Source organism: Lepidochelys kempii, chromosome 27, assembly GCF_965140265.1.
Source record: "Lepidochelys kempii isolate rLepKem1 chromosome 27, rLepKem1.hap2, whole genome shotgun sequence".
In the NCBI taxonomy this organism is placed as follows: domain Eukaryota; kingdom Metazoa; phylum Chordata; order Testudines; family Cheloniidae; genus Lepidochelys; species Lepidochelys kempii.
In genome coordinates, this window is record NC_133282.1 from 11,943,582 (window position 1) to 12,011,517 (window position 67,936).

At 59.2% G+C, this 67,936-nt stretch overlaps 2 protein-coding genes across 7 annotated transcripts; both read left to right on the forward strand.

The window, feature by feature from the left end:
- The first annotated feature begins 1,210 nt into the window (after positions 1 to 1,210).
- MPP2 (MAGUK p55 scaffold protein 2) lies at positions 1,211 to 42,044 on the forward strand. Of its 3 annotated transcripts, XM_073325635.1 has the most exons (13): positions 1,211 to 1,305; positions 7,336 to 7,429; positions 20,832 to 20,950; positions 23,266 to 23,418; positions 25,822 to 25,971; positions 26,967 to 27,194; positions 34,569 to 34,700; positions 35,814 to 35,919; positions 36,259 to 36,327; positions 36,516 to 36,677; positions 37,802 to 38,004; positions 38,582 to 38,710; positions 39,896 to 42,043. In XM_073325635.1, exons 2-13 carry the CDS (start codon positions 7,399 to 7,401, stop codon positions 40,070 to 40,072), a joined length of 1,659 nt encoding a protein of 552 aa, XP_073181736.1. In that variant the 5' UTR covers positions 1,211 to 1,305; positions 7,336 to 7,398; the 3' UTR covers positions 40,073 to 42,043. The 3 variants fall into 3 exon arrangements, with proteins under 3 accessions (XP_073181736.1, XP_073181734.1, XP_073181735.1); XM_073325633.1 differs by lacking the exons at positions 1,211 to 1,305; positions 7,336 to 7,429 and adding an exon at positions 12,940 to 13,193 and having other exon boundaries at positions 39,896 to 42,044; XM_073325634.1 differs by lacking the exons at positions 1,211 to 1,305; positions 7,336 to 7,429 and adding an exon at positions 12,942 to 13,193 and having other exon boundaries at positions 20,832 to 20,932.
- Positions 42,045 to 47,249: 5,205 nt separating this feature from the next.
- Positions 47,250 to 64,384, forward strand: LOC140903805 (all-trans-retinol 13,14-reductase-like). Of its 4 annotated transcripts, none has more exons than XM_073325639.1 (11): positions 47,250 to 47,700; positions 54,896 to 55,078; positions 56,725 to 56,954; positions 57,326 to 57,521; positions 58,136 to 58,333; positions 58,418 to 58,537; positions 58,951 to 59,089; positions 60,684 to 60,793; positions 61,690 to 61,856; positions 62,828 to 62,987; positions 63,300 to 64,384. In XM_073325639.1, exons 1-11 carry the CDS (start codon positions 47,541 to 47,543, stop codon positions 63,443 to 63,445), a joined length of 1,809 nt encoding a protein of 602 aa, XP_073181740.1. In that variant the 5' UTR covers positions 47,250 to 47,540; the 3' UTR covers positions 63,446 to 64,384. The 4 variants fall into 4 exon arrangements, with proteins under 4 accessions (XP_073181740.1, XP_073181737.1, XP_073181739.1 ...); XM_073325638.1 differs by lacking the exon at positions 47,250 to 47,700 and adding an exon at positions 55,947 to 56,055 and having other exon boundaries at positions 54,987 to 55,078; XM_073325637.1 differs by lacking the exon at positions 47,250 to 47,700 and adding an exon at positions 55,812 to 56,055 and having other exon boundaries at positions 55,009 to 55,078.
- Positions 64,385 to 67,936: the final 3,552 nt, after the last annotated feature.

Here is a 67,936-nt window from a genome sequence, read left to right on the forward strand (position 1 = left end):
AGCCCCCCGGGGCCACCTGCTTCAGAGGCAACCAACACCATGCCACCTTCTCTCTTTGTCCCTCGGTTCCTGGGTAGACTAATGTGAATAATGATCAGAACAATAAATCTGGGTGGAAGACGCATTTGGCTTGCTGCTCTTTGATCTGGAGCGAGGGGAGCGCAGACACCCAGTCGTATGGGTGGTGGGGGGGGCAGCACGGCTGTGGGGTGTCAGGGGCTGGGACATCTTGATGGCTGGGGGGGGTGTGCGTGCGTGTGTGTGTGGGGAATGGAAGTCAAGCCCTAGAGCCTCTCCCCGTGTGGAAGTACCTTCCCTGGCCTTTGTCTGGACCCACAGCCCCATGCCTCCCCCCAGTGCCTGCAGAGCAGGCTCCTGGTGGCTCCCCCCCCATCCTAATACCCAGTGCAGGGGCAGGCAGAGGGGCAAGGAGCAGGGTAGGGTTGATTGTGAGGAACCTCTGGTATCCTCCCTCCCGGGCCAATCCTGGGGCCCATGCCTGTCCGTGTAAACTGTGGGGGAGGGAGGGGGACAGCCTCATTAAGATCTCAAAGCGCTTTGTGGGCAGGAATGATCAGCGCTTCCCTGCCAATTCAGGGGGGGGGAATGAGCCCATCTCCTCCCATCCCCCTCTCCTCCGTTGACTCCTTCGCGGTCCTGTTTCCCCATTCCCCCATCCCTCAATGGACCCTCTGCTCTCCTATCCTCCCATTCACGCCCCCGCTTCCCATTAACTCATCCAGCCGCACCCCCTTCATTCTGCCCCCACCGCCCCTCAGGGCCCAATCCCACAGCCTTAGCAGGGCCTTGGCTCCGTCCTCTGCCCCCTCCCCTAAAAAATGACCCTGGTGCTCTTTCAAGTGGTCTTTTGGAAACAGAACCCCCCTCCCCTTTGCACCCTGCCCCCCACCCCAGTTTGCTGGAGATAACTGATGCCCCAGCAGCCCCTGCCTGGCTCAAGTCAGGTCTGCAAGGGTGGGGCAACCAGCTTATTCACACACCTGCCCGCAGAGGCAGTTTGCGGGCCCCCTTGGGAGATCTTAGACGTAGCCCGGGACGCCCCCAGGGGTCCCTGGAGCCCCGGTTGAAACCCACTGGGTTGAAACGGACCAGCCAACAGCCCGGCCCCCGCCTCGGCGGTGGGACCCGGCCAGCCCCTTCCAGCGGCGTTGCTGCTTTAAGAGCCCCAGCGGCAGCGCGGAGGCTGGCAAGCGAGTGGCCGCAGCGGGAGCGGAGCGACCCCAGCGCCGCCCCGCCGCGCATCCGAGCCGGACCGGGGGCCTTGGAGCCGCGCCGCTGGGGCAGGTAAGAGCCCCCCCCCGCCGCCCCGCCTTTGCCAGCTGCTGGGGGGTCGCAGCAGCTAAACTGACACCTCCCCCCCCCCGCAGGGCGGCTGCTGGGGGACCCCTTGGATGTGTCAGTTTCACGCACCTGGGCTGGTCAGTTTCCAACCTGCCCCCCCCCCGCCCCCGCCCCCATTTCCACACCTGGCTCCCTGCCAGGAGAAATGCCTCCTTACTTTGCCAGCCGGGCGCTGGGGGAGTTTCAATAGGTGCCCGGCGAGCTGTGTCTCTGACCATCTTCCTCGCCAACCCCCTGGGGTAGCCGGCTCCCCTTGCCCCCTCCCCAGCCCCCCGTCCCCAGATCCCCTTGGCTTCTCCCCCCTTCTGGCCAGGGCTTAATTTGTAATGAAGGAGGCGCAGAGGGGGGGCTCAAGTAATTTTTTTTACATTCATAACTGATGCAGCAGGCCCCGAGTGGCCCCGGGGCCCTGAACTGCCCGGCCCCGAGTGGCCCCGGGGCTCGGCCCTGCCCGGCCCCGGGGCCCTGAACTGCCCGGCCCCGAGTGGCCCTGGGGCTCGGCCCTGCCAGGCCCAGAAGTGCCGGGGCTATGAACTGCCAAGCCCAGAGGTGCCAGGGCTCAGCCCCTGGCACAAATTAAGCCCTGCCTCTGGCTTTGTGTGGGCTGCAGAATTCCTACTATTGAGGGAATCGTCTCTTTGGTTTGTTGGCACGGATTTTTTTTTGCGTGGGGTGGAGTGGGGTGGGGGAATGGATTTTATTTTCTCCGCTGGTGGGTTTCACTTCCCCGGCTGTGTCCCTCCCCGGTTAAAAATGCTAAATTTTGGCTTCCGGCTGTGTGTCACTTTGGGCATGTCAAAGAGCAACATGTTGTTACATAAGAATGAAAGTAGCTGCTTTCTGAATGGGCTTCGGGGGGCGGGGGGGGTGGAAGGCTGGCTCCCTAGCTCTTGGTTTGTGTCCCCCCTTCCTCCCAAGCTGGGGGGTGTGTGTCGGTGGGTTTCACATCCTGATCCAATTGTGAAGCTTGAAGTCTCGGCTGCCAGGTTCCAGAGATTCCGAATGAAAGAGCAAATTACCTAGGCCGTGTAATTGGGCGGGGACGGGGTTACGATGAGCTCACTGCCAGTCGCTTCCCCTGTACGCAGTGACGTGTTTACACACAGACCCACGCTGCCTCTTGCCACCACTCCAGTCTTTGGGCCCTGCTGGCGCTGAAGAATGGCTGGATTCAGCTAAGTTCAATCTGCGGCTTTGTTCCCCTCGCTGTACGTCTGCCCCACAGAACAGCTCTGTGTTGCTCGCAAGCTGGTACTTTCCAAGCGGGTCCCAAGAAGACATTCCCTCGCTCAGCCTGTCTCGCTTATATCCCGGGACCACGGCGCTGACATCTTCCCGTCAGAAACGTCTGCCCCCGTCCTGTGGTTAGAGGCAAGGCTGTGGGGTGGCGGAGAGGCAGCGCGAAAGAAACGAAAAGCAGTGAGAGACGGGCAGCGGAAACCTGCCAGGCCTGATTCCCTGCTGCCCGTGCTGTCCTTTACCCCCGTGCAAAGAATAGCATGGAGCACCGTGCAGCCAGTGCAAATTAGCGACAGACAATAGAAACAACCAGTGATTCATTAGAAACGGAGAACGGTGTGTCCTGGCTCCCCATACCCTGTTCTAACCACTAGGCCGCACACCTTCCTGTATCTGGGAATGGGACCTAGGATGGAACCCTGACTTCCATGCTCACTGGTAGAGCCAGAAAACACTGGATCTCCTCTACCCCCAGTCTGTTGCGGACTCTACGCCCACTGAGCTGTCCTTAGTGGATTCTCTGACGTGTCGGCTGCGTGTTCTCCCCTTCGTAGGATATCACAGGGTTGGAAGGGACCTCGGGAAGTCATCTCGTCCAACCCCCTGCTCAAAATAGAACCTATCCCCAGTTTTTGCCCCAGATCCCTAAATGGCCCCCTCAAGGATTGAATTCACAACCCTGGATTTAGCAGGCCAATGCTCAAACCGCTGAGCTATCCCTCCCCTTCGTGCACTCTCCTTGTCATGACACCTGGTTGGGATGGATCCTGCACTGTGAGGTCATGTCAGCGCCCCCCCCGGAGCAATTAACGCGCACCTGCTGCAGCCGGGAATACGGATGGCTTTCTGATGTGGCTGCAGCTGGATTCACACACCAGTGCTCTAAGCTGGGACTCCCACTCTGAGCCTCGAAGGCAGCACAGCAGAATCCAGGCACCGGGGACCCAGGGCCAGGTGTCGCACTAAGTGTGCTCCAGGATCTGCCCACCAAGGCCTAGTACCAGGATTCCCACGCCCAAGTGCAGTGCTCGTGGCAGGGCTCATTCCCAGCCACAGCCGACAGGGGGCAGGCGGCATATCCCAGGGCGGTAGGATGAGGCTACATGGATCCATCCCCACCCCGGTGCTGTCACGCCAGGCTTTGTGCTCCCAGCCTCTGGGCTCAGCCAGATCCAGGAGCTGTCGCAGCTACTCGTGCCCCCATGCACGAAGATCTGCGGTCCCGGTCTTGGGCTCATCCTTCTTCCATCAAGCTGCCGCCCCGGAGCCGTCGCTGGGAGCAGATAGCTGCCCTGTTTGCTCAGGCGGGCCTCGCTCATTCCCTGGCTTGGAGTGTGCAACGCCCTCCATGAAACGAACTCCGATTCCATCCTTCTCATGGAGATTCCCTCTGCCTGTCACTCGGGGTTCTCCAGGCTGTGCCCCCCGGTGCCAGGGATGGAGCAGAGTGGGACAGGTCTAAGCTCACTTCAGCTACGGCCAAGAGAGATGCTCACCTGGGCAGCTGCCTGATGGCTGCTCTATCCCCGACCAACCATCTCCAGCAGTGAATGGCTCATGCGGACCACTTGGTATGCTCTTCAGGCTCCTCTGGGAGCATCCCCCATCTGCCACTCATGCTGCCTTCTGAGTCCAGAGCACCCCTGGATAAGTATCCCTCCCTGTGGGATGAAGTGGCTGCACTGACCAGGAGATTCTGGGTCTGTAGCAAGGCCAAAGGATGTGGTGGGGGGATGTTTTTTATTATTTATTTTGATTTCTAACTGCTCAGTTTGCCTCCATGTGCTCTGACATCAAGGGGATGTTTAGTCTGCGGAAGAGAAGAATGAGGTGGGATTTGATAGCTGCTTTCAACTACCTGAAAGGGGGTTCCAGAGAGGATGGATCTAGACTGTTCTCGGTGGTAGCAGATGACAGAACAAGGAGTAATGGTCTCAAGTTGCAGTGGGGGAGGTTTAGGTTGGATATTAGGAAAAACTTTTTCACTAGGAGGGTGGTGAAGCACTGGAAGGGGTTCCCTAGGGAGGTGGTGGAATCTCCTTCCTTAGAGGTTTTTAAGGTCAGGCTTGACAAAGCCCTGGCTGGGATGATTTAGCTGGGGATTGGTCCTGCTTTGAGCAGGGGGTTGGACTAGATGACCTTCTGGGGTCCCTTCCAACCCTGATGTTCTATGAATCTATGACAGTGATAAGGTTTCCATTCGTCCCTGCCTCCTGGCTTTCGCTGGACTGGCATGAGCCTGCACCGGGGCAGAGTCCAGATCGGCACGGGCACAGTACCACTGGCACAGCATGGCATTCAGGCTGAAACTGGTATCTGCCCCATTCACGCTCCTGAGATTCTCTCTCCCCCCCCCCCGCCCTGCCCCCAGACCAGTGCGCATGTGGCTTCTTGCCAGGGAACATTCCAAAGGCACCTGCCCAGGTGGGTGGGGCGGGAGAGAGAGTTAACCCTTAAAGCACAGAGCAGGGAAGGTGTCCTAGCCTGGAGGGCCGAATTCCTCCCCCCCTTGGCCTGAAATGTGACGTGTTTGTTGCTTTGCCCCAAAAGAGTGAAACTGATGCTCTGTCAGCTGCTAAGCTGAGACCGGGCGTGTTCATTTCACAGGGAGCCGGCTGGATTCTCAAGATGTGGGGGGGAGGGATGGGGCGGGCTGCGGGCGGGGAAGAGGCCTGGAGTTTGACAGCAAGAGTGGAGCAAAGAGGCTGGCTGGGGATGTGCGCATGTGAGAATGAGGAGCTCATCCCGGCTCTGTGGAGAGGTTGTTTCAGCTATGGGGGCCTTTCAAAGCTGGGGGAGGAGGGTTTGGAGGAGAAGCTGATCTGGATGTCACCTCCTGGCATGTTGCTGAATCAGGGAGGTATTTGACGCTGAGTCTCTGCCCTGAGGAGTTCACAGCCAGTACGTGGGCAGGAGGGTGCGGAGATCTGCGGCCCCCGGAGGCCAGCTCCCAGCACGCGGGGGCTACGAAGCCGGGCAAAGCAGTCTTTTCGCAATCTCCCCCCGCGGCATGGGGCTGTTGAATGGGTCTGCATTGCCCCTGGTGGAAGGGAAGCAGGCTGACCGGTTCCCAGGGTGCTCAGGTGGATCTGGATCACCTGCAGCAGCAGCAGCCCCGGGGGCCTCTCCAGTTGACGCAAGGGACGGCTGCAGCCCTGATGGCCTGGCAGGTGCGGAGGTGGCTGGGTGATGTCCTGCAGCCCGCACGGCTTCAGGAGCAGCATCACTTAGCCCGACAGGGACTGGCCCTGTCCTGGACTGGGAGAAGGGCCCACGGACCCTCCCCTCCCCTGCCCTCCCGCACCAGCTCGGATCCCTAGCCAGCTCCCTGGCAGCATCTCCAAAGGTGACAGCCAGCTGTAACCTTGAGGGGTGGGCTGCGGGGGGGGGGGGGGAGCGCTCCAGTGTTGCTATGGCAACCAGGGAATTAGCATCTCCTCCGTGTGCGGCTTGTCCATGGCCGTGTTTCCTCTGAGCAGCCCAGTCCTGAGAGGACGCAGGCCTGGGCCCGCTCCCGGCTCCCGGGGCTGCTGCGTGCTCAGCCGCCCCCTTCTTCGGCTGCTGTCTCCGGGCCGGGATTCGGAGCTGTGAGAGGCAGAGAGAACCACAGGGTCTGGCTGTGTCCGGCCGCCTGGATGGGTGCGCCCCCTTTGCAGGTGTCATAGACAGGTCCTGGCTCTTCCCTGCCACAAGGGGCGCTAGACGGGCGAGGCCTCATACAGGGCAGCCTGCTGTTGCTCCGGGGTCCTGAGCCCACTTGGCTTTTTTTTTTTAAACCCCCTTAAGTTCACCGGCCCCGGGAGGCTGGAGCGGCCGTGGACGGGTGGGAGCGTGGGGTGACGGGTGGCTTTTCAGGGCATGGGCTGCCTCCGGCACTGAAAGGGTGAATGCCATTCCAGGAGCAATCCCCTCCCGGGCAGGATTTTAGGGAAACAACGGCAGACAAGGCTCCTGTCGTCTCCCAGCAGGGGGTGCTGTGGGGGGGGGATGGAGCCGGAGTGCTGGCTGTCGGGGAGGGGGGTTCCCAGGTATTCCAGTCCCGGACCCTCCCAGCAGGGGGTGCTGTGGGGGACGGAGCAGGAGCGCTGGCTGTCGGGAAGGGGGTCCCAGGTATTTCAGTCCCGGACCCCCCCAGCAGGGGGTGCTGTGGGGGACGGAGCAGGAGCGCTGGCCGTGGGGGAAGGGGGTCCCAGGTATTTCAGTCCCGGACCCCCCAGCAGGGGGTGCTGTGGGGGACGGAGCAGGAGCGCTGGCCGTGGGGGAAGGGGGAGCTCCCTGCTGCTTCTGCCTCAGCCTCACCCTGCAAACATCCCTCATTCTGGCACAGGGTGCCCGGTTAATGCAGCGTCTCCTCGGCTCCTGCGCGTGGAGATGATGCTCCAGTGACCCCCGGTGGGAAAGGGCGGAGAGTGGCTCTGAAGGCGGGTGGCTGGTCACTATGTGCTGTGTCTCCTTATCCCTCTCCCTCCCTCCCCACTGGCAGCCGGGTGGCATTACTCACTGGGCCCTGTTGTGCCAGGCCTCCGGACGGGACTTGCATGCCCACAGCGGGGGTAGCTGAGCGAGGGAGTTGTTAGACTGACGGTCCTGGGGCTGTAGGCTTCCCCCATGTAGCTCCTTTCTTCTGTGTCCTGTGTCCCACCCTTGCCAGTCCTGCGCCCCCGCCCGCTAGCCCCCTGCCGCTTTCCCCTCCCCCTTAGAGGGACTGGCTTTCACCCTTTCCTCTCTCCGCAGATCCCTGTGTGTGCCCGTTCAGAGAAGCGCTTGCCACCTGCCTGAACTGCGCCAGCTGCCGAGATGCCCGTGGCTGCTACCAACTCCGACTTGGGTAAGTCACGCCCTCTCCGGGCTGGAATTGTAAAACATCACCTGGGTCCTGCGTTCCTTTATGGGCACAGGGCGCCCTCGGGCTGTGCCCCTGAACTCCCATGGGGCTTGGGCAGCTCCCCACCTAATGCCCGGCATAGGCGGACGCTGGAGATGAGCCCAAGTTTGGACTCAGATAAGAGCACCCCGCAACAAGCTCTCGGGTGTGAGGGTTGGCCCAGAGGGGGCAGGTTGACCGACTCCGTCTCTACAGATCTGGGAGCTGGGAGAGGAGACTGCCCCGTAACAGAACGTCAGTTCCCTCTCCACACTGGGGCTCCCGCCTCTGCACCCCCGTGTCCCTCGGATTGTCTAGCTGCACTCTAGAGGTGCCTGCTTCATCTCTCTTGTCAGGAGGATGGTTTATTAGCAGGGTTACGGGAGAGGACTCCAGGAGCTTTCTAAACCCACTGCATGGGGCCGTCCAAGCTCCCGAGAGCTCTGTTTGTTCCTTGCGCTGCAGGAGCAGCTGGGTTCTGGCGGGGAATGGAGGGGACATGTTCCCAAGTCAGAGGAAGGACAGCTTAGTGGTTAGAGCCCTGGCTTGGGACTCAGGATCCCTGGGTTCAGTCTCCAGCTCTGCCACAGACTACATGCGTGACCTTGGGCAAGTCACTTAAGGTCAGATTTTTAAAGGTATGTAGGAGCCTAACTCCTATTGAAGCTGATGGGAGTTAGGTGCCCAAGTACCTTTAAGAATCTGGGCCTGTCTGTTCCTCAGTTCCCTCATCTGTAACGGGCCTAGAAGGATAAATACCCTTAAGATGGTGAGGCACTCAGAGGCCACGGGAATGGGGGTTATAGGCGTGTGTGAAATGAAAGACCTGACTTCTGTACCGGGAGCTGTGATTTTGGGGCTGCAAAGTTCGGCCATTCGAACAGTGGCGCCGGGATTATTCTGGCTTTAGGGTGCGGGGGGCGTGCAGGGCACCAGGCTGCGCTGAACACTCACCCCCCTGTGAGGAGATGGGGGTCAGCTTCATGGTAGCGGACGAGCGGCTGGGAGCCAGATCTCCTGCTGTCTCCCCGCCTGACCCCCGCTGCCTCCCCTGGAAGGGGTAGGGACGATGCCGCGGTCAGGGGCTGGCACTGCAGGTTTTGGCTGAGGCGAGACGGAGGCTGGATCTGTCGGTGCCCTGGCTTCTCTGCCATCAGGACAGCTGGCTGCGGCTGCAGAGGTCGCTTCCCCTCCACCTGCATGCTGGGATGCTGGTACTGACCGCCGGCTCGCGGGTGTCTATGGAAACCAAGCGGCAGAAATTAAAGGGGCCGCCCGGAGAGTCTGGGCTGTGCAGCATCTCCCCCGCCGGCCCCGCTGGAGTGTGTTACCCCCCCAGGCTGCGGGGGACGGACAGAATGGGGCCTGAAGGAGGGGGGAATGAGATCGGGAGGGGGCAATGGGAGAGGAGCAGTGCAGGGAGAATGGGGGGTGTGCGCCATGGGATGGGGAGAAGGGCTTTGGGTGAGTGAGGAGGGTTCAGGGCGGGGGGGCGGTTAGAGGGAGGGTGTGTGTGTGTGTGTGTACACACACAGCTTCTGCTCCCTACCTCCCCGCCTCTAACCCTCTTACATTTAATTAAAGCTCTTCTCTTTCGCTGGTGATTACATTGTAGGCCAGGCAGGAATCCTGGGGCTGCGCTTTAAGCCGGTTAATGGCACACCCGGGCCGTGGGGCTGGGCGTGACCCCCAAGGCTGGAGGAGGGCGCTGGGAGTGTGTGCGCGTGGCTTGGGGAACAGGTGGGCACACCTGTGGGGGCGTGTGCCCGTGCACCTGAGCACGGGTGGAGCATTTGAACGGGAGACCTCTCAGGAGCAGCCCAGACACTGCAGGGAATGGGGTAGGGGGCCCAGTAGGGGGCGCTCTGCCCTCAGAGCCAGTGCTGACACCCCCGCCCCCTCCCCACCCCTCGTGCATGGGGCTGCTCCGTCTAAAACCTAAATCTGAGCTTCTGGGCACGTGTGTTCCTCAAGGGTCCTGTGTTTCCTTTGCGAAACTTGGGGTATTAACTTGGCATCTAGGCTGTTTCCTGAGGCGGGAGACTCCATTCTGCCCCCTGTGGTTTCAGCTGGAGGCAGGGCGCTGCAGGGAGCTGCTAATCCATCGCTGTGTTGCACCCCAGCACTGGCTGCATCTCCGGGGGGGTGGGGGGGGGGGTTGTATCGCACCCGGGGGCCTCCCTTGGGGGGAAACAGCTTGAGAAATACAGAGAGGGTTGAGCGGGGTCTCGGGGCCTCTGTGTAAAATGAGGCAGGACAGCCTGTGGGTCAGGCATGGCTCTGGAGTTTTGGGGAGCCTTCCTCTGCCACAGACTCCCTGCGTGAGTCACTTGGTCTGTCTGTGCCTCTGTTCCCCACCCTGTAATAGGCTGAGCAGAGCCCAGGGGGTTCAGGAACAGCAGAGGTGTGAGTGCTGGTTTGCAGAGAGACCAGGTACATTTGTGACATTGGCATTACCTGCCTCTGAGTCCACCTGGCTTTCTGAGGGTTAATTCCAGCCTCGGACAGATTCTGTTTCTCTCCATTCCCCCTCCAACCTCCCCCCCCCCAGAGGCCAGTCATGGCTGGAAGGCTGAAAACTGGGGGGGTTGGGGTGGGGTTGGGGGTGGGAGGAGCAGGTGTGGGTGAGAGTGAGGTTGTCAGGCTGGGGGCAGCAGTGTGTGTGTGTGTGTCCCCAAAATCCCAGAGCCAGGTGGGGTGAGAAGGCTGGGACCCCAGAGCAGACAAGGTGGGGTGGGAAGAGGGTCAGATGGGGGAGTGGGATGGGGTCAGGCTGGGTGGGGTGGGAAGGGGGTTGGGGTCAGAGTGGGATCAGATATAGGGGGGTGGGATGGGGTCTGGGTGGAGTGGGATGCGGGTCTGGCAGGGGGGTGGGATATAGGTCCAGCAGGGGGGTGGGAAGGGGGTTGGCGTGGAGGGGGTGGGGTTAGAGTGGGATCAGATATGGGGGGGTGGGATGGGGGTCTGGCGGGGGGTGGGATGGGGTCTGGGTGGGGTGGGAAGGGGTGAGGCAGGGAGGTAGGATGGGGTCTGGGTGGGGTGGGAAGGGGTTTGGGGTCAGAGTGGGATCAGATATAGGGGGGTGGGATGGGGTCTGGGTGGAGTGAGATGTGGGTCCGGCAGGGGGGTGGGATGGGGTTTGGGTAGGCTGGGATGCGGGTCCGCCGGGGGGTGGGAGGGGGTCTGGGTGCGGTGGGAAGGGGGTTGGGGTCAGAGTGGGATCAGATATAGGGGGGTGGGATGGGGTCTGGGTGGGCTGGGATGTGGGTCCGGCGGGGGGTGGGACAGGGTCTGGGTGGGGTGGGAAGGGGGTTGGGGTCAGAGTGAGATCAGATATAGGGGGTGGGACGGGGTCTGGGGTGGGGCGGGAAGGGGGTTGGGGTCAGAGTGGGATCAGATATAGGGGGTGGGATGGGGTCGGGGTGGGTGGGAAGGGGAGTGGGGCGGGGGTGGGGGGCAGCGAGGGGGGCGCAGGTGATTTGGGGTGGGAGGGGCTCGAGCTGGGGTGGGTCGACCTGTCCCTTTAAATTTGTATCCGTCCTGGCTTAACGTCCTTGGATGTAATCCCTTCCTGCTGCCATGGCAACGAGGGTATAATCGACCCAGTGCCAATGCCTCCCGCCTTAAAGGGGTTAAGGCACCAAGGCCCCCTGCCCCTGGGGAGGGACTCGGGATGGGGCCTCTCCCACCTGCCGGGTGCCTGGTGCATCATCCACTTCCCCCCCGCCCCACCTCCACGGTCCTGCTCATCCCCCGCCACCCTTACGCCCCTGCTGGCAGGAAGGGGTTAATAATTCAGGGTGGGGCACAAGGCTGACCCCCTGCCCCATTGAGAAGGGGGCAAAGGCAGGGAAGGGGCAGGGGGAGTGGCCACAGCCCTGGGGAGCAGAGCCCTGCGGGCAGGCTGAGCTGGGCGGGTCTCGGGCTGAGCCTGGCGTGGGAGCCATGTGGGGCTGGGTGCGTGTGTTGGGTGGGGGTCTGTGTGTGTGTGTTTGTGTGTTTGTGCACCATGTGGAGCTGTGGTTGTCAGTATGATCAGTTGTGTGGGTGTGCTGGGTGGGGCTCTTGTGTGTGTATATTTGTGTGCCATGTGAAGCTGTGGGGGGCCAGTGTGATCGTGCGTGTGTGTTGCATGGGGCTCTGTGTGTGTTTGTGTTTGTGCACCATATGAAGCTGCGGGGGCCACTGTGATCGTGTGTGTGTGTGTGTGTGTGTGTGTGTGTTGCATGGGGCTCTGTGTGTGTTTGTGCACCCGTGTGAAGATTGTGCGTGTCTTGGGTGGGGCTGTGTGCTTGTGGGGGCTGTGTTTGGTGGGTGAGAAGCTGTGGGTGTCAGTTGGATCAGTTGAGTGTGTGTGTATGTTGTGTAGGGCTGTGGCCTGTGTGTGTGTACAGGGAGCGGGGAGGATCCTATGTGGTCGACCTTTCCAAAGGTTCAATGCTCCCAGGTGCCCTACTTAACCCCTTCCCTGCTGCACTTTCCATGGGATGCAGCTGCCAGCCCCGGGACCCTGAGCCACATTCTCCGTTGCCTTGGGTAGTCGTTTGTCCGAGTGGAGAAAGGGGGCAGTCGTTCCCATTGTGGATGTGAATGACTGCAGGGGGCGTGGGGCGTTGGAGAGCCGGACCCGCTGTGTCTCTGTGGGCCAGCCTGTTCCTGTGCACTGCTGGGGGGAAAGCACCTCGTACCTCAGCTCTCTTGGTTACTGGGTGTGTGTGTGGGGGGGTGTTCACTGAAAATTCCCAAGCCTTGCTACAGAATAATGATACCAACATTCAGCGCTGGCATTGGTCTTCTCCCTCCTAGAGCTCAGAGGGGTGCTTGTTGTTAGTCCCCATTTTATACATGGGGAAACTGAGGCACAGGGTGAGGCAGTGACTTGCCCAAAACCTCAGTGGCAAAGACAGGAATAGAAACCAGGAGTCCTGATTCCCAGTCTCCCTGCTGGAACCACTAGCCCTACTTCCTTCCTGGAGCTAGCAGTAGGTCCCAGGAGCCCTGACTCCCAGTCTCCCTGCTGGAACCAGTGGGAGGTAACTGGCAGTAGAACCTAGGTTCCTTGATTCCTAGTCCCCTTCTGTAACTACTAGGCCATGCTCCCAAGGGCTCAGAACAGAGTCCAGGAGCCCTCCCTGTATTGCTCTTTCCATTAGGTAACACGCGGCACTGAGAATAGAACCCAGGAGTCCAGTTCCCAGACCTATATACTAAGTCCACTAGGACTGCACCTGCCCCAGGCTCCAGTTCCTGGTGCCGATCCACTCACTGGCGGGCTTTGCATTGGCCGGCTGGCCCCTCCAGGCAGCAGGGCTGATGGGGTCACAACTCCCCGCTAGGCAGCTGCTCTCGCCCACCTTTGCCATCTGGTGCCAGCACTTCCTGTGCCAATCACGCTGCCTGCAGCCAAGCTGTCTGATTGGCTGGCATTTTTGGGAGATGCCTGGTCTTCTCTCCAGCCAGTGGCTTCTGCCTCCTCCGCCCTTCCCCACGTGGCGAAAGCGTCGGGCTCAGCCCCATCCATCGCCTGGGCGGGCGAGCTGTCAGGGCAGTGGGATCTGGAGACGGTCGCCGTGGCAGCCAGCTCGGGTACCCGCGTCTCTGAGCAGCAGTGCGGAAGCCTGTTTCTGAGCATCCCTGACCGCAGCCATGAGCAGCAGCCCCGCCAGTGGCGTCTCCTTGGAGGGGATCTCGCTGGATTCCTCTGAGGAGTCCGAGCTCCGCAGGGAAGGTAGGGATTCTCCTCCCCAGCAGATGCATGGCGGTGGGGAGGCTGCTTCTGGAATCATGAGGGGGATTGGCTCCCTCCCTCCCCCCCGCCTTCCCTGCTGCCTCCAGGGCTGTGGTCCAAGCTGAGCTGCGACGTGAGAAGTCAGAGATGCTCGGGCGGGAGAGGAGAGCTGAAAACAGGAGGCCAGTGATGGTACGACTGAGCTGGCCAAACCCCCAGCAAAGGAAGGAAAAGGGACACCGAGATGGGTTGGGGGGCAGAGGCTGTGCTTGAGCCAACTCTGCCCCCAGGGGAACCACTGACCCCCTCCCCCATTTCCCCACTGCTCCTTTCCCCTAGGGGTGCAAATCTAGGTTCTGCTCACCAGGAATGGGCACTGGGCGGGTGAGATGCTGCAGGCTGGGATCTTTGCCAAGATGGCAGAGCTGCCTGGAATTTGGGGGGCAGAAAGGGGGTGGATCTCTGGGGGGGTTGGTCCCCATCATCATGCTTTTCCCATCCCTTCCAAAGAGATGAATGGCTGGGGGGATATTCCCTCCCCCTGCTACGCAATAGCTTGTATCTGGGGGTGTGGGACACATCAGTTCAGCTCCCTCCTACCTCTGTATTGGCACATTAAGGCACTGTTGCTAACTGGGGCGTGGGGGCTGGGACCAGGGTTTTGGGGTCTCCCTGTGCCCTTGGCTCACCCCGGGGTCTGTACTGGGGAGGGGGTTCAGTATATATAGTGCAAGAGCTGGGTGCTAGCAGGGGCCCTTTGCCTTGCTGACCAGGGCATCACTCGCTCTGGGTGGCTCTGCACACATTAGGGGGCCCCCATTGACTTGAGTGGGGTATCACTGTGGGCAGGAGTTGGTCTGTAGTTATTAATAGGGGCATTTGGGGGAAGGAAAATTGGATCCACCTCTCTTATCTCCACTGAAATGCACTGGACTGAAGGGGCTTCTCTGGGGGGCAGACTGGAGGTGAATGGGATGGGGGCTGCCAGCATGCGTGCACCTACCCATTCTCCCTTGATTTCCCTTGAGTTTAGACAGTGGCTTATGAACGGGCAGATGCAGTGCTGGGAGCAGCTGCCTTGGGGGGTCCCTGAGGTGGTGACAGAGGGGGGTTGGCGTCCCCGACTGGAGAATGGTACCTACAACAGCCTCATAGAGGAGGGTGCCATGGGTTGTTTCTTTCCTTGGCCTTTCACCTCTGGGGCGCTGGGCTCGGGATTAACCAAGGATCCATGCATCAAGGTGTCTGGTGCTGAAAGCCCGGGTGGTCTTGACACCCACCGCACTGGTGGACACAAGGGGCTCTCTTTCTTTGAGGGATAGCGGTGGAATAGCAGGAGGTGCTGCAGATCATCATCAAGGTACCTGAGGTCCATAGATGGCTCAGGTCTGAGGGGCGTCAGCAGAGCTGGGCGTGGGGCTCAAGACGGACAAGCAGGGGAGTGTGGGTTGGGACCGAGGGACGTTGGCAGAGCTGTGTGTGTTGAGGAGCCTATGACGGCAATGCAGAGTACATAAGAATGGTCGCACTAGGTCGGACGGTCAAGCCCGTATCCAGGATCTGACTGTGGCCGAAGCCAGATGCTTCAGTGGGAGTGAACCGAACAGGGCAATTTCAAGAAATCCATCCCGTCTATCAATCCCAGCTCCTGGCAGTGGGAGATTTAGGGACACCCAGAGCATGGGTTGTGTCCTGGATCATCTTGGCTAATAGTCATTGATGGATCTATCCTCCATGAACTCATCTAATTGTTTTCTTAACACAGTTATACTTTTGGCCTTCACAACATCCCCTGGCAATGAGTTCTGCAGGTTGACTGTGCGTTGTGTGAAGAAATACTTCCTTATGTTTGTTTTAAACCTTCTGCGTATTCATTTAATCAGGTGACCCCAAGTTCTTGTGGTACGTGAAGGGGTAAATAACATATCCTTATTCACTTTCTCCTTGCCATTCATGATTTTATAGATCTGTATCATATCTCTCCTTAGTCGTCTCTATTCTAAAATAAACAGCCCTGGTCTTTTTAATTGCTCCTCATATGGAAGCTGTTCCATACCCCTAATCATTTTCATTGCCCTTCTCTGCACTTTTCCCAATTCCAATATATCTTTTTTGAGACAGGGCAAGCAGAACTGCATGCAGTATTCAGGGTGTGGGTCTACCATGGATATATACAGTGGCATTATGACATTTTCTCTTTTATTATCTGTCCCTTTCCTAATGGTTCCTAACAATGTGTTGGCTTTTTTTTTGACTGCCCCTGCACCCTGAGCAGGTGTTTTCAGAGAACTATCCATGGTGACACCAAGAGCTCTTTCTGGAGTGGTAACAGCTAATTTAGACCCCCTCCTTTTGAATGGATAGTTGGGATTACGTTTCCCAGTGCGCATTACTTCGCAGTTATCACCATTGAATTTCATCTGCCATTTTGTTGCCCAGTCGCCCAGTTCAGTGAGATCTCTTTGTAACTCTTCGCAGTCTGCTTTGGACTCGGCTATCTTGAGTCGTTTGGTGTCGTGTGCAAATTTTGCCATCTCACTGGTCACCCCCTTTTCCAGATTGTTTATGAATGGGGTGAGCAACACTGATCCCTGTGCAGATCCTTGGGGAATGCCACTATTTACTCCTTTCCATGGTGAAAACTGACCATTTATTGCTACTCTTGGTTTCCTGTCTTTGGACCAGTTACTGATCCGTCAGGGGACCTTCCCCCTTACCCCAGGACTGCGTCCTTTGCTTAAGAGCCTTTGGTGAGAGCCCTTGGGCTGGTCTACACCAGGGGTTCTCAACCGTTTCCTTTCTGAGGCCCTCCCCTGACCCCACATGCTAAAAAATTCCACAGCATTCAGGGGTAGCAAGCAGGGCAATTGCTCGGGCTTTGGCATTCTGCCCTGGGCCCCAGTGAGTCTAACGCCAGCCCTGCTCTCTGGCTTATTTTGGCAGCCACCCTGAAACCTGGTCGCGGCCCCGCAGGGGCCCTGGACCCCCCAGTTGAGAACAGCTGGTCTACACTATGGAATTAGATCGACCCAAGGCAGGTCCTGTGGAAAATGTCAACACTTAAATTTCACGCCTGTGGACGTAACTGCCTCGCTACGCCGACTTAATAACTCCACCTCTCCGAGTGGTGTAGAGTGCAGGTCACTGCAGTGTCAACGGAGATATTTTCCCTTTCAGTATCTATCCCTTTCCCAATTGCGCTGGCTTTTGGGACTGCTGCTGCACAGGGTAGACGCTGGGTTGCTTACGGCGGGACTGTTCCTGGCTTTCAGGAGCCCGCCCCACACTGCCCCACGTGGACAGTACAATCGAAGCCAGCTCTCCTGGTGAGGAGGCGCGTGGCCGGCATGAGGAGCACCGTGTGGATACGCACGAGCCGTGTCATTACTGCGATGCCGGCCCGTGGGCGTAAATTCGGTCAGCTGCGTTTTGTCGTGTAGACAGGGCCCTGGAGGACTGTGGGCCCCAGGCCAGAGATGCAGTGGGGACGGACTGCTGGGAGGATGTGACCCCTTAGTCGGCGGGCAACTGCTGCCGATTAGAGGTGCTGCTCGTTTCGGAACTGCCTCTGGGTTCATGGGCCTAGTTAACCCTTTAATGGCAGGATTGTCAAAACTCCCTTGTGCTGAGCTGGGGGGTCTCGCTGCTCAGCCTGTGTTGATTGAAACGTCGCTGCTCTTCCCTTGTGTGACAGGGCAGCTCCAGAGAGTTCGGCACAGGGGCACCCGTTTGCCCCTGCCTGTGCCCACATTTCTGCCCGGGCTCCGTAGGACACGTGTGGTCACACACTTGCACTTATCACCCACGTACACACGTGGAGACAGAGCTAGTGCACGTCTCGACGCTCACACTCCGGCCTGTAGGTTCAGACACTTGCCCGCAGATACCCGGGCACTTGTTTGGCACATCCCTGCCCAGACTCGACCACGTTTGCACGTCCAGTGACGAGCGTGCACTCACATGCCCCCGTTGGCACCTGGAGACCCCAGTCATGCACCAGCACCCCATTGTGCAAGGGGCTGTACAAACCCAGAACAAAGTCACTACCTGCTCCAAGGCACTTGGTGCATGCCTGTGGGTTCGCACATGTTCTGACTCACAGATCTGTACTGTCCGTCCCTAACACTGCGTGTGTTCTCCCATCCCATTGGCATGCACACAGATGTATTTATGCCTCCCCCTGTCTCCAAAAACATTATTTTTATTCAGGTTACCATAGCGACTGAGATGGGTGGGCCCAGCTGGGTGATGTGCAAACACCTTGTCCCTCCCCCAAAGAGCTTACAGTGTAAAGGGACAAAGGGGAAACTGAGGCACAGCAAGGGACTGTGACTTGCCCACGCTTGCCCAGCACCAGAGCTGGGAATAGAAGGCAGATTTCCTGAATCCTCGTCCAGTGCTGCCTCTGTTCACAGCCGTCTGTCTGCCCCCAGAGTGGGGTTGGGAATGGCACCTTGCCGTGATGAATACAACCATCCACAGAGGGAATATTCATGGGACGCTCTGTGTGTCCTGCCCCGTTCCCATGCAAATCATCCCCTTATCCCCACTCCCTATCTCCGCTATGGCCCTTGGCTGCAGGTTCGGCTGCTGGTGCCCTCTCTCCTTTTCCTGCACGCCCTGTCTCCTGGGCACAGGCCCAGCTTGCCCCAGCCAACAGCTCCATTCCCCTAGCCCCGGTGGGGTCTGTAAAGAGGAGCCGGCTTGTGTTACCTCCCTGATTCGGCCTCCCCCTCCGGCCCCACAGCAGGAGCCCAGGAGCAGGGTCTGATCCGCTGAAGTCACCCCCCCTGGAATGTGGGCAGCACGGAGCAGTAAACAGCCTCCAGCCTGGCTGCTCCCCCGCCCCCAACCACATGCAGCTGCTGCATTCAGTGGCCTGGAGCCAAATCTCTTATTAATGAGCTCGGTGGATGGGGCATTCGGGGACAGACGCTCGTCGCTCGCTGCCTCGGTGGCTTGTTTGTGGTTTGGGCACATGTGTTTTGGGGGGCCACCCCCCCGATTTGTTCCTGAGCAGTCGAGGTGCATTGGGAGGCATTTTCCAGTGAGCCGGCTGGTCCCAGCTGGGGTCCTACCAGTGCCCCCCCAACTCCTCAGGGATCCCCAAATCCAGGGTTTCTCCCATAACAACCCCCCTCACTCCAACTCCTGAGGAGGATCCAGCTGAACCCTGGATTCCCCACCTCACCCCATAAAGGGATCTGCCAAATCTGGGCTTTCTCCTCAGAACACCCCCTACCCCTAATGAGATCCCCCCGAATCCAGGATTGCCCCTCACCCCACCTGCTCACTTGTACCCCTCCTAGGTTCTGTCCAAGCCCCCATATTTCCTTTGACAACCTTCTGGGTCCCAGATTCCACCCCCTCTCCCCCCCGCTTCACAGAAAGTAGCTATAAATATTCCAATGTGTTTAATATTTAACTCCCCGGCTCCACAAAGGAGATCGTTGCTGTGGATTCCAGGTGGATTGTTGGGGCTGCACCTTCACCAGTGGGGCTATTGCCTGGGGCAGGGAGCTCACCACGGGAGGGTGGGTGATGTGTGCTTGGAGTCGAGGGTGAGTCCTGCCCTGATCTATCAGGGGCAGTGCAGGTTCCTACGTTACCCTGGCATCAAAGCTCCTCCCAGTCTTCAGTATATTTACCCTCATCACATCATAGAATATCAGAGTTGGAAGGGACCTCAGGAGGTCATCTAGTCCAACCCCCTGCTCAAAGCAGGATCAGTCCCCAATTTGTGCCCCAGATCCCTAAATGGCCCCCTCAAGGATTGAACTCTCAACCCTGGGTTTAGCAGGCCAATGCTCAAACCACTGAGACATCCCTGTGAGCCAGGGCGGTGCTGTGATCCCCGGGTTACAGATGGAGAACCGAGGCGCAGAGAGACTGAGGGGATGTTTACGAGGTAATTAGACACTGGGGTTGGCTCGTGCCAGCCGACTTGGGCTCGCTGGGGCCGGGGTAAGGGGCTGTTTGATTGCGGCTTGGAGATGTTCGGGAGCCGGGGCTCTAGGATCCTGGGAGGGTCTCGGAGCTCGGGCTGCAGTCTGAACCCGAACGCCTACCCTGCAATCAAACAGTCCCTTAGCCCGGGCCCTGCGAGCCCGAGTCGGCTGGCACAGGCCAGTGGTGGGTGAATAATTGCAGTGTAGACACACCCTAGGTGACCTTCCCAAGGTCACGCAGGGTGTTTGTGTCAGAGCACATGCCCAAGCCAGCACCTTAACCATTGGGCCATCTTTCCCCTCACTTTGCTCCCCCAACAGTGGAGATGGGCCTCACTCGAACCCCCCCAGATCTGAACGATGGGGTCCAGTCCAAACTGTGCAGCCGGGACCCACCTCCTTTCTGCTCCAATCTGAGACCAACTCTCCTTCCTCCCCTGCCCCTTTAAGAGCCCCGGATCCAATGCCCATACCCTTAAAGGGACAGGATCCTGGGGGTGGCGACATCTGTTCCGAGATTGGGGTCACTTCTCATCAACCCGAAAGCGAGCCGGACACGTGGGACAGGGCAGGAGGCTGGCTGAGTTGCAGATGGCACAGCTCGTCCTCCCCATCCGGATTCTCCACCCTTGCCCATTTCTACAGCCACACCTGCCTCCCGCCCTCCTGGGTGGTGCTGGGAAATTCTCGGGTTGTTTCTTTCTTTAAGGAGAAAATGCACCTTTCCCTGCCGGCGCCTGTTACCAGTTGGGGTGCCGGGGGGAGAGTGGGGGGTCTCGTGGCTGACTGGGTGCTGAGCCATCTGCCTGCAGAGAGGGGGCAGGGCAGGGGGCCGTGGTGATGAAGTGGCTAATTGCCAGATGCAAATTGGCCCCGTTTGAAGGGGTTAGGAAGTGGCCTTCTCCCAGGGGTCCCAAAGCAGGATGGCCTGACTCTGACCGATCTTGGGGTCATGCTGATTGCCAGATTTGGGGCCAGGAAGGAATTTACCCCCCTTGGGCAGATTGGGCTGGGACCTTGGAGTTTTTTGCCTTCAGCTTGGGGAGGTGGTCCCTGGCTCGGTTCATCTGCACGTCTCTCGCCTGGTCAATTCCCTGCCATTGCAAGGGGCTCAGGCTCTGGTGGCCCCTTAGGCTCTCCTGTTCTCGGCCTGGGGTCCACAACAATTTACTTTGCTGCGGGCTGGCTTAAGTGGAACTAACGCCATTGGGTTCAGGGGGTCTATCTGTGCGACAGGCGATGGCTTGTTCCTTACAGGAGGTCAGACGAGATGAGTTAATGGTCCTTTCTGGCCTGAAACTACACATTCCTCTTTGGCCCGAGGGTGTCTCAGAAGGACAGGGACCCGGGGGTGGGGTGGGGTGGGGGGTTGTCACTGAGACCACCCCATCCCCTGTCTGTTTGCCAGCGCCCCGAGCAGCTCATTCTGGGCAGCTATGTGGCTGATTCTTCTCTCAAGGTGGTCGCAGCTTGGGACGGAGTGTGCCAGGCTGTGGGTGGTTGAATCCTGCTGGTAGGGTCTGGGTCAACCCTGTGCCCCAGCAGAGGCAGTGTGGGGCCTTGACGTCCGCCCTGTGTGGCTCTTTCTTTTTCTTCTCCTCCTCCCTCCGTCTCTGCCCCGCTTCCTTGCACTGGGATTCCCTCGCTTTCACCCTGCCCTCTTCTTCTGCACCCCTATTTCTTCCCCCAGCCATGCAGCAGGTGCTGGACAACCTGAGCGACCTACCCAACTCCACCGGGGCGGCTGACCTGGATCTCATCTTCCTCCGAGGCATCATGGAGAGTCCAATAGTAAGATCCTTGGCTAAGGTACAGTCGCATGGGGTGGCTGGGGAAGGGGCAGCAGCTGTGTTTGAATCTGCTTTTCCCGATCAAGTGCAACTTCCCCTGTCCCGGTCTTCCTGCCGCAGGTGCCTTTGTGCGGCGGTTCTGTTGCACAGTCGTCCCTGGCTCTCCCTTGTGTTTCCATTTCCATGGGCGGGCTGGGGTAGCTGCTACCAGGCCAGGCTCTTCTGGGTGTGGCTGGGAGCCACTGATGTCTGGCCTGGCCCCAGCTTTAGCCCCCTGCACTGGTATAGAGGGTCACCACCTCCTGTGACCTTGGACTGCAGCTGGCCTCCCCCAGGCCCCCCTTGGCCAATCGCATCCAGCTGCAAAGTGCACAGGTCTGGAGCGGGGGGTCATGCGCGTGGATGGGTGTGCAACGCCTGTGCGAGCGTGTGGCGTGTCAGCGGTTGAGTTGATCGAGTGGGGGTGACGCGTGTGTAACGGGGAGGAGGTGGGTGTGAGATTCTGGGAGTAGGGGTGTGTGTGTGTGTGTGTGTGGATGAAGCTGTTTGGGAGGGGGTTGTGGGTATATGCGCGTGTGGAGTTTGTAGGTGACACGGGTCTGTGGATGCTTGTGCGTGCGTGTGGTTTTGAATGTCACTGGCTGATCGTTTTGGGTGCTTTTCCGAAGGGTCTGACTGTATAGTGGGGTTGTATGAATGTGCGGGACACAGGTTGTGCTTCCCAGGTTGTCTGCGTGTGCTCCAATGAGCTTGTGTGTGCAGATTGGTCACACTTTGGAGCATGCTGGTTACACTGGTGGGTGGCGATGCACTCGCGCCTGTCTGTCTGCTGGCTCCAGCCTGTGTGTTTGTTCACGCACCCGTGTGCTGGCTCCAGTGTGTGGGTGTGAGTCTGTGTGTGACAATGTTATTTTTAGTACCCTTCTGTGCCTTGCTCCTCTGGGTGCCCAGGCAGTGACCTCCCACCCTGCCAGCCCCCGTCACTGGCACCGACAGAGGGGGAGAGGAGAGGCACCAATTCAAGCAGGCTGGAGATGGGCTAGCTTGCTGGGCTGCTCCCGGGCTTGGCTGTCGGAGTCCCTCGGGGGGCCGGGTGACGAGCGTGGGGGGGGGCTGGCGGTGAAGTGCCGGAGGCACAGACCCACGGGGCTGGAGGCGCTCAGGAGAGGGAGATTTCTGCTCCCCAGTTCTTCTCTCCTCACTACTCTGCCAGGCCGACCCCCCGCCTCTCCCGGAGGGCTAGTGGCTGGAAGACGTGTGTCTGCCTGCCTGGATGCTGTGTGTGTGTGTGTGTGTGTGTGTGTGCTACCGTGTGTGTGTGGGCATACCAGCGCTCTGTGTGTGTGTGCGTGCGTGTGCGTGTGTGTGTGTGTGTGTGCGCGCGCATACCAGCGCTGTGTGTGTGTGTGTGTGTGTATGCTACCGTGTGTGTGGATGCTACCGTGGATGCTGCCTGGATGCTGTGTGTGTGTGTGTGTGTGTGTGCTACCGTGTGTGTGTGCGCATACCAGCACTGTGTGTGCGTGTGTGTGTCTGTGCGTGTGTCTGTATGAGTGTGTGTGTCTGTGTGTGTGTCTGTGCGCATACCAGCACTGTGCGTGCGTGTGCGCGCGTGTGTCTGTGTGTGTGCGCGCGTGTGTCTGTGTGTGTGTGCGCGCGCGCGTGTGTCTGTGTGTCTGTGTGTGTGCGTGTGCGTGCGTGTGTGTCTGTGTGTGTGTGCGCGCGCGCGTGTGTGCGTGTGCGTGTGTGTGCGTGTGCGTGTGTGTCTGTGCGCGCGCGCGTGTGTGTCTGTGTGTGTGTGCGCGCGCGCGTGTGTGTCTGTGTGTGCGTGCGTGTGCGTGTGTGTGCGCGCATGTGTGTGTGCGCGTGTGCGTGTGCACGCGCGTGTGTGTGTGCGTGTGCGTGTGCATGCGTGTGCATACCAGCACTATAGGGCAAGCAGGGAATACGGGGGGGGAGGGGTGCAAGATGCCCGGAGGCCCGATCAGCGGCTGTGACAGCTGGCGTGGCCGAGTCTCAGCGGATTCCACCGCCCGCCCCTCCCCGTTTTAGCCCCAGAGATGCTGGGCTGGGTGGGGCTGGCCTCGCCGACGGGCCCCTTGCCCCCTGCCATCCTGTTGTTGCCTAGGAGCAGATGCTGGGGTATTAAGCACCATGTGATCGGGCGTCTGTGTCACAGGGCTGGGGGTGGCAGGGGGCCAGGTGCGGCATCACAAGCCCCCCCCCGTTTCTTCCTTTCCGCGCAGGGCCCGGCGCCTTGCTCTCGCTGGCCAGGGGCTGCAGGCGGACGGGGGCTAACGGGGTTTGTCTGGGCTCTCTCATCCCCCTCCGCAGGCCCACGAGCGCCTGGAGGAGACCAAGCTGGAGGCCGTGAGGGACAATAACGTGGAGCTGGTGCAGGAGATCCTGCAGGACATCGCCCACGTCGCTGGGAGCAACAGCACGGCCGCCGAGCTGGCATGCATCCTGCAGGAGCCCCACTTCCAGGTGCCGCCGGGGGGCAGGGCTGAGCATGGCCCTCTGGCTGTGTGTGGGGGGCAGGGGGTCCGGCTGGGGTCTGGGGGGCAGGGCTGAGCATGGCCCTCTGGCTGTGTGTGGGGGGCAGGGGGTCCGGCTGGGGTCTGGGGGGCAGGGCTGAGCATGCCCCTCTGGCTGGGTGTGTGGGGCAGGGGGTCCAGCTGGGATCTGGGGGACAGGCAGGCTGGCCAGGGTTATGCCCTTCTGGCTGCGTGTGTGGGGCAGGGGGGCTGGCTGGGATCTGGGGGGCAGGGCTGAGCATGCCCCTCTGGCTGCGTGTGTGGGGCAGGGGGTCCAGCTGGGATCTGGGGGACAGGCAGGCTGGCCAGGGTTATGCCCCTCTGGCTGCGTGTGTGGGGCAGGGGGCTGGCTGGGATCTGGGCGGCAGGGAGGCTGGCCAGGGTTACGCTCCTCTGGCTGCGTGTGTGTGGCAGGGGGTCCAGCTGGGATCTGGGGGGCAGGGCTGAGCATGCCCCTCTGGCTGTGTGTGTGGGGCAGGGGGTCCAGCTGGGATCTCGGGGACAGGCAGGCTGGCCAGGGTTATGCCCCTCTGGCTGCGTGTGTGGGGCAGGGGTCTGGCTGGGATCTGGGGGGCAGGGGGTATAGCCAGGGTTACACTCCTCTGGCTGTGTGTGTGTGGCAGGGGGTCCAGCTGAGATCTGGGGGATGGGCAGGTGTCACGGAGTCCCCGGGCGATGCTCTGGAACTGCTCCCCATGAAGCCAGTCAGGACTCTGGGGAAGTCTCCTTTCTGGGAGCAGCCTGTCTTCAGGACACACAGCTCACACAACTTCCACCTTCCTGGGTCTGACCTCGGAGCATTCAGCATCCTCTGCCCCTCCGTGCGCTTCCCCCAGCGAGTCCACTCAGGTGGGGCTCCTGGGGAAGCCAGAGGATCCTGCCCCCCAACTTCGCAGTCAGACGTGACTCTCAGCCAGCCAGTAAAACAGAGGTTTATTAGATGACAGGAACATGGTCTAAAACAGAGCTTGTAGGTGCAGAGAACAGGACCCCTCAGCTGGGTCCATTTTGGGGGGCAGTGAGCCAGACAACCACGTCTGCACTTCACTCCTTGTCCCCAGCCAGCTCCAAACTGCCTCCCCCTCCAGCCCCTCTTCCTCTGGGCTTTGTCCCTTTCCCGGGCCAGGAGGTCACCTGATTCCTTTGTTCTCCAGCCCTTTAGCTCTCACCTTGCAGGGGGGAAGGGCGCAGGCCATCAGTTGCCAGGAAACAGGGTGTCGGCCATTCTCTGTGTCCAGACCCCTCCACACACGCTGCACACAGTGAAGTCAGCCCTCTAGGGCTCTGCAATGATCATACACCCTTACCCCACCACCTAGATACTTAAGAACTGCATGGGGAAACTGAGGCACCCCCACACTATTCAGAGGAAACATTAAGAACAGTCCCACTTCGTCACAGCAGGTTGGCCAGGGTCACGCCCCTCTGGCTGCGTTTGTGTGGCAGGGGGTCCGGCTGGGATCTGGGGGACAGGATGGCTGGCCAGGGTCATGCCCCTCTGGTTGCGTTTGTGTGGCAGGGGGTCCGGCTGGAATCTGGGGGCAGGGAGGCTGGCCAGGGTCATGCTCCTCTGGCTGTGTGCGGGGTGGGGTGGGGTGGGGAGGGCTCTAGCTGGGATCTGGGTCATGCCATAATCCAGACAATGTTGCTCTCAATGCTTTATCCTCTGGAAGGTGGTAGCACAATGGGACCAGCTCCTGGGATCAGGGGCCGATTGGGCAAATAGCTCCCCAGATCCAGCCCCCGCCCCTGCCCCTGGAAGCTCCCGGTCTGGGATTGAGACGCTCGGCCGCAGCCGGGTACACAGAGAGGGTGGGGAGCTACCAGCACAGACAGTGTGAGCAAAGCAGCCCAGGGTGGAGGGTGGGATCTGACAGGGATCTGGTTCGGGCCTCATCAGCTAGAGTTTGGCTGAGATCTGGCTGGGATCCGGCCTGTGCCATGTGGCCTGGGATCTGGTCATGATCTAGGCTGTGTTGCATTGGCTGGGATCTGGTCTGTGCCATGTGGGCTGGGATCCGGCTGGGACTGGGTCTGTGCCATGCGGGCTGGGATCTGGTCTGTGCCATGCGGGCTTGCATCCGGCTGGGATCGGGTCTGTGCCATGCGGGCTTGGATCCGTCTGGGATCAGGTCTGTGCCATGAGGGCTGGGAGCTGGTCTGTGCCATGCGGGCTTGGATCCGGCTGGGATCAGGTCTGTGCCATGAGGGCTGGGAGCTGGTTTGTGCCACGTGGGCCAGGATCTGGGGGAGATCCAGTCTGTTTCCTGTCTGCGCTCTGCGTGCGGTGGACAAAGCCTCTTCTCCCCTGCTAACATCCCTCCCTTTCCTCCCCTCGTGCTGGGGCTCTCAGTCTCTCCTGGAAACCCACGACTCGGTGGCCTCCAAGAGCTACGAGACACCCCCGCCCAGCCCCCTCCTGGACCCCATGTTCAACAACCAGCCGGTGCCGCCGGATGCCGTGCGCATGGTGGGGATCCGCAAGACGGCCGCCGAGCACCTGGTGAGCCTGGGGACGGGGTGGCTGGGGTGGGGGCTCCTGTCAGCCAGCCGGGTGCCCACGGGGAGCCTGGCAGGGGCGTGCACGTCCCACGGGAAGGATGGTCCTGAGCATTACCAGCTCTCTAGTAACATGGGCTGCCCAGTGTGGGCCTGGCCCCCTTCCCCCCAGCTCTGTGTCTGCACAGAAGGCTGGGGAGGCCCCTCCGGGGTCCTGCCGCAGCCTCTTCCCCCACAGCGCCGGCTGCCATCCAGGCCTCCCTCCTCCCACCCTGGCAGGGCATCAGTGCCGCTCTATTAATCGGTCTGTCCCACGCTTGGCGAGGCGCCGGAGTTCAGCATCGCTGCAGGGAGGGGAAAGGGAATGTGTGTGTGTGTGTGTGGGGGGGTGCATGTGTGGGAGGAGGCTGAGGGGATGTCTGTGTGTGTGTGTGTGTGGGGGGGTGTGTCTATGTAGGGGAAACGGGGGGGTAGAGATGGGAGTGTGGGGGAGGAAGTGTGCGAGGATGGGGGTGTGTATGGGGGGAGGGATTTGGGGGGGGCTGAGTCTGAGGGGAGGAGGTGTGAGGATTGGGGTGTGTGGGGTTGGAGGGGTTGGAGGGGCACTTCCCACAGGCTCCACCATCACACACAGTCCTTGCCTACCCCAGGGCCTGGGGGGCCAGCCCCCTTCTGCCCCCAGCTTTGTCTGGCTATGGGGTAACAAATGGCTGCGCTTATCCTCAGCTCATCAACCCCTGTCCCCCTCTCTCCCCATCTAGCTCACCCCTCTCTTTCCCTCCCTCTCCCTTCTTCTCTTTTCTCCTCCTCCTCACTCCCCTCTTCCCCTCGCCCTCTTTCACACCCTCCCATCTGGCTGGGGGGCTGGGCTGGGTGTTGCGGGGAGGCGATGGGGTGCAGCAATGGGCCCAGCTGCGGCTCCAGGGCTCCCCATGAGTCCCCGGGGGCCTGGCTATGGCAGGGCCGGGCGCTGAGGTGCATGCCCCCCTCCACCCGCAGGGCGTGACCTTCCGGGTGGAGCGGGGCGAGCTGGTGGTCGCCCGCATCCTGCACGGCGGCATGATCGACCAGCAGGGCCTGCTGCACGTGGGCGACGTCATCAAGGAGGTGAACGGCAAGGAGGTGGGCAACGACCCCAAGGTGCTGCAGGAGATGCTGAAGAACGCCACCGGCAGCGTGGTCCTCAAGATCCTACCCAGTTACCAGGAGCCTCCCCCGCCCCGGCAGGTAGGGCCCCCGCTCGGGTACGTGGGGGTGTGACGGTCCCCAGGGTGCGATCCGGACTGCCGAACTGAGATGCCTTTTACGCTGCTTTGCTGGTGAGCAGCCGCTCCTGGCCCGTGAACACACAGCCTCCAGCGTGTGACATGCTCCCAGCGAAACCCTGCAGAGTGCTACTAGCCAGCCACTCATGAATTACACCGCGGGAGAACACCAGGACATTGCCAACCCCAGACTTTCCCCGAGAAACGTGCCCGGTCTCTACTGCCCGGCCCGCTCTCTCTGCAGCACAAGCTCCCCGAAAGTCCGTCATTTCGTCAGAGGAAAATGATATGCGCGCATCTTGGTATCGTCCCCCAAAGACGCTGGTTTAGATTGAACAGTAAAACGAATTGATTAACTATAGAAAGGTGATTTTAAGTGATTGCAAGTCATGAGGCATAAGAGTCAGAAGGGGTTACAAAGGAAAATAAAGAGAGAACAACGCCAGCTCATGTCCAAGCTTAGCAAGTGAAAGGAGCTGAAAAGCAAAAGGGGTTTTTCTCACCCCAAGCTTACAGCAGAGGTGGTGCCAGCAGAGAGACGGTAAGAAGGGGAGTGAAGTCAGGTGTTTTCCTCCCTTTTCTGTAATTCAATTTCATGGGCTAGAAACGTCCTGGCTGAGTCACGGTGACGCGCAGTCTGCTGTGGACGTGACGTTTAAACCGTCCCGATGATTGAATGTGAATTTCTTGTTTCCCTCTCCCGCCCCCTGCTGGAGAATAGCTGCTTGAGTAGGTAATAGTGGGGGCCAATGTGGCTTTGTCTCTGAAAAACTGGTCTGGGCCTGCTTTTCTTTAACTTGGAGCATGTCAGAGTAACGTTATACAGTGGAATCTTATAACTTTCCCTTCAATATTGATACACACCTTTTACCGGCACAATAATGTTCAGCAGATTATGAGTTTTCAAATGATACCTCAGAAGGTATACTTTGGGGGAGGGATAGCTCAGTGGTTTGAGCATTGGCCGCTTAACCCAGGGTTGTGAGTTCAATTCTTGAGGGGGCCATTTAGGGACCAGGGCAAAAATTGGGGATTGGTCCTGCTTTGAGCAGGAGGTTGGGCTAGATGACCTCCTGAGGTCCTTTCCAACCCTGATATTCTATGATTCTTTGTACAACATTTATCATAGTCCTGTGAACATGGGGTGCAGGCTGTCACAGGGGTTTATGCACTGCACCCCTTCTTTACACCATGCCTGGGTACATGGGGCATATGCACCCCCTGTTTATAACCCCTCCTCGGGTGCCTGAGAAACATATGTTGCTGTACCTCATTATAAATCTCCATGTGCCTGCCCTTCTCTGCTCCTCTCCCCACCCCGGTCTGCCCCCAGCCGGGGAGCGTTCCGCGAGAAGGCCAGCAGGGAATTTGTGCGCGGATGCCTTGGGCAGGGAGCTGGAAGAATTTAATAAGCAGCTGTCAGCTCAATGTGCTCAGCGGCGTAATAGAGCTGGACCAAATGTGCCCCGGGCGTCGGCCTCTCTTGCCTTCCCCAGCTGCAGGGGCCTCTGGATAAACCCAGGGGAGGGGCCGACAGCTGACTGGATTCTCCTTGGGGTGTGGGCTGCGGTCTGGGCTCTCTTTTGGGAATGGGGGTGCTCGGTGACACCCCAGCGGCAGCTCAGTGCTCATTGTTCTGGCCAGTTTGAGTCAAGACTTCCCATCACCTGCTCCCTCAGTCCCAGACCTCTCGGGCGCCGTGGGCTTGTGTCTGCCTCCGGGAGGTGGGGTGGATAGGTGTGTAGGGGTGTGATTGCTAGTGTCTTTGCGGTGTGCTCCCCCTGGAACGTGTGTTTGCCTGTTGGCTCCCAAGTCTAGGTACACGCTGGCTATGTGACCCTGGGACAGCCCCACCCCCACTCTGTGCCTCAGTTTCACCATGTGTAACAGGGAGATGACGATACATATGCAGGCTTGTGTGTGTGTGTGTGTGGTGTATATAGGTAGGCCTGTGTGTGTAGTTGTGTAGCATAGATGTGGGCCTGTGCGTGTGCATGTGTGTAGTTGTGCAGTACATATGCAGGTGTGTGTGTGTGTATCTGTGTATATATAGGGGGCCATGTGTGCAGCTGTGTGGTATAAATGTGGGCCGTGTGTGTGTGTGTGTGTGTGTGTGTTATACGAAGACCTGTGTGTGCAGCTGTGTGGTATATATGAGGGTGTGTGTGTGAGTGTAATATGCAGGCCTGTATGTGGTTGTGTGTGAAGCTGTGGAGTATATATGAAAGCGCCCGTGTGTTTCCCTGCCGGGTTGTTGCTGTCTGTCTGTCTGTCTGTGCTGGATTTGGTGGCAGATAATCCCATTCGTGGGAGGGGTGTGTATGTGTGTTTACCTCTCTAATCCCCCAGCTCTCCCCCCCAGGAGAATTTCCTTGTCCCAGCAGCTCTGATCACCCCTCCCTTCCTGGCCATGCTCCTGCCAGGGTGGGCGGTGGGCTCTGCACAAGGGCTGCCCGGGCCTGTGCCCGTGAGAGCCACAGGACCCGGGGGGTTGGCTGGTGTTGGGATCACACCCCACGGAAGGCAGTGACTGTGGGCAGATGGCAGCAAAGGCCGTGGTGCGAGCTCCCCGACAGGGGAAGGAGGGACAGAGCAGGGGTGTGCGTATGTGAGGCTAAATGCGGCCCCCCAAAAGAGGCAATTATAGGCGGGAGCTGTGGGAACTTGACCCCGAACTCCCACAGTTCACTGAGAGCGGGGATGGTACCCCACAAGCCGCTGCAAAAATTTCCCACAAGGCCGTGCACCAGGTAGTGGCGCCGGGGACACTGGGACCCCCACCCACAGTGCCATGCGGCTTTCCCCCATGCAGCGTGGCTCTGCGAGGACGCCCTGCACCGGCAAAGGCAGCCGGACGTGAACAGGCTCTGCCGAGGGAGTGCTAGAGGGTTTCCCGGGGTAGCTGTACCAGCCTGCCCTTTCCAGCAAAGCCCTTAGCAAACACGCTTTAACATCCTAGCGTAGCCTGGGCAAGTTGTGATTTACCGTGTGCTTGCCCATCCTCTCACCAGCCTAGGTGGCCGAGGCTGTGTATCTTGCCCAGGGCTTGTCGAGACCGCTTCCGTATCTGGTTCCCCGTTAACTCCAGGTAGTTAACGGGTCTGGGAAGACAAGTGCGGACTTTCCCTGCTTCTTAGATCCAGCCTGCACAGGTTCTGTCCCTTCCCTCCGGTACAGAATGGACGCTGGTTGCCGAGGTGAAACATCTGGAGAGTGACAGGTTTCAGAGGAACAGCCGTGTTAGTCTGTATTCGCAAAAAGAAAAGGAGTACTTGTGGCACCTTAGAGACTAACCAATTTATTTGAGCATGAGCTTTCGTGAGCTACAGCTCACTTCATCAGATGTTTACCGTGGAAACTGCAGCAGACTTTATATACATTTATATACATTTCTGTGTGTATATAAAGTCTGCTGCAGTTTCCACGGTAAACATCTGATGAAGTGAGCTGTAGCTCACGAAAGCTCATGCTCAAATAAATTGGTTAGTCTCTAAGGTGCCACAAGTACTCCTTTTCTATCTGGAGAGTGGCAAGTCTGGCTTTCACAAATGTGGTCACAGAAGTAAAAAAAAAAGACAAGCTCTCAGGGGCATGTGAGTGGAGCCTTGGGCCACCTAGACCCGTGGTTCTCAACCCAGACCCAGACTACTCGCTCAATGCCAGCATGGGGATGTCTGCCCGAGCTGGAAATGACAGGGCTTCTAGGATGATCTGAGGAATGGAAAACTTGTCTTATGAAAGGAGACTCAAGGAGCTTGGCTTTTTTAGCCTAACTAAAAGAAGGTTGAGGGGAGATATGATTGCTCTCTATAAATATATCAGAGGGATAAATACCGGAGAGGGAGAGGAATTATTTAAGCTCAGTACCAATGTGGACACAAGAACAAATGGATATAAACTGGCCACCAGGAAATTTAGACTAGAAATTAGACGAAGGTTTCTAACCATCAGAGGAGTGAAGTTTTGGAATAGCCTTCCAAGGGGAGCAGTGGGGGCAAAAGATCTGTCTGGCTTTAAGATTAAACTCGATAAGTTTATGGAGGAGATGGTATGATGGGATAACATGGTTCTGGTAATTAAATATTCATGGTAAATAGGCCCAATGGCCTGTGATGGGATATTAGATGGGGTGGGATCCGAGTTACCCAGGAAAGAATTTTCTGTAGTATCTGGCTGGTGAATCTTGCCCATATGCTCAGGGTTTAGCTGATCGCCATATTTGGGGTTGGGAAGGAATTTTCCTCCAGGGCAGATTGGAAGAGGCCCTGGAGGTTTTTCGCCTTCCTCTGTAGCATGGGGCATGGGTCACTTGCTGGAGGATTCTCTGCTCCTTGAAGTCTTTAAACTACAATTTGAGGACTTCAATAGCACAGATATAGGTGTGAGGTTTTTTGCAGGAGTGGTGGGTGAAATTCTGTGGCCTGCGTTGTGCAGGAGGTCAGACTAGATGATCATCATGGTCCCTTCTGACCTAAATATCTATGAATCTATGACACTCCGGCTGCAGGGTAGATGTTCCCTGAGAGAGCCTGTGGGCTGGGTGGGGAAAGTGGGGCCCTGCTCGGCCCTGATTCATGCCCTGTGGGCTTTGCACTGGGCCAACTCCCGCCCCTGTGTCAGGAACTGCAGCCAGCTCTGCTCCGTGACCCCGGCTCTGCATCCGGCCCGGGGCTGCCCCAGGAACCGTGTGGCGTATGTCGGGGCAGGGCTGGGCCCAATGAAAGGGTTTCAGAGGCGCTGAGCACCCCCCGCTCCCATTACAGAGGCTGCATGGCCTCCCCTGGGTGGTGGCCGCAGGAAGTGCTATCCAGGTGGGGAAACTGAGGCACGTGCATGTGTGTCTGAGAGACTTGCTCAGAGTCACACCAGGAGTCGATGGCAGGGCTGGGAAGAGAGCCCAGCAGTTATTGGCACAGCGGGAGAGGAATTTAAGGGGTTGCTGAGGAAGGCATGGGGGGGCAATACATTTAAGGGGTGGGCAGAGCAGGCATGGCAGGGGGTTGAATTTGGGGTTGGCTGGGGCAGGCACTGTGTGTGGGGGGATGAATTTAAAGGGGGCAGGCATGGTGGCAGGGGTGGGAGGGAAATTTAGGGGGATCATGGCCTGCTCCTCCAGGCAGCTCATCTTCCCTTCTAGCCTGTATCCAAGACATTGTTCCAGCACTGCCTGCCGCACCCCGCTTCAGCCTGATCGCCTGGCCCCTGCCAGCCGATGCCAGGCAGGAACTGAACCGGGGTGGCGGGCATGGGGGCAGAGCTGCTCGATGCAGACAGGAGCATGTCACCTGCCTTTAACTCTCCGGACACATTTCTCCCCCAGCTGAGGACAAAGCAGAGCCTGTCAGCCGGCCCTGGCATCTGCTCTCTCGGCGCCATGCGCCGCGGGGCCCGGGCGCTGAAAGGAGCCTGGCAGCGAGGGGGCAAGCAGGAGATGAGCTGATCTCCAGTCCCTGTGTCTCCATTTGCTATTTGGAGCTTGTCTTGGCTTGTTACCTCACAGTGGGGAGCAGGGCAGAGTCCCCCTCCACCCCTGCTCCAGGCGGGGCTCACCCATGCCCACCCCTCTACCCCTACTCCTGATGGGGCTCTCCTGGCCCCTCTCCACATCTGCTCCCTGTGGGGGTCCCACCTCCACCCCAGATCCCAGCGGTGCTTCCCCGGCCCCCCCTCTACCGCTGCTCCTGGCGGGGCAAGCTCAGGGGTCAGTTACGCTCGGCTCTCGCCCTTCCAAGGTTTTCTTTGCAGCCATAACAGCGAGCCTGAGACTCTTTGTCATCAATAGCCGAGAGTCTGGGGAGCGATGGAGGGGCCTGGCTGTGCCCCCCCTGCAAGCACCCCATGGCCTGCACATGGGGAGTTGACGGAGGCTTTAGCTGGAGGTCTGTCCGAGTCATCTAGTTGGACTCTGTGGGCCAAAGGCGTTATTGTAACCCAGTCACTGCCCAGCATTAACCAGCGTCAGACTCGGGTCAGGGTTTGGTGTCCAGAGACGTCAGCCGGCCAGTCCCAGGGCAAACCCCCACTGGAAACCCTAGGCACTCTTTATTAAAGGGACAGAAAAGACGCATTTGAAGAGTCAGGTTTGAAGGCAGGCTTTCGCTTTAACAGCCTCCAGCGTTCCCTTGAGCTGGGGAGAGTTTCCTAAGGACAAGGCCCCGGGTCTGACAGTCTCCGGGATGGTATTCAAGAGGGTGATTACCCTCCCGTCCGGGGCCAACAGGAGAAGTTGGTGGGGATGGGCTGGTTAAAATCCGCTCCCCTTTCTCAGAAGACAAGCCAAGACAAACACAAAAGGAGAGAGGAAAGCACAGCAAAGCTGGAAAACGCAGCTTCTCTCTATGGTGTCGACTTCACTTGCAACCTCGTGACTGGAGGAAAAACAGGCCGGGCACGTGGTCTGGTCAGGCGCTCCGAGGCCTGGGACACTTGTAGCCACGTGGGGCTGTTTCGGGCATTGCTGTTAATGGCCTCTTTCTGATCTCAGCAGTCTTGGCCCGCTAAGCCAATCTCTAATGAGACAGAAGGCACCGGAGAGAGGAGAAAGAGACGGGAATCAATTTGTCTCCAAAATTCTTTCTTACATACTCCAAAAGGGAGCGGTGGGTGGAATATCTCACCCCCATCGTTATTGGGTCCACCAATTAGGCCTATTATCCGACACCCTGATTTTGGTTCATTGATTTCTGGCCCTCGGCTCCTCTTGTTCACCAGGCATAACTGTGACCCCTTCCTTGAGTGAGAGCCGGAGGCTGTTTTATCCGGTCTGTCAGTCTGTCTTGCATTCGGACCACTCCCAGCTCTGTTCTTTGGTCTAGGTCAGGGGTTCTCAAACTTCACTGCACCGCGACCCCCTTCTGGCAACAAAAATCACTACAAGCCCCCAGGAAGGGGGACTGAAGCCTGAGACTCCCCCCCCACCCCGCCTTGGGCGGGGTGCTGAAGCTTGAGGACTTCAGCCCTGGGCGGTGGGGCTTGGATTTTGGCTTCAGCCCCGGGCCCCAGCAAGTTGAATGACAGCCCTGGTGACCCCATTAAAATGGGGCGCTGACCCACCTGTTGAGACCAGCTGGTCTGTGGGATGGCAGCGCTTTACACGCTTTCCCTGGCTCTTGACGATGGAGCTCACGAGCAGGGTCGGTTGTCTCCCGGCTCCAGCCCGTGCCAGGGACTGGGGAAATGGGAATTCTCCGGGCTGGATTTCCAGGCGCTCGGCACTGCCCAGCGGGGCCTGGATTTTCCAAAGAGCTCGGCTCTCAGTTCAGGAACCGGGAGCCCCAGGACGGCAAGGGCCCCTCTGCTCTCCCTGCCTGGGGCTGACCCTGCGCTCTCCCCATAGGTGTTTGTGAAGTCCCACTTTGACTACGATCCGGCCAGTGATAACCTGATCCCCTGCAAGGAGGCAGGGTTAAAATTCACTGCCGGGGACCTGCTGCAGATTGTCAACCAGGACGACCCCAACTGGTGGCAGGTGAGGACAGCTGGGTGGCCCCGAATCCCCCACCGCTTGGCAGTACCCAGGCCTGGGTACTGCCTTGCACCCTGGGATGGCTTGGATGGGGGGGATGGGTTACTCAGGTGGGGAGGGTCATGCCACATGGAACACCCCCATCCCCAAGGCACGGAGGGGCTGGCGAGGGGACCCCATGGTCACTGCTGGTTTGGTCGATGGGATGGCGCTGAGGACAGTCAGGGAGCTCAGTGGCAGCCGGCTGGAGGGTGAGGGTCTGGGGATGGGGGCTGGGGTGGCCGCTGGGCAGGGGCCTCCTGGGGTGGGGGCTGTGAATGGCCCCATAGTGGGGAGAGGCGCGTTTGGAGATGGGGCTGTGGTGATAGGGCTGTGGGTGGCCACAGGGTGTGGGGGGTATGGGGATGGGGCTGTGGGTGGCCTCAGGGTGTGTGTGGGGGTGTGGAGATGGGGCTGTGGGTGGCCCTGGGGTGGTGGTGGGGGGCTGTGGGGATGGGGCTGTGGGTGGCCCCGGGCTGGTGGTGGGGGGCTGTGGGGATGGGGTTGTGGGTGGCCCCGGGGTGGTGGTGGGGGGCTGTGGGGATGGGGCTGTGGGTGGCCCCAGGGTGGGTGGGGGGCTGTGGGGATGGGGCTGTGAGTGGCCCCGGGGTGGTGGTGGGGGGCTGTGGGAATGGGGTTGTGGGTGGCCCCGGGGTGGTGGTGGGGGGGCTGTGGGGATGGGGCTGTGGGTGGCCCCAGGGCGGGTGGGGGGCTGTGGTGATGGGGCTGTGGGGGGGCTTCAGGGCAGGTGTGGCTGTGGGGAAGGGGCTGTGGGTGGCCCCAGGGTGGTGGTGGTGGGGGGGCTGTGGGTGGCCCCAGGGTGGTGGGGGGGCTGTGGGGATGGGGCTGTGGGTGGCCCCAGGGTGGTGGCATGGGGGCTGGGGGGATGGCACTGTGGGTCGTCCCTGGAGGGGGTTGGAAATGGGGGTGTGGGTGGCCCTAGGGCAGGGGTGCTCCAGAGGGTGGAGGCTGCGGGGGGCCCCTGGTGCGGGCCGTAAGGGACCCCAGTTTGCCAGGCTGGACGGGCGGTGGCTATGGGGACTCTGGCTGGCTCACCGGGCCTTGGTGCCGTTTCAGGCCTGCCACGTGGAGGGCGGCAGCGCCGGCCTCATCCCGAGCCAGCTGCTGGAGGAGAAGCGGAAGGCGTTTGTGAAGCGCGACCTTGAAGTCCCCCCCACATCTGGTAGGAGACCCCCACGGATGCCCCAGGCTGGCCCCAGTGCACGCAGGGCCCTGCTCCCCATCTCAAGAGCGTGGCGGGGGAGCCCTGCTGCCCAAACCCTCCCTGCTCCCTACGGCCAGGGCCCTGAGCCAGGCTGGTGCCCAGCCTGGTGGCCAGTGCCTGCAGGAGGGTATGCGCCCCCACAAACCCTGGCTGTGTCCTAGGGGTTTGCAGTGGCCCTGCCCTGGGGAATATCTCCAGCCAGGCCAGCACCCCGATCCCTGCTGGGGTTGCCTGTGGCAGCATCTGATTCCCGCTGGGCTTGCCCACGGCTGAATGAGTCCGTTCTGCTCTCGGCAGGTGCCCTGTGCGGCAGCATCAGTGGGAAGAAGAAGAAGAGGATGATGTACCTGACCACGAAAAATGCGGGTGAGTGCCCCAGGCTGCCCAGGCCCTGGGCAGGCATCCCCCTCCTCCTCCTCCTGGGCCGGCTCTTGCCCCGAATCCCAAAATTATCCTTCCCCCTTTCACCCCGTCCCCTGCGCCGGCGGGGCTGGGCACACGCTGCCCCGTCCCCATATCAGCGCTGACTGTTTTCTCCTCCCCATCCGGCCCAGAGTTTGACCGGCATGAGCTGCTGATCTACGAGGAGGTGGCCCGCATGCCCCCGTTCCGCAGGAAAACCCTGGTGCTGATCGGGGCCCAGGGCGTCGGGCGACGCAGCCTCAAGAACAAGCTGATCATGTCGGACCAGGCCCGCTACGGGACCACCATCCCGTGTGAGTAAAGACTCTGCCCCCTGGAGCCAGTGCTAACCCCGATGTGCACCCTGATCTCTTTTCCCTAATCTGACCCCTGCTCCAGAGGGGGCTGGGGCTGACTGTGCCACGTGGCCTGGCCTCACGTGACTCACGCCTCTGGGTCCTCTTAGCGTGCTCTGCGGCCAGCTGGTGTGGGCATCCCTGCCCCACGCACGGCCGGCCTTAGGGGATGCACATGGAGGTTTGGAATGAAGGCACCCGGAGCGCTGGGCAGGGCAGGCTGGGGGAGCCCTAGAGCTGTCAGGTCCTGGGGACGAAAAGTCCCTGCCCCGTCCTTCAGCACAGGGTCTGGAGAGCCAGCCAGGCAGACTGTGGAGAATCACCTGTGACCGTAATTGACCAGAGGTGAGGGCCAGGTAAGCCTGTTTGTGATGGAGCAGCACCCCCTGGTGAGGAAACGGCCACCCTGCACCTCATCTGCCTTCCATCCACGTCCCTGCGGAAGGGACGGGCTCTATGGCAGGAGGGAGGGGTGGGGGGCAAGATACCTGCCCCGCCACAGGCAAGACCCGTTGCCTTGAACCCCCATGAGTCCTCCACTTGTGGAATGTGGGGTGTGTCTGCCCCTTGAATTTCAGGATCCAGATGGGCTGCAGACGACAAAGCACCCCGAGGGGGGTGCAGTGGGACGGGCCGCTCTAATCTCCCCGTAAGCGTTTGGAAATCAAACGAGCTGTCCCTGAGATCACAAGGCAGGACTTGGCTTCCGACACTGATGCACCGTTCAGCCGGGTGGCAGCTGGATCCGCAGTTTCCCAAAGTTTGTGGGTGTTTGGGCTTGTGGTTCTGGCTCAGCCCAGTGTAGGGAGACGGGCCAGCCACACAGCAAGGGCTGGGGACTGGTTCCCAAGTTTTGGATGATGATTTTGATTCAAGCTGATCACGCAGCTTGATCCCACAGTTGAGGGGTGTCTGGACCTGGGCTTCTGGTTCTGCCCATTACAGGGAAGATCCCAGAGCTGGGCACAGGCTCTCTGGGTTCCCGGAGTTGGGGGGTGTTTGGGTCTGAGGTTCCGGTCTGGTCCCCTCGCCGGTCGTTCTGTAACTCACGCTCACCGCGTTATTCCTGTGCCCCTTGGCAGACACTTCGCGGAAGCCCAAGGATCACGAGAGGAACGGCCAGGTCTACTGCTTCATGTCGCGGGGGGAGATGGAGGCGGACATCAAGGCTGGCCGCTACCTGGAGCACGGGGAGTACGAGGGGAACCTCTACGGCACCAAGATTGACTCCATCCACGAGGTGGTGGAGTCCGGCAAGATGTGCATCCTGGATGTGAACCCGCAGGTTCGTGCTACGGGGACAGGCCCAGCTGGGAAGCCCCTAGTTATACTAGAGGGGAGGTTGGGCTCTGGCTTGAAGCTCTGGAGGACAGCCACCTCTCGGGCAAAGCTGAGGCAAGCTTCCCCTGTACTCACCCCAGCCACCTGTCCCAGCCCTGACTGGGAGGGGAGCGCAGTCCAGGGCCCACTGAGTACCAGGCCTCTCTGCTGAGCCTGATCGCACACCTAGCGGTTGGTGCCCACACGCAGGGGAAGGGCCCCTGCCCAAAAATGCAACTGATAAGACAAATGGTGTGAGGGGAAACTGAGGCACAGAGCAGGTCAATGACAGAGCCAGGAGCAGAACCCAGGTTTCCTGGTTCCCAGCCGTGTGGCCTACCCATTGGGAAACACTGTCTCCCCACGGCTATAGCTGGTAACACCTTTTGGTCGCTACCCGCCAGGGCTGGATCTGAGCAGCAGGAAAAAGCTCTGGGTCCCATTCCCAGCACCCCGGCTGCATGGTCCCCCTTCACGCCTGTCCCCTTTGGAAGCTCGCTGGTCCTAGGTCCGCACTGACAGCCTGGCTCTGTGTTACCCAGGCGGTGAAGGTGCTGAGAACGGCTGAATTCGTCCCCTACGTGGTCTTCATCGAAGCCCCGGACTACGAGACACTCCGAGCCATGAACAAGGCGGCGCTGGAGAGCGGTGTGGCCACCAAGCAGCTCACGGTGAGTCCACGCCAGCCCCGTACCCCCACAGAGTGCAACCAGAGCAGGGGGTCAAACCCCCTTTCCCCCACGCGGTGCCACGAGACATTGGGGTCATAGGGCCTTCCCTGATCACCTGGCCCATGCCATGTCCTTGGCCCACATGACCCAGGGTGGCTGAGCTGTGGCAGGCCCGGGTTCCACGGGGCGTGCCCCTGTATGCACACGGCTCTGTCCACAAGTACATGCACTGGGATCGGGGCTTGCTCCCCTGTTGGTTCTTCCTGGTGGCCTTAATGGCCCCTTTAGAGGCGGGTGCTCAGCGCTTCCCCATCCAGCGCCTCCCTGAACGCGGCCACAGTTTGGACTCTCCATCCGGAGGGGTCAGCAGGGAGATCTCCTCCCCAAGTGCACGGTGCGGTCCGTTCCCAGAGCCGCCCAGGAGAGCTGGGCTGTCCCCCCGACCCGCTCGGATGGCTGGCATGGCGGGTGTCCCATGCAGCGTCTGCCGCTGGCCTCCAGGGAATGGCACAGCCAGGCTGCGGCGAAGCAGGGGTGGGCTGGCGTGGGCAACCCCTGGGGGAAGACGAAAGGAGGGCAGGGGGCCGTGGTGGGGATTCGCCAGCCCCTGCTGAGTGCAGTGCCGCAGCATGGTGCTAGAGGGCACTGTGCTGCCCCAGCTGCCAATCATTACATTTCCCATGGATGCTTTTTGCACGTGGGCCCCCTCGTGCCTGGCGCTGTCCCTGCCCCTAGAATCTTTCCGGGCTTATAATTGATCATATTCTGCCTCCTTCCGTCCTCCATCTGTCTTCAGCTGATTACGGGATCCGTCTTCATATCCTGTCCCAAAGAGCTGAGTAGCATTTCTGGGTGGCCGTTCCAACTGCGGCCATGCCCCTCCCCACAGGTAGCCGCATCTCCGCTCTAGGATCTCTGTATAAAAGGCTGCCACGCTCCACCCCAGAGGTAGATGCCTCTTAGTCCTGGGATCCCCGTACCGACAGCTTGCTGCGCTCCTCACCAAAGGTGGCTGCATCCCGGGGGTGGGGTGAAACGAGCCCTGCGTCGTTTGCACCTCTGCTTACCTTTGCAAAGCTCTTTTGGGACCCCCCCCCGCCCCCCTGGAGGCGTGTGCTCTTTACCCCTGTGCGCAGAGCTCTGGGGCAAGGCTAACGGGCAGCATCCGTGCTTGTGTCTGGGCAGGAGGCGGATCTGAAGCGGACGGTGGATGAGAGCTGCCGCATCCAGCGTGGCTACGGCCACTACTTCGACCTCAGCCTGGTCAACGACAACCTGGAGTGGACATTCCAGCAGCTGCAGGAGGCCCTGGAGAGGCTGCGCGCAGAGCCCCAGTGGGTCCCTGTCAGCTGGGTTTACTAGGACGCTGGGAGCGAAGGCCTCCCCACCCTGCCCCACGCGGAGGGCACTGCCGACCCGCCTCCCCTCCGCCCTCCCTCCTGCACAAACCACGACGTCTCAAAGCCAAGGAACCCGGATCCCCTGCCTGCGTCCCAGGCCTGTCTTCGGGGGAGCTGCGGCCCGAGACAGGTCTCGTCCCCCCAAGGGCAGGCGCTAGCTGGAGCTGCCAGTAGGGCGTGGGGAGGCAGGGAACTGGGTGCTTGTTGAACATCCCCTTCCCCCTCCCCCTGAGTTTTAACCAACTTTGCCAGAGTTAGAGAGTTTCTTGTAGACATTCCCGAGGGGCACCCCCAGTGGAGAACCCTTCTCTGCCCTGGACACGTGGCTGGGGGGCAATGGCCCCCCATTTCCTTCCAGGAAGGGCTAGGGTGGCCATGGGGAGGGTTGAGAGAGCAGCCCAAGGCGGGGCCGTGCCCAGGACACTAAACACAGCCTCTTTAGTGCCCGGAGTGGGCACTGGGTCCCCCTTCAAGCCAGCCCCAGGGCTGTGCCCGGGGCCAGATCCCGGCAGCTGGCAGAGGGAGGTGGGCATGAGGAAGGCAGCGTGAAGCGTGCCGCAGGAGCGCACAGAGCTGGGGATGCCAGCTGGCACCTCCCTCCATCCCTGCGCGTTCTTCCTTTTTCACCCAGCTGCCCGCTCCGTGCCCAGGCTGCATCCCCCTTCCCGGTCCTGAGCTGCCCTCTCTGTGCAGAGGTGCCTGGCATCACCTTCAGCAGCTCCCTGGAGCAGCTTGGGGCATCTCTCCTCACTGGCCTAGGCCAGGGGAAATCTCAATAGGGACCAACCGGCTCAGGAACAGGGATGTTCCTGGCCATCTTTCTTCATCGTTCCCCACTGGGCCAGCGGGGTGGGGACGAGGGTGCAGCAGGGCGGGTTCGGAGCCCATCACCTCCCTGGGCTAGAGCATCAGATTCTCCCTTAACCCGTGTCTGGGGTTCGGGGCAGGAGGCGTGTCCACCAGGGAAATGAGCTTGGTGGGCTCAGTGGGCTTCTTGGATCAACCGTAGAGACTAACTCACTAATTCCCCACCGTGAATCCACAGCTGCTCCCCAGCAAAGACTGATGAGTTATTTCAGGGCTGGCTGGCTGCGGGGGCAGAATTTCCGAGGAAATTACTGGCCAGTTTGGTGCCGCGGGAGAGATCAGTGCCGTCCCAGGACGACAGGCGCACCTTAGCGAGCCCAGTCCAAAAATCGGCATGGTTCCGATGCCCTACCTGAAAGAGACGAAGCCACCACATGCCCTGCCTTACCTGCTCCCACAGAAAACCCGAGATGGATTCGTCCGGAGTGGGCCACCGCTCTGGATGACCCAGAGCAGAAGGAATCTTCTGGGGAGATCTGCACCAAGCAAATGCACAGCTATCTCACTGCCGAAAATTCAGCTCAGTTTACAGACCCAGGCCCCGCCTTCCGGCTCCGAACCGGATAGATTATTCCCCCCTCCCAATTTGAACTTTTGCAAATGTCCCAGCGATGGTCGGAAAAGCTGCCCGACTTCCCCCCCAGCTTAGAGTCTGTGATTGTGGTGGTATTGAAGGGGAATTGCGGCACCTCTGGAAATCAATAGCTTTAAGGTCCAAATGGTTGAAGGAGGCACCCTTGAGGAGGGTCTTGTTACATCCCTGGTGTAGGACACAGGACATCTGGGCACAGGACATCTGGTGTAGGACACAGGACATCTTGATTCCCTGCTCTGCTCCAGCCTCCTGGGCAAGTCACTTAATTGCTCAGTGCCTCAGTTTCCCCACCTGTCCAATAAGGTTAGATTAATAATACCCCACACTGAGAATACATCTGTTATTGTAGGTGAGGCCCTCAGATACTTTGGGGATGTGGTGGAACCTAGAGAGTTAAGTAACATAAATACTTTTCAAAAAGAAAAGGAGTACTTGTGGCACCTTAGAGACTAACCAATTTATTTGAGCATGAGCTTTCGTGAGCTACAGCTCACTTCATCGGATGCATATCGTGGAAACTGCAGCAGACTTTATATATACACAGAGAATATGAAACTGTGTATATTCTCTGTGTATATATAAAGTCTGCTGCAGTTTCCACGGTATGCATCCGATGAAGTGAGCTGTAGCTCACGAAAGCTCATGCTCAAATAAATTGGTTAGTCTCTAAGGTGCCACAAGTCCTCCTTTTCTTTTTGCGAATACAGACTAACCCGGCTGTTACTCTGAAACCTGTCATAAATACTTTTGAGGCTCTGGACCATAGACCTCAACTGTAGGTTTTAGGATTTATAAAGTGACAGCAAAATAAAATAAAAACCATAATGATTGGATAGGTGGAACCAGCCAGGGGCATCACTAGATATCAGGTAAGGGGGGTAATTGCCACCGCCAGACCTCGGTTCGCCCACCCCAACTTTTCGTAGGTCTATCGGCTCCACTTTTTGCCTCCTGCCCCAGCTTTGCAGGATAGAAGTGATCACATATAATGTTCTATATCCGCTCCTGGAATTTTTCTGAAATGGTGCCTCTGGAGACAGTCGGCAAAATCCAGGTCCGGGGGGATCCTCAAAACATGGGGCCAGCCAGCTCTGCGGTTTAGGGTCATACCTGTTGCTCAAAAACCATTAGAACAAAGATCGGTAAGAGTAGGAGGGTTGTGTGTGGACAGTGGACAGCCCGCAAACAAGCTGCCTGCCTGGGTGCGAAAGCCGAGGCGGGAAGGACAGGTGCCTTCTGATCTGATCACCAGACAGGTTTGTTAGTAACCCGGTGGGGTGGGGGGTATTTATTTATTTTCTTGGTAATAACTTTTGTCTTGCGTATTTCTTTAGCCGAATCCACACGCAGACTTAACTGACCCCATCGAATATTAAAGCTAGCTGGTCCTGCCCTCCTCTTATTTACCTGCCACAGGCGCTTTTAGCCCCAGGCCTCAGTTTCCCCCTGCAAGAATGGTGACGAAGTTGCCCTCCTTGGTCAAGCGCTTTGAGATCGACCGGTGCAAAGCTCTAGATAACAGCTGACTAGTACATCTCCGCAGTCCCTGGGAACCGCATGACATCGTTATAATTTCTGAAGCCATTAGAGGCCTCAACTGAGATCAGGGCCCTGTTGTGGTAGGTGCTGTACATACACAGAGAGTCCCTGCCCTGATGGGCTTCCAGTCTCAGTACACAAATGGTAGGAGGGGAAACTGAGGCACAAAGGGGTGAGGAAGTGACTTGCCCAAGGTGACTCAGGGAGTGCCGGGAATAGAATCTCTGGATACCTGGTCCAGTGGGCGATGCTGTCTCCTCTTGGCTTCAGTGGCGGCTGGGTCTTCTGACTCCCATCCACGAGGCCCCTGCCCACAAGTCCTTCCCTCCGTTCTGGAGTGCAGATTTCTGTGTGTCAACAACTACCTCAGGCCTCAGCTGCAGCAGGGCAAAGGCAGAGCCCTGGCCTTCGCTCGGGCAGGTAACCGAAGAAGGAGCTGTTTGCAGTTGTTTCCAAACGGCTTTATTTGCTGAGTTTTTTATTTTAAGGCAAAACTCCGTCTCCTGTTTCTAACCGGCCTGGCTGCAGTGTGCCCCTGGGAACCCAGACCCCTGGTATGCACAGGCTCCATGGCCGCCGGTGGATCTGGGACGCTTCCAGTTTTGGGTGCCTGACTTGGGATGACTGGGGCTGGTTTCCACAGGTCTGGAGCAGTCATTGCTGTTGGTGTTGGTTCTGACCTCCCCCTCCTCCCACAATGTGTCTGTGGCCCCCATTATTCTGGTGTCAGAGACCCCACAAACTTACTGTATTTATCGCAAGTCAGGCACCCCAAATTTGGGGCCCCTTGTAAAAATTTGGGCCTTAAGTTCTTGTTTCTCAAATGGCCGGAGTTCCCCTTTAAAAGCAACTGTGGCTAGGGTCTCCCCTGCTGGTTGTCACTGTGTGCGGGGGGGGGGGGGGGCAGAGGGAGCCAGGGAGAGACACCCATTGGGAAGGGGTGATACCCCCCCAAATTCCAATGCAGATCCCCTTTGGGAGGGCGCTCTCCAAACTGTCCCTGCTTCGGCTCAACGGACCGCCCTTCCTTACTATTAAAATGCCACCCCCCTGAGCTGCACCCCCCCTTTCTGTTCCCACCTTCACTGGGGGAGTGACCCCCAGGTCTCTTGCCAAGAACCCGTTCCACAGGGTGTATTTCCGTTGTAAGATAATAGCTATCACACAGAGGAGAGGATTAATGTCCCTTGTTTTAAAAAATGCTATTTATGTAAAGAAGAGAAACTGGCCGTATTCCTGTCTGTCGGGCAAAGCGGGGTAATGCAGGCATTGATCAAAGGTAATGGCCCAGCGACAGGAAGGTGTTGGCCTCCCATTGCTCTGTGGGGCTGGCAGTAGAATGCCAGGCTCTGAAATCAGAGCGTTTTGGGGGGGTTATTTTTGATTGGTTTTTAATGCTGGATTTACAGCCTGGCAGTTAGATTACCCAAAGGACTCAGCACCCAGCGGGAACCTGGCCCGCTGGGCAATTTGGTGGATTTGGCGCTTGGTGATCTGGGCCCAGAAAGTTCTGGTTTGTTTGGGGTGAATCAGTGCAACTTTTTGCCCCGGGGTCTGTTTTGCGTCTGTAGGTGACTGTGAGGTTGTGTGAGAGAATGGGGCTGTGTGGGGTGGGGTGTAAGTTTGTTTCCCTGTGTCTGTATGCAGGTGTGTGTTTGTCCCTATGAGTTTATGTCTCTGTGTCTGTACACACGGGGGTGTGTTTGTGTATGTGCATGTGTGCCTGTCAAACAATTGCCAATTCTTGCAATTTTATCACACGTTTCACACTGTTTGTTTATTAGTCAAATCCCCAGCTCCTGGAGTCAGGTGATTCTATGAGACTCTTAGCTTTTTTTAAAGTAAGTTTCTATCCCTCCTTGTTCACAGGGAAACTCTTGCAAACACAACCCTGAAAGGTGCCGACACCTTTTGGCAACTAAAAATGATTATTTTTAAAGTCTCATGACTTTAACGCCAATCTCCTCTCTTTTCGGGGTTGGCCTGACGATTTTTTAACATTTGAGGTTGGCAACACCGATGCCCTCTCCTCCCGCTCCGCGTGTGCGCGTGCGTGAGTACGTGTGCATGCAAATGGGCGCTGATGCGTGTGAACGTAGCTTCTGATGACGACTCACTCCATGTTAATGTTACATTTGCTTTGTGGGGCTTAGCCAGGGATGGTGACTGACAGTTTTTCCCCTAACCCCTTTTCTGTCCCATGCTCTGTTTCCTATTGAAGGGTGGGATTAACTGGATCTAAAGACGATGTACATATTTCCTTCTGGATGTGTCACTAACATACACTATAGCGAATGATCCTGCACTGCCCCCATCAGCAAGAGAAATGGACGTGTTTGATCTCTGATTTCCACCGGTCTCTCCTAGTCCACTCCCGGCTCTGAGCTTCTCCATTAGTCTTCTTGAAACACACGCGTTTTTAATGGTTCCATGTAAATACTGAGCAACAGCGAGCTGGAAAAGGTTTTTTCCCCCCTTCTCTTTGTTTTTGGTGAATGGTGATAGTTCCCCTTCCCCTCCCTGGAATTGTCTATTTCTTAGACTTGTGTTTATTAGAGAGCTCAGCGGTGTGATGTCCGTGTCGGGTCGGTGTTGCGTGTTAGAAGCTGGCTAATTTGGATTGTTTGTGCCCTGTTTACACCACGCTGCCCTCTATTCGTTGGAGCTGCCATGTTTTATGGTGGAATCTCTCCCTTTTTTTGTTTCTGAACCTGGGGGGATCCTGCTAGGCCCCCCGCCGCCTGGTCACCTCTGTGTGTATGTGCGCGCCCGGTGATCCTGACCCAAGGGGCGTGTGACGATTCTGGACCAGTGCTTGGCCAGGCTGTGATGCAGGGGCAAGACACCCCCCACTTTGCCAGGCAGCCTCCTTTTGCAGCAGGACCCACGAACCCTCCCACCAAGCAGATCGAGGGCCTGATCCTGGGAGCTGCTGAGCTGCAGGTGGGAGGCGCTTGCCCCTCCATAGGCTCGAGGGGGGTTGAGGATGCTTGGGGCCTTAGCCTCCGGCAGCATTGGTTTGAAATGCCCCTTCTGGTGGGGGTGCCATGCCAAGATGGCTCTGGCTGATGGCTGGTTTGGTATGGGAGGGGGGTGACCAGTCAATGAGGCAGATGACATCAGGCCTGATTGCTGCCCCGAAAGGACCATTTTCAGGGCTATGGGGTGAGGTCAGGAGGGGAAGTCACATAGGTGCCCCCCCGCCCCCCCCGGCCCCTCAGTGCTTCCAGCCCAGGCAGGCTGAGGGCCCTGGCCTGGGTGTAGATGACCTTGTGAGACCGTTTCTCTCCGGGGTGGGCATGGCCCCATGGAGCTTTCTGCCAGGTTGTGCCTAGTGGAGAGGCCGGGCGCCACTCGTTCCCTGTAGCCGGGGGCTGTGATGGGCTTTGCCAGCAGTGCCATTTTACACCAGGGGAGGAGCTGGCCCCTAATTTAAAACGTTAAGTCCCCCCGGCCTCCCCTGTCTGTCGGTCCCTTCTCGTCCGATTGAACGAATGACAGTGACTTTTTTGTACTGACTCTTTTCTATTCCTAGTTACTTTCTGAGCTGGGTTGCTAGATGCTCGGAGCCCTGATGCTGTACATTTCTTTTATTTCTCGGTTGTGCGAGCTGATCCCATGTTCCTGCCGGTGAATGACTCCTTTTGTTACTTTTCAGTTACTTTTATTAAATTTAAAGCAAAAAAAAAAAAATCCCTCACGCATGCTGGCTGTGTTGTTTTCATCTTGTCCTCCTTGGCGCAGGCATTTCAGAGGCATCCTCCAAGGAAGCCAAGTGAGTTACACTGTTGTAAAATGGGTGTGAGAGGAGATTGGGCATTCTGTGCCTCAGTTTCCCCATCTGCGTTAACAATACGGGCTGATCTCCTGGGGAGGTGAGACTGGAAAGGGTTCGAATGAATATTAGTGTCTGTAAAAGGCCTGGAGATCTACAGCGGGAAGGCGCTGGAGAGGGGCAGGTTGTTAGTACAGGGGTCCATGTGCTAGTGAATACCTGATGAGCGGGCATATGTCTGGAAGAGTGTGTGTTTGCCGTTGAGTGGAATTGAATGAATCAAGGTGTGCGTGTGTGTGTGTGTGTGTGTCACTGTATCTGAAGGAGCAAAGGGGTGTGTGTGTGTGTGGGGGGGGGGTCAGTCCGTCTTCGGGGCGGCGTGCATAAGTTTGTCTGGAGCAGTGCATCAAAGTACCTGGGAGCAGTGGATCCGTGAGCACCTCCACTTCGTTTGCCCGGCTGTTGCAGAGCAAGGCCTGGCATCCCCAGGCAGCGCTGAGCAAAGAGTTAACAGCCCTTGGCTTATCTGCTGGGACTGAGGCCAAGCCGGCTCCCTGCCCACCTGCTACTCCCACCCCACCCCACCCCAGCCCACGGAGACTCCAGCCGGCCTCCTTTGCTCGGGATTTGTGCTGAGCTCTGCAGCCTGCAGCAATGTGGCTGGTGCTTGTCCTCTGCCTCTGCCTGCTGGCCTTGGGGCTGCTGGGGGCCCGGCACTTTGGCCCGGCGGGGAACCCCTTTGCCGGGGGGCCCCTGCAGCCCCCCAGGCCGCTGGTCACGGATCAGAAAGTCAGGGACAAGGTCCTGAAGCAGGGTAAGTGCAGCGCGTGAGCCAGGGAGCGTGCCAAGGGCTGGCGGGGGGAGAGCGTGAGCTCTAAGCCGCACTTGGGCGGCTTCGACGCTGTCCCACGGGCGCCTGTCCCTTGTCACCTTTTGGCTGGCAGTAGGGGCGCGCATCCTCGAACTTCCCCCGGGGGGGGTCGCTCACTTCCTGCCCCTCCCGGTTGTGACCCTCTCCTGTTTCCCGACGGCTGAGGCACCTGGCACCTGCCAGCCCCTGGCCGGGTATAGCCGCGATCACGCCGTCCGCTGAGGTTTCCTGTGGGCAGTTCTGACGGCCTCTCTGATCATTCTGCCGCGTTTGTGCTTTCTGGTGTCTACGGGGGGATTAGTTTAGGGATACCCTGAACTCACGCTCTGGGTGAGAGCTGCCACGGCAGTTGCTAGCTGTCCGATTGCTTGAGTGTCCCGCTCCATCTGAGAAGCGGGTGAATTTAGCTGTGTCTAATTATGCTCTTTCACAGCGGAGGGCGGTTGTCAGTTTCTCCTTCCTCCACAGCAGGCGGCATGGCCTTTCTTTGCAGTACCCTCAGATGCTCTTGATTTTTGCCGGTGCTTCGCTTCCAAGCTACAGGGCTTTTTCCAACCAAAGTCAGCGACATCTAAATCCCATAAATACCGTTTTAGGTCAGCTCTGATATGCTGGTCCAAATCGACTGACTTTGAACCACTCCGGAGGGGTATTTTAGTGCAGACTCCGCTTTCTCTGATGCAAAGATAATTGTTGTGGATCAGGATCCATTCCACTCTCCAGGAAATCCAGTGGTGGCCCTTGTTGAGTTCTTGAACTGCCTTTGTTAATGTTTGATAGAGATGGGTGGCACTTTTGTCAGAGTAATATGTCCCTAGGGTCTGCCTTAGGCCATGTCTACACTACACTGGTTGGTTGGTATAGCTGTGTCGGTCAGGGGTGTGATAAAACCACGTGCAGTGCCGGCAAAACCCCGGTGTAGATGCAGCTACGTCAGCGGAAGAGTGCGTCTGTGGGCATCGCTAATGTGTCGTCTGGGGAAGTGGGTGGCTATGCTGGCAGAAGAAACTCCTTCTGGTGGCATGTGCTGGGTCTAAAGTGGGGGCCCTGCTGGCATAACTATACCAGCAAAGCATTCGCAGTGTAGACCTGGCCGTTTGGGCAGTGGGAGATCGCTCTGACTCCGTACCACTTCGGAGTTTTAGTCCTGGGCTGAGTGCACGGCTCCCACCTTCTAGAGCTGCTGGCCTGGGATAATCCCTCTTTAATCCACTGTCACTTTGGTTGCCAGACGTCTGGAACTGAACCTGGCCCGTTGCACGGAATCACCAGTCTGGTGCGAGTCCGCCCAGGCGGGGTCCTGGGGAAGCCAGAGGGTCCTGCCCCCAAACTCCGCAGTCAGATGTGACTCTCAGCCAGCCAGTAAAACAGAAGGTTTATTAGACGACAGGAACTTGGTCTAAAATAGAGCTTGTAGGTGCAGAGAACAGGACCCCTCAGCTGGGTCCATTTTGGGGGGCAGTGAGCCAGACAACCACGTCTGCCCTTCACTCCATGTCTCCAGCCAGCCCCAAACTGACCCCGCTCCAGCCCCTCCTCCTCAGGGCTTTGTCCCTTTCCCGGGCCAGGAGGTCACCTGATTCCTTTGTTCTCCAGCCCTTTAGCTCTCACCTTGCAGGGGGGAAGGGTGCAGGCCATCAGTTGCCAGGAAACAGGGTGTCGGCCATTCTTTGTGTCCAGTCCCCTCCACACACACTGCACACAGTGAAGTCAGCCCTCTAGGGCTCTGCAATGATCATACACCCTTACCCCACCACCTAGATACTTAAGAACTGCATAGGGGAAACTGAGGCACCCCCACAATATTCAGAGGAAACATTAAGAACAGTCCCGCTTCGTCACAGTGAACCTGGCCCGTTGCACGGAATCACCAGTCTGGTGCGTAGTTCTGAAATCTTTCCTAAACACGGATGGCAGGTTCTGCTGGATCCGAGGCTGTGTTCCTTTATGCCCCTCACGTTCAATGGTTCAGTTTTCATCTGCTCTGAATCACTCCCGTCTTCTGTCGCTGCTGCATTACCTGCTCCGTCTTCCGACAAGCTAAGAAAGCGTCTTTCCGTTCCTGCACGGGGAGTTTTCCCCCGTGGTTAGCGTTTTCTGAATCAGACCCTGAATTTGATCATTGAGATGGAGCAACAGGGACAGAACCTCACCCCCCACTCACCTAACACGTCACTTTTCTAAATGCCTCAGGAGCCACCCGATCAAACCTCCGTGGCCCGTGGGCCTCATATTTGTTGGATCGACCCAGCCGCTCCCTCAGAGTCAGGAGATCCCGGGAGAATTTGCAAGCTCCATTTTGCAGCCTGGGGCCCAGAACAAATATCCACGTTTGTCACCCCCCTGAGTCACAAGACCCAGCTTTGCAAGGAGAACTTTGTTTCCGCGGGGAAGTGAAACCGTTTGTCCTTAGGAGCTTCTTGCAGGCGGAGACCCACCTCCTAGTGCCTTGGCCACCTTTTCTGCCAGCAGTCCCCCCTCTGCCTGCTTCAGACCCCCTTCCCCGGGCCCCCACACTGTCTTTTCTTAAAGGGGCCGCTCCCATTTCTCTTCATATCAAATTTGTGTGGCTAATAACAGGAAACAAATATTCAAAGTTATTAGCAAATCTAGACAATAGGAACCTGCTTCTAAAACACCTCGTGCGAGTGCTGTACTGGCCTGATCACCTGGGGGGAGAGGGGGACCGTTTCTCGCATCGCACCCCTGCTCTCTGGGATGCTACAGTCATTGCTCAGAGCCGGCCACTGGTGGGCGCAGTCTCAGCCCAGGAGGGACTGTCCCTCCGTATGTGGGGCAACACTGTCTCCACCCACTCGCCCTGGTCGTGTGTGGGACCGGCAAGGCCTGGGTGGGCGCCAAAGAAAGAAGCCAGAACCAAAAGGTGGTCCCTGCTCCAAAGAGCTCACAAAGCGGGGGACTAGCAATCAGGACTCCTGGGTTCCATTCCCTGCTGCACCACTCTGTGACCTCGGGCAAGTCACTCCCTCTCGCTGTGCCTCAGTTTCCCTCCAGAGCGGGTGTTTGAATGGATTCACTGCTCCCACAGGTAAAATTCGGTGAGTCCCCCCCGGGGTGAAAGGTCAGTATTACTCAGGTAACCGACCCTGAAGACCCGCTCCCCAGAGCCAGACGCTTCGTTTGAAACCTGCCCAGCCATGGAAGCAGGAGCTGGCCCAGGACACCAGATTGGCATGGGGATGTCCGCCGATGTCCCCTAAGCCTGGCGCAAGGCAGCCAAGATGAGAGAAGGGGCAGCTCACACCCAGGCCCTGGTCTCAGCTGGGCCGCATCACTTCTCCAAGACATGGACTAATTTGAGGGCCGACAGACTCCCCGCTCATGCCCCGCGGTGTCTGGGTGAACAGCCGGTCTGGCCAGTCCTGCGGGCGCCCCATGCTCACGTCCTGCCCCTGAGTCCCGTTTCATTTTGAATCTTTGTTTCCATCTGCACCTTCCTCCCCCCCCACCCCCCCGGTGGCTTTGACTCAGCCCGGCCACCGATTTCGTCGTTATCCAGCGGCACGATAATCCCCGTGGTCCTGGGCAGATGGAAGACGCCCTTCTGGGCCCGTGTTTTTAGATTTAATCTGTGTCTATTCTGGTCTGCGGAGGCTGGGCTTTTTTTTTTATCTCCCTCCACTCCCGTGCTGGAGTTGTGTGTTCGGGCTGGCTGGCTGGCTTGGGGCCTCCTCCTGCTTAAGAATCAGACCCAGACAGAGAGGGAGAGAGGCCACGCCGAGGGTCCTTCCAGCCGCTCTGGCAATGCAAGGGGGCCTGGGTGTCAATGAGAATCAAATCCTCTCTCTTTGGGTCGGTCCGGGGCTTGTGTCCGGTGTGGGGGTTCCCTGGCTAGCGGGGGGGGTCCACATCAGCTCTTGCCTGGGGGTGAAGACCCGTCCTTGGGGGAGGCAGGAGTTCACCCAGGAACAAGTCCAGGGGCAGCAGGTTTGTATAATTTTTGCTGGTGCCCAGAACGGGTCCAAGTCGTCCCCCCACCCCCCAGCCTTGTAAACCGATATATATTTTTCAAAATAATGTAAAAATGGACTGGAAACAGTAAGTGTTTAACAGTTTCCCTGTACTGCACAATGTGGGGGGAGTGTGGGGCGATGAGGGCTCTGGGGTGGGGCTGGGGATGAGGGGTTTGGGGTGTGGGAGGGGGCTCAGGGCTAGGGCAGAGGGTTGGGGTGCGGGGCGGGGGGACGAGGGCTGCGGGGTGGGGCCGGAGATGAGGGGTTCGGAGAGCAGGAGGGGGCTCAGGGTGGGGCAGAGGGCTGGGGTGAGGGCTCTGGCTGGGGGGGGCGGGCTCTGGGAATGAGGAGTTGGGAGTGCCAGGCCCTGAATATTTCTGGAGCCCAGGGCCCATACAACTTGCCACCCCTGAACAAGCCCTCTGTTTGGTGCCAGTCAGCCAGTCCAGTCTCTTTATGATGCTGCTCTCTGGATCTCTGCCCAGCCCAGAGCTGGCGTTCAGCCTTCTGGGTCTCCGCAGCAGCCCCGGAGATCAGCCGTGGGGCACTGGGGTGGGGTTTCCTGCCATCTGGCTGCTCAATCCTCTGACAGCTAGGACCACCGAGGCAGAGTGGAGTGGGGATTCACACCTGCCCCTGGGCTTTCTGGCTGTCTCTCCCTCTCCCTCTCTCTCCAGGTGGCTGCCTATCCTGCCGGAGCAAATAACCCCTGGGTTAGGCCTGAAACTGGAGTGAAGCTGTTTGCTAAAGCGAAATCCAGCCTTAGCTTTGTCCCCCAGCTCAGGATTGGGGTGGGGCGGGGGCGCGAGCAGGCGCTTGCCAGGGAATTTAGGTGGTGTCATGGAGTCCCCGGGCGCTGCTCTGGACCTGCTCCCTACGAAGCCAGGCAGGATTCTGGGGAAGTCTCCTCTCTGGGAGCAGCCTGTCTGCAGGACACACAGCTCACCCGGCTCCACCTTCCTGGGTCTGACCTCGGAGCATTCAGCATCCTCTGCCCCTCTGCCCACAGCAAGTCTGCCCAGGCGGGGTCCTGGGGAAGCCAGAGGGTCCTGCCCCCCAACTCCGCAGTCAGACGTGACTCTCAGCCAGCTGGTTTATTAGACGACAGGAACATGGTCTAAAACAGAGCTTGTAGGTGCAGAGAACAGGACCCCTCAGCTGGGTCCATTTTGGGGGGCAGTGAGCCAGACAACCATGTCTGCCCTTCACTCCTTGTCCCCAGCCAGCCCCAAACTGAAACTCTCTCCAGCCCCCTCCTCTTCTGGGCTTTGTCCCTTTCCCACCTGATTCCTTTGTTCTCCAACCCTTCAGCTCTCACCTTGCAGGGGGGAAGGGCCAGGCCATCAGGTGCCAGGAAACAGGGTGTCGGCCATTCTCTGTGTCCAGACCCTTGCACACACCTGCCCTCTAGGGCTCTGCAATGATCAGATACCCTTACCCCACCACCTAGATACTTAAGAACTGCATAGGGGAAACTGAGGCACCCCCACACTATTCAGAGGAAACATTAAGAACAGTCCTGCTTCGTCACAGGTGGTTCCCCAGCAGCTGCTGGGCCTCATCTCTTGGGGCTCAGTTCTGCACCCCAGGACCCCCCGTTGGGAGCCCTTTGCCTGCATCCCCTGGCGATGGGACCGGCCTCCCCACATTCCCAGCAGCTGCGTTGTTGAGCCATCTTGATCAGACAGGTCACTGGCCCTTAGGGTGACCAGATGTCCAGAGTTTATAGGGACAGTCCCGATTTTGGGGTCTTTTTCTTATATAGGCTCCTATTACCGCCCCCCCGTCCCGATTTTTCACACTTGCTGTCCGGTCACCCTACTGGCCCTCCACCTGGCCCTTCCGCGCTGCTGGATTCGCCGCAGGCCTCTGGGCAGCTTCTGCACGTGCATCTCCATCCGCTCAGCCATGTGGCTGGATGTGTCGGCCCATGGCCCCCTTGGGCCAGGTCCTGGGCGGGAGAGAAGGAGGGGAGTGACCGTGTCTCGGCAGCTGGGCTGCTTGTCGCCAGGCTGCTCCTGTCTTTGGAGGGGTGGGGTAGTCTTGATCCGTCCCGGGCCAGGCCCCGCGTGTCCGAGGTCGGTAGCTGATGCAGGTGGCCGCCCAGCCCTGGGTTGCTTTGGGCCTTCGTGACCCAGTCGTCAGGGCTGCCTTCTCCTTAAGGGCCCTGCTGTGGGTGTGGGGCCTGTAGCGGGAGCCACCCGCTTGGCGGACCGTAGAATGAGCCGGTGGCTGCTGGCAGACTCCCCGAGCCTCTCCCTGGATTGCTGGGGCTGAGAGCAGCACCCCATCATGCCCTGGGCGGCACTCGGGGACCCACACACCTGTCCCAGTCGCTGCAAAATGTTTTCCACTCCACCCTTTTGTTCTGCTGGCCACCCACCTGCTTCGTTTGGGGCAGCTCCCGCCTAGCTGGCTCAGCAAGCCCCAGCTCTCTGCTACTCCGGGAGGCTGTCTACTCGGAGCCCCGCTCGGAAAGCTGCCAGGGAGCCCCTATGTGGTATCCTATAGTCTCTGGGGTGGTGGAGGCTGCCCTTTGTTGGGGTAGCTGGTCTGACATGGTCCCTGCTGAACCGTCCCCAAATCTCATTTGTGACACCCACCGGAGGTCCCCGGCGTCAGCAGATGGGCTCCGCCGTCCCCGCCTAAGCCCCAACCCCCTTTCGGGGAGATCAAGGGTTAATCTCAGGGTCAGAGCCCACCCTTCCCACTAGGGCAATCCTTTTACCATAGCCCCAGCCAGCCCCAAGGGAGAAACCCCAGCGCGAGAGACTTAGTGAAAGTTACGCGGGTACCTGCCCCCCTCCAGTGCAAGGTAGTGAATTGCTCAGCACTAGATGGACATGCCTGTCCCCTGCCTTCCCAGGGGCACCCCCCTGCTTCCCAGACCCCTGCAGCCATTCACACCAGGGCAGGGTGGGCCTGAGGCCCTACGGCTCAGATTCCCTGGTAGGAATGACCCCCCGAGGCGCAGGGGCTGTGCTTCCTGGGTGTTTGGGGTGAGATGCCGCAGCCGGGCCAGGAGAAGGAGACAGAGGGTTTCGGGCTGGGTGGCAGTGACCCCACGTTCCCCCCAGCATAGGGCCGTGGCGTGGGTCGCCCTGCCCGCTCCCCCGGGATCCTGCAGGCTCTGGTGTTGTTAACCCTTTGCCCTCCCTTGCCAGGTTTCGCCCTGGAGAAGGTGCCAGCCGACCTGGATGCCATCGTGATCGGCAGCGGGATCGGAGGCCTGGCCGTGGCGGCTGCCTTGGCAAAGGCCGGCAAGCGGGTCCTGGTGCTGGAGCAGCACGACCAGGCGGGGGGATGTTGCCACACCTTCCAGGAGAAGGGCTTTGAGTTTGATGTGGGTAAGCGGTGGGAGGAGCCCGCTGGATGCTCGCGGGCGAGGACGTCAAGGGAGTTGCTGGATTTCTTGGGGCCGGGCCCGGCCTGTGGGACCTCCCCCCAGCTTCTTGCCTGGGCAGAGGGCAGTTCCCCCGTCTGCGGTGCTCCTTCTGGGGAAATGGGGTCAGGGTGCGGGGGCTAGCCCCCACCCCACCCGGCACTCCCACCAGAAGGGTGACCAGATGTCCTGATTTTAAAGGGACAGTCCTGATATTTGGGGTTTTGTGTTATATAGGTCTGGGTGCGGGGGCTTCCCCAGCAGGAGTGCTGGGCAGACGGAGTGGGTTGGGGTGCGTGGGGGCGCCTATTTTTCCAGGGACCCCCCCAGTTGACCAGGGGCAAGCAGACGGGGGAGCAGAAGGGACTGATGAGCCATACTGGCTGGAACAGTGGGCATCGCCTGCCTCACCAATGTCGAGGGGTTTTGTGGGCAACGCGGCAAAGGAGAGTTTAAGGCAGGATTTGAAAAAGGGAGAGATCTCACTGCATGACCTGGGGGGCGGGGGGTGGGCAAGTCCCACCCCTACTCTGTGCCTCAGTTTCCCCATTTGTAAAATGGGGGTCATGATAATGACCTGCCGCCCAAGGGGGCAGTTACTTAATATTGGTAACTTGGTGGAAGGTGGTCTGATTCCTCTAGGGGATGGTCGTGTGAAGATCCCCCTCCGCCCCCCCACTGGTACACTCTCTCTGCAGGGTGCCGCGGGGACACGGGGCCTAACAGCAAGGTTAGCTGAGGTCAAAACCAAACCAACCCCCCCATCTCCACCTCTCTGAAGGTGACTCCAAGAGCAGGACGACGACGGCTAATTGGTTTACTTAATTCCCTAGCATCTGCCGCTGCGGGCTGCCAGATTCATGTCAGATCTCATAAGCTAAGCAGCACGGGGCCTGACCGGTAATTGGATGGGAGGCCGCCCAGGTGGCTACCGGAGCCGGGGTAGGTGGGGCTCTTCTGCCAGCCATAGGCCGGTTGCCCAGCCGAGGTGCTAGCAGCGTGGCAATTAGATCCCAGCAAGCGGGTGACGTGTGCTCAGTACGTGGCACCGGGGCATGCTTCCCCTGGCTAGCCGCAGCACGCTATGGGCATGGCCCGGATTGCCCCCTTTTCTCCAAGCTGCATCCTGTCACGGAGTGTGGGGGGAGTCCAGGCCCTGCACCCCTCTTCCAGGGATTCACTGAGACTCTCAGCCAGCCAGTAAAACAGAAGGTTTATTGGACAGCAGGAACACAGTCCAAAACAGAGCTTGTGGGTACAACCAGGACCCCTCAGTCAAGTCCTTCTGGGGGAGCAGGGAGCTTAGACCCCAGCCCTGGGGTTCCCTGTGTTCCTCCACCCAGCTCCAAACTGAAAACTAAACCCCACCAGCAGGCTCCCTTCTGCAGCCTGTCTTCACATTCCTGGGCAGAGGTGTTACCTCGCCCTCCCCATCCTGGCTCAGGTGACAGGCTCTCAGGTCTCCCATCCCCAGGGCACATTCCCAGGTCAACACTCCCCCCTCCCTGCTGCGTCACATCGTCACACATCCCCAAAGATCTCACCTTCCAAGCCCCTCCACACTCCATATCACCGGGGCTAATGCTTTCTCTCTCCCTCCTGGCCTGGCAGGCATCCACTACGTGGGTCAGATGCACCCGAAGGGCATGCTGCGGGTGGCTTTGGACCAGCTCACGGATGGCCAGCTGGAGTGGGTGAGGCTGGAGGACCCCTACGACAGCGTGATGGTAGGGGACCGGGACTACCACTTGTGCTCGGGCAAAAGGACCTTTGCGGAGGAGCTGGAGAAGCAGTTCCCGGCAGAGAAGGAGGCCATCAGGGAGTTCATGAGGCTGTCCAAGGTGAGAGCCGAGGTCGTGGAGCAGACCCCTGGCTGCAGCAGCCCCAGCTGAGATCTGGGCCCCACGGCGCTTGGTGCTGTACATGTGCCCAGCGACAGAACCTGGCCCTGCCTGGGAGGGGAAACCAGAGACACAGAGGGGAGGTGACTTGCCCAGGGTCACTCAGAGCAGGGAACAGAGCCCTGGCGTCCTGAGGCTCAGTCTGATGCTCTGACCATTGGACCATGCTGCCTTGTGATGCACCGGTGCCATTGTGCTAGAGAGTCTCCCCCTCAGGATCTGAGATGGCTGGGACCCTCTCCTTCCCTTCCTGGGGGGAAAGAAGGCTCTGCCAGGCCCGTTACTGTGGGTTGCTCTTGCCTTTCCTGTAGATGGCGGCGACACGGGTGCCCCTCATTGCTATACTCAAGATGATCCCCCTCTGGCTGGCCACGCTGCTGATCCGCACTGGCCTCATTCACTGGGTCTCCCCCGTCTTCAAGATGGCGGGCACCAGCCACAGCCAGGTCATGGAGCGGCTGACGGCCAACAAGGACCTGCAGGTGGTCCTCAGCTACTTCTTCTACGGTGAGGTGGGCCCCAGCCACCTGCCCCCTGGGGTTTCCCCCTGTGAGGCAGGGTGCCCCTGGTTGAGTAATCCATGACAGGTCAGCGCGGGTCAAACGCCTCCCTGCCAAGGAGTAAAGATGCGAGGAAAACATCTCTCCCAGGATAGCTCCCCGGGACTGCTCCCAAAGTACACTGATATCATCTAAACTTGCTATAATTAACTTCTACAAAACACATAGGTTCGAATGACCTGCCACTAAATCATCCCTTTTCTAACTTTCAATAAACTTTTACTATCAGAGCCATCTAGATTCAAGGCTGTCCATCCACCTATCTCCTTTCATTCTCAGTTATTTACTTTTCCGCCCCTTCTCCCATTCCGATTAGCAAAACTGCCGGTAGTTATGACCTTGTTTCTAAAAACCCTGTCTCCAAATGAACCCTTCGCTAATATGGCTGCAATTAGCTTGATCACATTCTGGGGTATATGCCCCCTACAAACCCAGGGCAACACCAGGTTCAGGCCTTGCAAGGGACATTCCAGTGCGAGGACGCGCCCCTGGGGTTGGAGTGAGATCCCGGGGGGGGCGGGGGGAGTGGTTACTTTTTGTGACTCGCCCCCTTGCCGCCAGGCGTCCCCCCCCGGGACTCCAGCTTCCTCATCAACGCCCTCATGGTGCACCACTACAAGCGTGGCGCCTGGTATCCACAAGGGGGCGCCAGCGAGATCGCCTTCCACGCCATCCCGGTGATCCAGCGGGCTGGAGGCGCTGTGCTGGTGAGAGCCCGCGTGGGGAGGATCCTGCTGTCCGAGGGCGGCGCGGCTCTGGGTGAGTCCCGGGGGCACCTGGGTTACCCCTCCCCACATGGCGGAAGTGCGTTTGCTAGGGTCTGGTGTCCTTGTCTCCCGGCAGGAGTGACGGTGCAGAAGCGGGGCCGGGAGGAGGCGGTTTATGCCCCCGTGGTGATCTCGGACGCTGGGATATTCAACACCTTTGGGACCCTGCTGCCCGCAGAGATCAGGAGCAAAGCAGGTAAAGGGGGAGCAGCCCCCTGGGACCTCAGCAGAGGTGGTGTCTGCCCCACCCCTCTCCAGGAGGCCAGGCAAGGGCCCAGTCTGGCAGATAACTGGCACCGGTCCATGGGGTGGCAGAGAGAATGGATGGGCGCGGCTGCCAGCGTCGGGCTGTCCTGTTCTCCTGTGCGCATCTGGGAAGTCCTAGGGCGGCCCCGTGGAATTGAACCCTGGGCCTCCAGACCCCAAAGCGTGAGGCTCGCCTGCTTGTGCTGAAAGACCGGGAGCAAAACCACAGGGGCAGGAGCTGGCCCAGAACTAGCAGGGGCTGCAGAGACAGACGGTGTTAGCCTGGGGTACCAGAGCAATCGCCAGCGGCTTTCCCCTGCACCACCCGTCTGTACCCCCCTAGCCCCTCGCTCTCTCTTACAGGGATCCAGTCTGTGCTCAGCATGGTACAGCATGGCATGGGCTCCTTTCTGGTCTTCGTGGGCCTCCAGGGGACCACCGAGGAGCTGGGCATCAAATCCACCAACTACTGGATCTACCTGGACAACGATCTGGACGAGATGTAAGTGGCAGGCCAAAGGTCCCTAAGACCTCTCAGTCGCCCCCTCAGAGCAGGTGTGCTTCTCTGCCTGTCCCATCTCTGACACCTGGGTCCTGATCCCGTGCCTCGGTTGGTCCAGATCCTGTGGTGCTCTTCAGAAGCATAGAGCATCAGAGATCTTAAGGCTGAAAGGGATCAGCTTGGGGTAGACCCAGTGACCTGGCCCCATTCTATCCTTTAATTGCGTTATGAGGGACCCCAGCTGGGAGCAAGGCCACGCTAGTGCTGGGCACAGAATAACAGAGGAGCTTACATTTGAAACAAACCTCTGCCGATTCCACCCCCAAGCCACCCGCCTAGTCTCCCAGGTGAGATTTTTCCTCCTTTCCTGCCCGACGCTGCTGTGCGGCTGGCAAACAGCCGCTATGTCCCGCCCCAGAGGTGGAAGCATTTCAAGGGCGAGTGACGGGATCCCTGCACGTCCCTTACCTGCCGCACACTTGGGGAGGTGAACGGGAAACGGAAGTAGTAATGGAAAACATTATGCAAGTGAAAAATGCCCACTTTCGTCAGACGACGCTGACCAGAGCACGGTTAATGATGGAATTAAATAGACAGGGTCTGTACGTTAGGTGTTGCCGACGGAATGAGCCGTAGAAGCAAAAGTTAGTATTCCTTGTCCTCTCTATGTTCCAATGGTTATTGTTGATGTTAGAATAGCAGCTAAAGGCCCCAGTGTACTAGGCACTGTACGGACACATGGTAAGCGGAGACAGTCCTGGCTCTGATGAGTTTACCATGTAAATAGTTGAGAGATGAAGAGAGGGAGGGGAAACTGAGGCACGGGGTGGGGACGCAACTAGCCCAAGGTCACCCAGCAGGTCAGTGGCAGAACCTGCCCGCTAGACCATGCTGTCTCTTCAAGTGCTCTGCTTCCCTTCTGGCTCGCAGGGTCTGTCGACACGGTCGTGGTGGGGTGTCTGTGTGGTAGGGACGTCCGCTAGGGGACGTCTGCGCTGGACACACGACAGCGGCAGAGCTGTGGCATCATTGTGTAGACATGCACCGCAGCGGTGGAAGGGGTCTTCTGTTGCTGGAGGGGCGGTAGGGGTGACCTAGGCGTGGGGGTCGGGGTGGATTAATTACACCGCCCAGGGCAATGCACAGGGCCTAACTCTGTCTGGGCAGACTTGTCGGCCGTACCAGACGGAGGTGGTGGAGGGACAAGGCGAGAGCTAGGTGTGTCCCAGCTCAGCTGGAGCCTGTGACCTCGGCCCCTCGCCCCACGTGTGCTGTGACCCAGAGCTGCTCGCATGCCAGGCCCCAGGGGTTGAGGTCAGACCTGGAGGGCAGGTCCCAGGGGAGCGGTTTGCGGCTGAGTTCAGACTCATTCACTTGTAAGGGGGAGGTGATGGGAATTGCCCCCTGGCAGAACGCATTCTGCCCTCACCACCCACTAGGCAGCCCTGTTACTCCACGCACAGGAGGGGGTGGGGGTAGGTGGCGAGGGTGGCTCATGGGTGTAGAGGGCTGGGGTGCAGCCCTCCTCCTTCCCCTCCTCCCCAGGAGGTCTGGCATCCCGCCGTACCATTTGTGCTTTTTCTGGTCCTTTCAGGATGACCCGCTACGCTGCCCTCAGCAGGGAGGAGGTCAGTGAGAACGTGCCCATGATGTTCATCACCTTTCCATCAGCCAAGGACCCCACGTACCAGCAGAGGCACCCAGGTACCCACCCAGAGACCGGCAAATGTGTCCTGGAGCTGGGAACCATTGGAGGGTGGGGCGGGGGGATATGAGGGAGGTTCCTGTTCATGGAAGGTCAAGAAGATGCCTCCTGGCCGAGGACCAGCAAGACTGAGCCAGTCCTGCACAGGTTAAGTAGTGGCCGTCTCTGTACCTGCTGGCCACCCTATCCAGTAGCCAACGGGCTCGCACTTCTCACATGGGCCTGTTGCCCCATCCTTAAACCCCTGCCACCCTCCGTATGGTGCCCCTGGATCTAAGGATCGTGCCATCCCCTGGCCAATGGTGAAATGTCCCGGGGACAAACCCCAATCATTAGAGGGCTGGAGAAAATGCCAGATGGGGGGTTGTGCTCGGGCTCTGGTGCTCTCCCGACCCCCAAGACAGGAGAGCCCAAGCGTCAGCCTGAGCCACAACACCCCACTCTCGCTTCAGGGTCTTGCTGCCCTCCGAGTGTCGGGTCTAAGCGTCACCACCCCGGCTGCCCCCGGGGATTCCTGCCTGGGAGGGAGGTGCCGCCCCCGGCTCAGCAGGGGCCGCTGGTGAACCCAGTAGCTTTTGGCTGAGCTAGAATGCAGGCCAGGTGTCCTCCTGGTTCACGCCGGCTGAAGACCCGGTCCCATATCTTTCAGGCCGACGCCCAGTCCTAGGGCTGTGACTCCAATCGATACGTTGCCCTGGCTGTGCGTGCTCCTCTAGGACAGCCATCCTGCCCCCACAATCACGTTTCAGGGGGCTCCAGATGTCCTTCTCCCATTTGGGGGGCTGGCCCAACATCACAGAATGGGGAGTGTTGGTTGGGGCAGGGGCCTGTTCAGGAGGGTCCCCCGAGGTTTGCGGCCAGCTTGAATCAGCTCTGTCCTCTCCCTGTGCTCCAGGCCACTCCTGCATGACCATCCTGACCATGGCTCGCTACGAGTGGTTCGAAGAGTGGTCAGGGGCTGGTGTGAAGAACAGAGGGGCTGACTACCATGCCTACAAGATGGAGATCGCCCAGCGGCTGCTGGACATGGCCTTGGAGAGGTTCCCTCAGCTCTGTGGCAAGGTGACACCCCAGTAGACTCCTCCAGTGGGCCTGTGCTGGTTTCTACTGGTGGGCCAGTAGTTCTGTGAGCAGTGACCCCTGGAACCATTAGCCCCATAGCTCCATTGCTCTGTGCCCAAGGGCTAGCTGCCAGAAGGTCCCAGGAGGACCCAAAGCTCAAGTTGAAGTAGGCATGGCCCTGTACGTAGTGGGTGAGGGCAGGTCCAGGTTCTCAGATCAGCTTCTTGGTCTCTGGGCCTGGGCCTGCTGGGGAGGATTCTTACTCAGCTTGGTGGGGCGGGGGAAGAGCCACAAGGGATTGTAGGAGCAAAGGTCCTGCGACAGCTGGTTTGCCACCACGTGATAACTGCGATTAGCTGGCGCAGAGGGGACATTACTAGAGCCCATTCAAGGCGTGTCACGGGGACTGGTGGCATCCAGAAGCCATGTTCACACTGGAAAATAGATGGATTCCACACCCATGTTCGAGCCCTAGTGTAGACAAGGCAAGCTGTCGCTTGAATGGGGAGTAGCTGGTCAAGGGCCCCCTTAGCTGCGAGCCCAGGCTTAACCCCAACCCGAAAGCCCGGTTCTGAAAAGCAACCGGAGACCCCTTTGATAGCTCCAGGGGAGCCATTGGATCCAGGCGAAGCCCCTGGATTGTGAAGAGATCACTGCACCCGGGACATGCATACACACACGTATGTACACGCACACACACACGTGTACAGAGCAGGGAGCGGAGGGCCTTTTCCCAGTGAAGACAAGCTGTGGGCGGGTGGGTGGAGTGGGGGTCCAAGGGCAATGGGGCAGGGACCCTGACCTGGAAGGACTTGGGCCTGTATAGTTGGACATCATGGGGTCCTAGAGTCCGTGCTGGGGGGGAGTGGGTTGAGGGGCAGGGCGTGGGGGCTGGAAGGGCTGGCAACGGGCGGTTTCTGTAGCCCCACGTTGCTCCCTGGCCTGCATGTTGTCCCCCTACCTCTGGGCAGGTGGAGTTCCTGGAGGCGGCCTCCCCTCTCACCAACCAGCACTACCTGGGGGCGCCCCGCGGCGAGATGTACGGGGCCGAGCATGACGTGAGCCGCTTCGCGCCGGCCGTCGTGGCCACCATGCGGGCGGAGACGCCCGTCCGGAACCTCTACCTCACGGGTAAGGGCAGCCTCCGGCCCCGGGGCCGTCCCCACCCCGCCCCGGCCGGTGGCGCTCACCCCACTCCGCCTAGGCGTCGGGGTGGCCCACCGGGCCTTGGTGGGTGCCCGGCAGGTTGGCCCCTGCTCTTGGGTTGAGCCCTGACTTCACAGGAGCCGGGTGGGAGGGGTCCCTCCAGGGCTGGGTTGGTGGAGCTGAACCCAGAGCGCGAGTCCCCCCCTGCCCGGGGCGGGCCGCTCTGGGTGGCGGGCGGGCTCGGGGGCAGCATGGCAGTTCTGCTGTCTGACGCCCTCCCGTGTGTCCCCATCCCAGGGCAGGACGTCTTTAGCTGCGGCCTGGCCGGCGCCTTGCACGGCGGCCTCATCTGCGCCTCCGCTGTCCTCAACCGCATCCTCTACGTGGACCTGCTGCTCCTGAAGAAGAGGCTCAAGAGGGAGCACGGCAAGAAAGCAGCCTAGGGCCCCCCCGGCGGGGGGGGGAGTGGACCCCATCCCTGCTCACGCGACCCAGGGACTAGCTGCCCCATCTCCGTCCTCTGATGCTCAGCCTCGCCGTGCCCCAGCTCTTTCTCTGGGGCTGGGAACGTGCCGGAGAAGGAAGGTCGGAACCTCATCTACACACCCGTTCTCACCCCCAAACCTGCTTTTCCACCCCCAGTCTGGGATTTCCCTCCATCCACCCCGGCCGCTGGCTCTGTGGATCGGTCTACACGGCAATTAGATACCCGCGGCTGGCCTGTGCCAGCTGACTCAGGCTCGCAGGGCTCGGGCTAAGGGGATCCTTAATTGTGGTGTGGACATTTGGGCAGGTGTTTTGGGACCCTGTGCGGTGGGAGCTCGGGTGGCAGCCTGGGCCTGAACATCTGTGTCTCCAGCTGCTGGGCCATTGCCCTGGAATGAGGAGACAAAACCCAGCCTGGCTTTCTGCCTCTAACATTTTGGGGTGCAGTCCAGCCCACTGAGGGGCTGTACCACCCCTGGCCTGCTGCCTCGAGTGCATTGCAGGCAGCAGGCAGGTTCCCATCCTGAGTGTCTGAGGAAAGCCACAGCCCTGGTCCAGCAGCTCTGCCCCAGCAGCCTGCCAGCACTTGCCGGTCACCCTCTGACTCCACCAGCCTGGGTTACCACTTCCCGGGTGGCCTCAACACATTCCCCGTCCCCGATTTCCCCCCAGAATGCGTGTTCTGCGCTGTCCATCCCTTGCCTGGTCTGTTGCCCCTCTGAGAGGCTCAATATATGACAGCTTGCCACCTTCAATGGAGTTACCCAAACAGTTTGCAACATTGGATTCGTTTTGATTAAAGAATCAAATTAGTTTATTGAACTACAAGAATTAGATTTTAAGTGAGTACAAGTAGAAGGCACTGAAGTCAGAAATGGTGACAGGAGAAATAAAGGTAAAACGCTTTCTAAACTGAAACTAGGCTTGGTCCAAGGTGAAACTCTTATCCCGGGTCCCCTGAAACGCTGCTGACCCAATTCTCCGGCCAGGATCTGCTCCCAAAGGCTGTGTCTTTTGTTGTCTTCGGTGAAAGACAGCAGGCAATGGCTGGCTGGGGAGCAATCCCCTGGGGGTGTTTTTGCCCCCAATTTTTATAGTTCAGCCACCTGTTTGCAAATGCATTTTCCTGAGGGTCACCCCTAGATAAAGGTCATTCTCGCTGTGAGGACGGAGACCAAAAGCTGCTATTGTTTGCTACCATGCGGATCTGTTTGGTCCTGCCCCCCCTTCCTTGCCAAAGAATGGTCACATGCTACGTGCATGCCCCCATTAGCTTTGATGACACCTGGCTAGAGGCGTCAGCTTGTCCTTTGGCTTGGAGAAACTGGTTTACCCCTTCCCCAGCCTTGGCTGGTCAACACGCCTCCGTCCCGATTTCAGCTGAGAGTCATCACTGTACAAATAATGTCGCTACACCCCTTTCACCAGGCCGTTACTGACCAGCGCGTGATTCGTTTTCAGAGGATACCGCACAGGGCATATTGTATACAATGATTATGACAATGGTGTGTAGGGTGTGAATACAGGGGTGCATCCCGTCGCACTGCCGCCAGCTGGGAAGGGCGTCCCTTAGCCAGGGCTGCACAGCCAGGATGGACTATGGGGTGGTGCCTTCCTCCCCCCTGCACCCCAAATATTCCAGCCTGCGGCAGGGGCCGGAGGGCGCAGCTACCGTGCCGGGCGCTTGGTCCAGAGGTTGCAACGCTTGGTTCGATGCCCAAATCGGAGGCGGCGGTGTCCAGAGAGTGCAGATTGGTGCCAACCTGGAAGCTGCAGCTCTGACTCACCATCCCCGCCATGGCTAACCAAACACCAGCTGCCCAGCATGGAACTCACGCTAGGTATGAGCTTGGGGCGGCTGAAAAACAAAGGGGGTGAAGCTGAGGGTGCTGCCAGCACCCCCGGGTGGGTACAAGAGGGACCAGCACCCTTGCCACAGCTCCCTCCAGTTGTCTGCTGCTGGTCCCAGCTGGGTTAGTCCCCACCCTGTCTGTCGTATGTCGCCTGGCACTGTCTGGTCCTGGATCCCACTTCCTGCCCTGATGGCTGTTGGCTTATTTCCCGACGCTCCACGGTCCTCGGCAGCAAGGCATGCAATGTGCCACTCAGCAAGGACGTGGGCTCAGCTAGCTCTTTGGGGATCCCCGCTGAGCTCCAATGAGAAAAAGCGGGGCACACATGTAACGGTTGTCGGCAGGCGGGATCGAACCTGGGACCTCCATGCATGAGCCCAAAGCCACCTGGCTGTTAAGCAAACTCGTTAATCTCCCTCTAGGTGGTCTCGGTGCCACGAGATGGGACAGACCGCCACACCCAGCAGGTGTGTGGGTTCATACTTCCCCTCGCTGAGGAAACGCGTCCCGACCTTCAGAGACTTCCCAGTCGAAATCCCGGACGAGCCCCCACTTGAAACGCCAACAGACCCGGGCGGTCGGCGGGCAGGATCGAACCTGGGGCCTCTGGAGCTGAATGCATCAGCCTTTACTGCATGAGCTACAAGCCAGGCGCCTGGTAGCCCAGGCCGTAGAGCAAACTCATTAACTCGCTCTCTCTCTCAAAGGGGTCTCGGGACAGAACCCCGTGCCCAGGAGGTGTGTGGGTTACACACGCAAACAGGCTCCCGTTTCTCCTGCCGTGTCAACAAACCGGGCCGGGGTGTGCAGCCATTATAAATCAACGGGATTGCGCGAAAGCCACACCCGACGCCACCGCTCATGGTACAGCGCTCGTGGGGGGCGCAGAAGGGCGAACCCTCTGAAGAGCTCTGGCCCTGAGGGAGACGAGATGGCACTCGTGAGGGCCCTGGAAGCTTTTTGGCTTGCGCCAGAGCATCCCCACGGGACAGTGCTTGGCGGGGATGCTGGCGAGTTGTTCGCTCCGACGCCGGCCTGGCCTGCAGCACAAGCTTCCCGGGGAGGCTAAGGGGAGCAGCTGGCCCAGCCCTGGCAGGAGAGCGCCCCGTCCGGCCAGGGTTTGCCCGCTGCAGCCTGGCTGCCGGGGGCTGAGCTGGGCCCCACCATTTGGAGACGGCAAAGGAGATTTAAAGCCAGCTCTGTCCTTGTCCCTGCCCCATGTGCCAGGCAGGGCCAGCGGGTGCTCAGGGGCTCGGCTCGTGGAATTTAGCAAAGTCCAGAGTGTAGCAACGTGATTGCCTGGGGCGGGAGCCGCTTTTATTGCCCCCTCGTGAGGAGTCGGGCCCTGCAGCAGCTGCCTGCTCTCTGGACCGGCCAGGGGCGGGGGAAATGCTGGGGCCAAAGGACGGCGGGCGCCTTGTCTCCCATTGGCGCAGTGGGCGCCCTTCCCCTCCCAGTGCCCCCGCCCTGCTCCCTGCCCCACTGATGCCACCCCCCTGAGCTCTCTTCTCCAGCTTCATCTCCCCCTACCTGAGCCTCTTACCTGCCCTCCAGCCCCCAGCTCTGCCGCCTTCCCTCCATCGCCCAGCTCCCCCATGGGACGGTTCAGCCCCACACCAGTTATACCCCCTCCCCCAGCAAAAATGCTCCCTTGCCTTGCCCCACAACGGGCCAGCCCCTACTCCAGTGGGGGAGCCGTGCCTTAGCTCACCGGCGCCCCCTGCAGATTCGCCCCCAGGACCTGCACGCCAGCAGTCCACTGGGATTGATTTGTGTCCTCGTGGGACCAGGCCCTCGCACGCAGGCAACAAACACGACACCGGCAGGGTTTTGACGTATAAATACAAGCAGCTCGGGTTGGCCCCGTTGGCTAACTACACAGAGCAAGAGCCGAACAATCAAACAGCCCAAGGCAGCAGCAGCCAGTGCTGACAGCCCATTTCAAATACAGGGAGGGGCCGGCTTTGAGTGGTGTTGTGACCCCCCACGGGCCCGGTCCCAACACCCCTGCAATTGGGCCCGGGTGCCCTTTTGATGCGGGGGCAGGCGGACCCAGTTTGCATGATGTGACAGCCCGGCACACAGGGTCACAACGTCACTCACATCTGGCCCTGGTGCCCCTCCGTCATGCACTGCCCATATTTATTTGAGACAATGAAGTTCAACCCCACGGCTTGAGAATCAAGATGATCACCAGGTGGGTCGAGCGGGACATGCGAAAATGGTTGTCAGCACCCCCAACTTCAGCCAGTGCCAAGCCACGGCCAGCCTGGGACCCCGTCTCTGGTGGGGGGTGTGGGCAGGACCATCCAAGGAAGATGCAAGAACCCTGCAGGGGGCAGTCCTGGGATAACCTGGGGAAGCACCTGTCTCACCCCCGACCTCTCCCTAGCTGAAGTTGCAGATGCCGATGGCCATTTTTGGGTGCCTCACTTGATTCACCAAGTGATAGTCTTGTGACGAGCATCTGCCGCAGTGATTCTTGCTAAGATAAGGACCAGTGATCCCCATGCTTCCAGGCCGGGGCTGAGCCCCTGCTGGCGGTTAGGAAGGAATCTCCCCGCCTGCTGCACAATACGATACACTGAGGGGTGG

Coding starts and splice junctions, on each gene's coding strand:
- MPP2 (XM_073325633.1), top strand. CDS start 13,112: ATGAGCAGCAGCCCCGCCAGTGGCGTCTCCTTGGAGGGGATCTCGCTG. Junction 13,194..20,831: donor GTCCGAGCTCCGCAGGGAAG/GTAGGGATTCTC, acceptor TTCTTCCCCCAG/CCATGCAGCAGGTGCTGGAC. Junction 38,005..38,581: donor TCCTGGATGTGAACCCGCAG/GTTCGTGCTACG, acceptor TGTGTTACCCAG/GCGGTGAAGGTGCTGAGAAC.
- LOC140903805 (XM_073325639.1), top strand. CDS start 47,541: ATGTGGCTGGTGCTTGTCCTCTGCCTCTGCCTGCTGGCCTTGGGGCTG. Junction 57,522..58,135: donor CCTCAGCTACTTCTTCTACG/GTGAGGTGGGCC, acceptor CCTTGCCGCCAG/GCGTCCCCCCCCGGGACTCC. Junction 61,857..62,827: donor TCCCTCAGCTCTGTGGCAAG/GTGACACCCCAG, acceptor ACCTCTGGGCAG/GTGGAGTTCCTGGAGGCGGC.